The sequence below is a fragment of the Lactuca virosa genome, chromosome 1 (assembly GCF_052849685.1).
Source record: "Lactuca virosa cultivar CGN04683 chromosome 1, Lactuca_virosa_CGN04683_v6, whole genome shotgun sequence".
In the NCBI taxonomy this organism is placed as follows: Eukaryota; Viridiplantae; Streptophyta; class Magnoliopsida; order Asterales; family Asteraceae; genus Lactuca; species Lactuca virosa.
In genome coordinates, this window is record NC_136426.1 from 134,790,088 (window position 1) to 134,862,176 (window position 72,089).

At 36.1% G+C, this 72,089-nt stretch overlaps 1 protein-coding gene across 1 annotated transcript; it reads left to right on the plus strand.

Annotated features, from left to right (window-relative positions):
• Nucleotides 1-41,051: 41,051 nt before the first annotated feature.
• Nucleotides 41,052-46,425, plus strand: LOC145158463 (glutathione-disulfide reductase). Its single transcript, XM_079077359.1, has 16 exons — nt 41,052-41,247; nt 41,568-41,715; nt 42,554-42,618; nt 42,793-42,862; nt 42,992-43,063; nt 43,284-43,487; nt 43,585-43,658; nt 43,742-43,825; nt 43,964-44,051; nt 44,405-44,486; nt 44,569-44,642; nt 44,743-44,850; nt 44,930-44,994; nt 45,101-45,214; nt 45,290-45,389; nt 45,994-46,425. Exons 2-16 carry the CDS (start codon nt 41,578-41,580, stop codon nt 46,141-46,143), a joined length of 1,488 nt encoding a protein of 495 aa, XP_078933485.1. The 5' UTR covers nt 41,052-41,247; nt 41,568-41,577; the 3' UTR covers nt 46,144-46,425.
• Nucleotides 46,426-72,089: the final 25,664 nt, after the last annotated feature.

Sequence of the window (72,089 nt, forward strand, 5' to 3'; positions counted from 1 at the left end):
TTGGATACTGAAGGATGGATCTAAATTGGGTGCCTGCCTGAGAACACAATCACAAAAGAATCGTTAAAGGACTATCGGGTGTTCTCCTGGTACGTCACTCCGACGATCAAGTTAGTTTTTAGAGATAGGGAGGAATTGTAGGGTAATCTTCATAAGAGAGAAGATGGATCCCTTCCTTGAGACGGAAGAGATCCTTTTATACCTGTTACTAACGGATCGTGGGGACCGTGCCTCGTGAGCGTGAAACGTGTCCTCCTCTTACTGGGAGAGCTATTCACGCTAACTGACTGCCAGGTGACGTCAGTTCTGGGCGACACTCGGGCTATTCGTTGCTTTCTCATTGGTTGTGAGTGAATGAGGAGATCACATGGAATGTTCTTCCCATGTGATGAGAAATGAGCTACCGCTCTGGCATTGGCTCTCTTAGGCCAAGACCGGGTCTTAGCCAAGGTAGTAACGTCTCTGTCACATTTTTTGTTACATTTAACGTGGCCGTTAGGTAACGTTAACAGTATGTATATGTATCATCAAAGTTCATTGCCTTTTAAGTTCATTGCTTTTTCAGGAATCATGAATACAATTCTTCGTTATTTTTGGCAGTATAAAGAAATTCCCATCGAGAGATAATATTGTCATTTTGCATCATTCATCACAACCGGTCAGAGATATAATCAAACAGCATGGTTTCAGTCAGACGTGGACTCAGTCAGAAGTTCTAACCCAGCAGCACTAACTCAGTCACCACTAACTCGGTCAGCAGCTATCAAACGACCCCTTACCGAGTCCAGGTTCATGTCCGGGTCCAGGTCCGTTGACCCGTTTGGACCGGTACAACTTTACATGCATACGGTACAACTTGTTAAAACGCGTATTTTAAGTTTGATACAACTCGTTAAAACAAATATGTTGTTGGGTTTGATACGTTACAACTCGTTAAAATGAATATTTTTTTGGGTTTAATATGGTACAACTCTTAAAAATGAATATGTTTCCGTTTCTTGTGCTATTTGGACCGATCAAATTTTGATTGTTTATACTTTATATCATCTGTTTGAAGGTATGCAACTGATTGAATATAACACCAAAAACAACAAAATTATAGTCTAAGCTCATCTACAAACTCTAAATTACACGTTGGAAAAAACCGCATGTCAATTCGACTTAAAACAAATAAGATATGCTTGTTTAAAAATTTTCACAAAATACAAAAGTTTAAATTTTTTACTGAAAAGCTGAAATATTTCAGCTTTGACATCTAATCTTTGAAGAATTCTAACTCATCGAATATAACACCAAAAACAACAAAAATATAGTCTAAAATTATCTACAAACTCTAAATTACACGTTGGAAAAAACCGCATGTCAATCCGACTAAAAACGAATGAGATATGTTTGTTTAAAGAATTTCACATAATACAAAAGTTTAAATTTTTGCGGAAAAACTTTAATATTTCAGCTTTGATATCTCATATTTGAAGGATTGTAATTCATTGAATATAACACCAAAAACAACAAATTATAGTCTAAAAACATCTACAAACTCTAAATTACACGTTGAGAAAAACCGTATGTCAATACGACTTAAAACAAATGACATATGATTGTTTAAAGAATTTCACAGAATACAATTTTTTTAAAAATAAGTCGGTCCAAAACCGGTTTTTACCCGGAACCGCTCGGACCAGACCGGTTTTGCTCAAATCCTAGAACCGAGAACCGACACGGGGGTCCAAAAAAACGGTCCGGTCCACATGTCCAAATGTTCACCCCTATGAACACCTGCATTGGTGATATTAGGAATTTTATGTCATTTTTCCTTCAATCCCTTAACATGTGATGTTGAATATTGTTTAAGTTTTGTGAGGTATCTTCAGAGGTCTGAAGTCGTCTAAGAGTATCAAATTTTCTTTTTTGGGTGCGAGTTAAACTAATTGATCCACCACCTATTTATACTACCTAATACCCACCGACCAATGAAATAAGCTACATCTAATACCCACTTACCACCAAAATAACTCACACCTAATGTAATGCGCGTTTTTCTAGGCTAGGCATTTATATTGACATGATAGTCTAGGTTAACCTTTGTAACTCATTTTGAAGAAATGAAAAGGAATTATGTGAATATTATGTGAATTATGTGTTTTATGCTTAATTATTAGGGCTTAATTAATTAAGAATAAAAATGAACGTCAAAAATTAAATTTTAGATAAAGCCGATATCTATTAAGAAACTTGTAGTGGGCGTGACAAGGATTACGGATATATAAAGAATGCCGAAATCCGAGTTATAACGAAGAAGTTATGACCTGTCGAAGTTTCGCGACAAACCGGCACGGGGCCGAATGTCGTAAAAAGTGAGTTTTCGATAAACTACTTTTTGGCCTTAGTGATCTAAACGAAACTTGTAGTGTTCGTTAAACCCAGAGTAAGTATAAAAAGAACGCCGAAATCTGACTTCGTATGAGGAAGTTATGATTTTTCGAAGTTTCAGCTTAGCAGTTGACAGCTAAAAACTCGAATTTTAGATCGAGTGATTTTTAGCCGACACGACCTAAACGAGAATCGAAGGTCTCGTAAATAGTAGCACAACGGTAAAAAGTCTGATAAAAACGGACGTCGGATGAAGAAGTTATGAATTTTTAACGGAATTCCTATCCCGGTCTGTTAAAAATAATAATATAAAAATTAATGTCAAAATTAGCCGACGAAGTCTAAACGAAAGTTGTAGAGCGTAATTTTACCTACGCGTGCATATAAAGAACGTCAAAAACGGAGCTCGTATGCGAAAGTTATGGATTTTAGAAGTTTTGGCGCGAAAATCGAGAAAATTCGCATAGTCACGTTTTGCCACGTCACCTTCGCTGTAAGAGTGCCACGTGTCCGAAATTGGTGAGTCATGCGAAGCCACGTGTCGCCTTCCCTCGCATGAACAGTAGCTGCGTGTCGAATTCTGATTCGACCGAAGGGAGGTCCAATCCGAAGCTCGCAGCTGGACCGAGTCTCGCACCCCTTAGCCTCCGAGCCTCGCAGATGGACCACTAGACCTCGGTCCAATCAGCAGCTGCCACCGAGGCCTTCGCACGTGCAGCCACCTGCGCAGGGAAAATGATAGGGTTCAAGTTGTTAGGCATAGTGATTCACTATTGGGACAAGTTGGAAAGGCAATTCGTATACTACGGTGTAAAAAGAAAATTTCAAGGGTTGCATATTCTTCAGATGTCTCCGACCTCTATTCATAATTGGTTATCCTTAATAGACAAATCCCGATCAGAACAAGTTGATGGCACACTAAGAGATGTTAATAATGTGGTGAAATTCAAATTCTACTTCCAGAGGTTTGTTTCCATGCACAATCATCAAGAAATAATTGCTAATGGACCTTTTCAAAATGTGGAGAAAGTGAGATCTACAATATACAAGTTGGACTCCTCTTCCTTCTTCAAGATGCACTTGGTCATTTTCTTATGGCTTAAAAAAGCAATGAGATATTTCTTTGCACAAGTTTTGCTATCAGAACTAAATTTGAGTGCTTCGGATTGGAGGATTCAGCAGTGGGAACAAGTTGGCTGGTGGTTAACTTGGTGGAAAGGGCGACCGGCTGAAGAAGCTACAAGGGAGGAAGCATGGGCAAGGACAAATCAGGGATGCGTGTTGTATATCAAGGAGTTTTCCGTTCATCTGCAAGGCTTGGTTCGGGTTCTGGTGCATCATAAGATCTTCTTGGCAGCAAGTCTTGAGGTCAAGACTTTTTTGAAGGGGGGAGTAGTAATAGGAATTAGATGGTTAAATACTATAAGGGGTAAATCAGGAAATTCATCTAGGTTGGGCTAGGATTATAATAAATAGAGAGAAAGATCACAGTAGGGGATGTCTAGCAATTTGATAGTGTAATACTTTGTATTGGCTCTTAAGCTTTCGGCTTAGAGAGAGGGAGATTCCCTGGGCAATCTTTTAGATTGTGTTAATAGGGTAATCAATTAGTCAATTTCATCATCTTCTTCTTTTCAATCTTTCTCTGTTTGATCCTATTTCATCAAACCCTAATTTCTGTTCTTCATCAGATATCCACACACTTGGATATCATTAATTCATAGAAGAGGAAAAAAGTAGAAAAGGAAAACATAATTAAGGACCTGATTAATTACCTGGTAAAAACTAATCCAGACATTGATAGTGAGACTTCACTACTTTGCTCAACATCAGTAACATATAATTCTTGAATAAACAGATCATTTTTTTAAAACTAATACATAGAAGAATATGAAAAGACAAAAAATACAGCTGTACCTTGCCAGTTGATATATTCCACATTCAGTAACAATCCAATAGATAAAAGAACCTGTAAGATTTTAAAAGTTCAATAAGGATTTTTAACAAACACCTAGTAGGCAAGCATTTCAACATTTAATAAACTCACCATCCCATTCTAAACTATATTTTCAATTCCATGTGAGTTTCTTTTGATATTTGAAAATTATTAAAAATATGCATGATTGACATTGGATCTCTTACCTGTGCCCATTGTCAATTGAATCCAGTAGCCATTACATTGTTCTTCATTCATTATACAGTAAAATCATGAAGTATGTTATCTAGACAAAGTCAATGAAGAACAATCAATCAAGAGGCTGAAAAGCCCTAAACTTAAGCTACCGAAAGCAGAAACATATTATCACACAGAGGGAGAGGGTGCATAGTCGCCTCGGTGATCTAATTGAAAGAAAGTGTGGAATTTAATGAAAATAGAAATAGCACTGACAACAGAAGAAGCCGATGAAGAAAATAGAAATCGGGTGTGGTTGTGGGCTCGATTTACCTGGCTTGAAGAATGTAGAAAAATCAAAATCGATGGCTTCTACTGCATAATTTTAACTCACCACTTGCAGACGTGTTGAGATGATGAGTGATAGTGGTCATCATGTTGTCGGATTCACCGGAGACGACCGAAGAATCTGAATCAATTGGGGCGACGATGAAGAAAGAGCGAAGCAGCGACGATTCGATTTTTCTGTCAAATAGCTCCGATTGGAAAAGGATGGCGGCGGTCTGATTGGGTGTGTTGTCGTCTAAATCTTTCAAATCCGAAATCAGAAAGGAAAATAATATTGGTTCCAAGACTTCCATAGAGGTTTGGAGAGGCGGTGGAAGCATCCAGATAAACTGCTAATGAAGATGCAGTGGTGTGTATCTATTGGTGGATGGTGGCGGTGGAGTACACGTAGTAAAAGCAAAAGTGAATGCGGTCGAACAGTTATCACACGTCTTTAAGAATGAACAGTAGGGGCACCGACCCATTATAATGGGAAAATACAATCACAGCAAATGGGTAAAAAAATAAAACAAAAAGAAATTAAAGAAGTGGTCCAATCACAACCAAGTACTGTTCATCGTGTAGTTATTAGTATATATAAATAAAAGCCATCTTTTATTTTATAGCTTTTTTGTTAACTAGGGATGTGGTGTCAAAAGTTAAGTACATAATAGATAATGTGTCTTCTTGAAAGTGCTTAAGAGACACTTTGATCTCATTCTTTTTGGCTAGTAAAAAAGAAACTCACCTAAATCACTTAGGTGCTGTTTGATTTTCTGAAGCAAAAATTCATGAAGTCTGCGGACCACCTCTGCAACCCTCTGCAGTAGAAGAGGTGGACCAAACGGCTGCAGAGTGTAATAAGAAACGTGTTTGTTTTTTTAACATCTGCATACTGCTGCAGATATTAAAAAATTAAAATAAACTAATTTTATAAACCGAAAATAGTTTTTTAATACGTAAAATTTAATAATGTATAACATTTTGGCAACAATTAATGATATTTCAGTAAAAAATAATGATATTTCAACAAAAAATAAAGATATTTTAATAAAAAATAATTATATTTCATTAATAAATTATCATTATTGAATATAAAAAAACGAAAAAAAAAATTCAACAAGAATAAACAAAAAAAACGAAAAAAAAGGTGAAATAAAATTTCAACAACATATAATCAAAATTACAGCAAGAAAAAAAGAAGAAGAAGATGTTGGAAGAGGTTGGAAGATGCAGTACAAGTGTTGTGCCAAACAGAGCACGCGCAGAGGTTTTTGACTCCGAAGACTTCTAAAAAACAAACAGTTGCGAGATGAAAAGTGTTGCGCGTGTGCTGCGCCGCGCAACAATAAGAGGTTTGAAGAGGTTTTTTCCAAAAAACAAACAACACCTTACTCTCTCAAAATGCTCTCCATTTTTTCTTAAAATGTTAAGAACAAAAGCAAGTAGAGTTTGATACTTTGCATCTCTCTTTAAGTCATTACTTGGGTTTTTACTTAATTCTTAAGAGATTATTATTATTACAAGAAGGACTAGCATCCATGTCAAGTTGATTTATTGTTGGTGCTTCTTCTAGAGGTGGAGTTCTACATCTATATTATTCATTAACTTCCAACCTCCCATGAGGATCCACGTCTTCAAAGGTTGTTATGCTTTCTCTTCTATGATTGTTTTAATCTTTCTAACTCTTCCAAAAAATCTTTGGTAGGTAAAATAGTTTTAGTTTTATTCAACAATTTTAAAGCTTCCATTGCCGTTTTACCGTTTGTGAAATTGGATTTTTGAATAAAAAACCAAACAATTACTCCATGGGAATAGATAAAGTTGAAAACTTTATCCATTAAGTCACTTAGAAGATTCATATATATATATATATATATATATATATATATATATATATATATATATATATAAGGTTTGGAGCTTCTGACTTAAAGGACTAAGTCATTGAAAGGAAGGTTATTAAGCCAGATATCACGATGCGACAAGCTTGGGTCTCGTGGCATGAGTTTTGATGATTTCATGACTAATTGTCATTTAGTGGATCTCGGCGCGACATGTCAGGGGTTACGACGTGCATGACTATTGATCGTTGATTTTTTTGACAAATTTGACTTTTTGTCAAGTCGGAGGTTTTAAGCTGTAGACTGAGCCTCTGGTTTGTTTAGGCAGTTCGTATAGTTGATTCTTCGGAACTTCAAGTAGTTGAGATTTGGCTCTTCGATTTGGGTGAGTCTTCTTACTATACAATATAGGAAACTAAGTGTCATGGTATTCTAGATTGTCTTTGTGACTTTTGCATGAAAAACTATGGTGGTACCATAACACTTGTATACTATGATGGTACCATAGCACTTGTATGAAAGAATATGGAGGTACCATAGCAGTTGCATGAAAGACTATGTGGGATCATAGTAGGAAAGACTGTAGTGGGACTGTAGCAACATAAATGAGCATAAGACTATGATGGTATCATAACACTCACATGAGTATGTAGTATTTTGGGGAAATCATTAAACTTTGTGCTTACGATTTTAATTTTGAATGTTGCAAGTTGTTCTGGTAGCAAAAGGGAAGGACGCGGCGTGATTGCATGGCATCCTTGGATATGTTTTGAGACTTCCTCACTTTTGATTTGTTATCTTTGATAATCTGATTTGATTTGTGATTGTTGTTTAGAAAAAATGGTTATTATTCGATCTTTGAGAATGGAATTGGAACAAATAATTTTCTTTTGAATGAAAATATTGTTTTGAAATTTGGGATGTTACATTTTCCTGAAAAAGTCCTTGCAATTTTCCATTTTTTTCAATATGACTCTTTTAGTAGTTTTTTTTTATTTTTTATTTTATTTTTTATTTTTTTAAAAAAAAGGCTTAAGTTTTCACTAAATATCTGAATTTACCCTTTTAGCAGGTTTCCCAATCAGATGTTGCTTATCTAAACATGTGGCACGCTACGTCGTTGCTAATTGTATATTTTTGGCTGGTGTGGGCACTAACGTGGCCATCTGTATTCCCTTTGGTTAAAAACAAGGCTTAGAGGAGAGAAATCGGGTAGCAAGAATTGAACCCAACATTTCCTTGGCTCCTCCAACATTCAATCAAAACACCTTACCACTAAGCTATAACTATTTTTATGTACATATGTTCAAACCTTTAAATATAATGTATAATATTGATTATTACGACTATTTTTTACTTGGATTATTACTGTTATTATTATTATTATTATTATTATTATTATTATTATTATTATTATTATTATATATATAGCTGACAAAAATCGATCCAACCCATTAACCCAACCCGAACCCAAACTAAAATTAGCGGGTTGAGTTAAGATTTTCAATCCATTTTAAGTTAAATGTGTTAGATAATTATGAGACCACATCATATATATATGTAATGTTATCATTAAATCCAGTTATTATGGTAAGAATATAAATTGTTGATGGACCGATTTATAGAATATTTACTTACCTTGTGGATTGAGTTCCCGATTTGACTCAAGATCCTCAAGATCCCTTCCATCTCTCACATTAGGGTTTATATCCATCTATAAATACATGTGATGAGGAGCAAATCAATATGCACGAAACTACTTCACAAATTCGTTTTTCTGATTGCTGAGGGATTTTGGAGAGAGTTCTTGAGATCAACTGAAAAACGCATCCTAGTCTCCAGATCCGGAAATCATAATGAATCAAGTATGTAATCGTTCTTTTTTTTGTTTAAGTTTTCTTTTAATCAGATTCGAGATAAAGATCTACAGTTTATGCTTCCGTGTGTTTATGATTTGATTATCAAAATAACCCAACAATTGGTAACAGAGACGTACTCGAATATGTTATTAGAAAGTTTGTGATGGTCTTCTTAGTTCTTTTGATCTTAAACTGAAAACATAACTGATTGTCCTCGTTGCTTCAAAATTGTTTTATGTATTCTATTTTTGTGTTTGACAATGAGGGAAAAAGAGGTTTCAGATATTTTGTTTTTTGTTACTTCTTGAGATCAAGACTAGATGTTGTTTTTTTTTCTTCAAATGACTCTAAAGCTTCACATAATTTATGGACCGATGGTTATATGCTATCCATAGCTGGTTATTTATTATTATTTTTATTTGAGTTTGCTAGACCATGCCTTTTTGTGTCTTTGAATACCTTGATATCAACACCTTTAGTTTAAGGCTTCTTTAAAATTAATGTACTGCATTGAGTTGTACTAGAAGAAGGATTGTGTGTGTATATTTTGTACCTTGAGTTTGACTACTGGAACTTTACTTTACTGATTTTACTGTTTGGTGTATTGGTAAATGAAATCAGGTCTGTTAGCAAAAGTGACCATACTCCTTTGATAAATAATAAAGGGAAAATACCCGCTATAGTAAAAAAATGGGGGGTAAATTCAAAATTTAAACATGAAAAACGAAAATTCCAGATATAGACATGTGTTCTGCGGAGAACCCTCTGCGGACCTCCGCGGAACCATTAATTCTCCGCGGAAGGTTAAATTATGTTATATTTTCTTAATGTAATGTTCGTCCGCATAGATATCTCCGCGGAGACATTAAGTCCTCCGCGGAGGGATTGGTTTGATGTTGATTAAAGCCTCTGCAGAGGAGGTGACGCGGTGCTCCACGGAGGCCTTAAAGTCTCCGCGGAATGGGTGGTTGCAAGGCTTTAGCGACAGTTTTTTGTGATATAAACGGTTTATTTCATTTTTTTAGATCCATTTGCAATATTAGATCGGTTTTAGTATTAGAAATTTGTTTTCATAGAAAATATGAGTTTTGTTATTTTATGTACGGGGGGTTTTTGGCATATCAGTAATGGGATTAACACCTACGTTAGACCAAAGTTGTCCAACTTAGGTTTACTGCTTCCGCCAAATTTTGACCGTCGAATTTTGTTTGATTTGGTCAAAAGTAAAGCTAATGCGTTCAATAGTAATATTTTATTGTCATTTCAACACATGGTTCATGGGTATGTTATGAATATTGTAGACGAAGCAGATGTTCATCAACTCCGAAATGTAATTTCTGAAACGAAGGAGATTATGCATTTGTATTTGGAGGTGTTTGAGGGAAGGGTCGAACAGACAGAAGCTGTTGACAAGATTGTACAATACATTGTATCTGATAATGTTGAAGAGTGTCCACAAGAAGAAACTGTGGCAGTGAATACAGTGGAAGAAGAAAATTTATATGAGTTTGGAAGACTGTGTGACAAAACTTTGTCAGACGATGAAGAGTCAAATCAAGGCTGGTCAGAAAATGAGTTCACACACGGAAAAAAAAGCTTCAGACATCTTTTACGGTATGCCTCACATACCTGATTGTTCTGATCCTATTGTTGAACCTGGACCACTTCACAGTTTAGGTCCAAATGATGATATGTTTTTTCATCAGACATATGATAACAAAAAACAACTAATATTTGCTTTGAATCTTAAAGCAACCAGAGAAAAGTTTCAGTTTAAGACAAAACATTCTAACAAAAACCGTTATGAGGTATATTGTGAAATTGAGAACTGTACTTGGCGTTATATATGTAAAACGCATTGATCCCACTGATGAATTTGAAATCAGGACTTTCAACAACATGCACACATGTGCGTCATTACAGATACACCCAAATCATAAGCATGCAAATAAAAAAGTCATGGGTACTATATTGCATGAGATGGGAAAAACTCGTTCCAAGGTTTGGAGGCCTAATGAAATATCAAGGGATTTATATGCTTTGATGGAAATCAATGTAAATTACAAACAAGCTTGGCGTGCAAAACAATATGCTATGGAACTGTTGTTGGGATCCTCTGAAGAATGTTTTTCCAAACTTCCTATTTATTTTCACAATTTGAGGAGGCATAATCCCGGTACGGTGGCCTATATACAAACAGATTCAGAAGATTGTTTCGAGTGTTGTTTTTATGCCATTGGGAGCACGGTTAATACAAAAAACTTGTTATTTAATATATAATTAATTGTAAAAAAGTTTATAGTGTTTATGTGTTCCATTTTCATATATTGCAGATATGAGCGTTCAAACGTTTTTTATCGTAAATTTATAATTATGGATGGTGCCCATTTGAAGGGTGATTTTAAGGGAACCATATTGCATGCACTCGTTATGGATGGGAACAACCAGATAGTGCCCCTTGCGCACAGAATATGCAAAAAAAAAAAAAAAAAGTGGTCTTACTTGGACATGGTTTCTTGAAAAGTTGTATGAATGTGTTGGTGATTGTCAAGATTTGACGTTTGTAACTGATAGGGCCGATGCAATTCGGGTTAGTATTGAAAATGTTTTCCCACATGCTCATCATGGCGTATGTGCTTTTCATCTACTAGGAAACATAGTACACAGGTTTGGGAAAAATAATAAAACAAAAGTGTTGTTTTGGAGGCTTGTGAGAGCTTACAAAAGAAATGTTTTTGAAGATTTTTTGTATAGATTTAGTACTACTAGGCCGCAAGTAGCGACGGATCTAAATGAAATTCCACGTGCTAAATGGACTAGAGCATATTCCATGTCGAAACGGTACGATTACATGACCTCGAACAGTGCAAAGTCCATGAATGCTTTATCTGTAGATGCAAGGAAGATGCCTATAGTACCCATTTCTTGAGTTCTTTTGTCGTCTTTCACAGGAAATGTATAACAAGCGTCGCATCGATGGATGTATGACTTTAATTTGGACTTTAGAAGATAAGTCAGCTACAACGCCTAGTAGACGCTTCACTAATGCCTTTGTGCTCGTCTTCTTCTTCTTTACCAACCTTGTTGATGTGTCGGTTGACATATAAGTTCTTTCTATATCAACATGTTGCGAGGAAGAAACAGTTGTGCCAGATTCAGTCGAAGATGTTTCCGACTTGTACTTCTTTCTTCGAGGAGGCGAGGCAACAACAGGTGGACTATTTCGGACCGGACTATGTTACGGTGGGGGAGACTCTGGACTATTTCGGACCGGAGTATGTTGCCGTAGGGGAGACTCTTCATGGTTAAGAGTCCAGTTCACGTAGCGAACATAAAACGGCAACATCAGCTCCGTCGGGTTTGCCACGATAGAAATATGTTAGTTGTTAGGCTGTAAAAATCATATTGTTAGTTTAACATGAAAAACATTGGAATTTGTAAATATATATAATCCTTAATATTAAAAGCATACCAAAGACACATTGATTATTCGACGACATTGAACCAAAGTTAACGGTGTTTTACTTCTCCACGACCTCATCCGTGGCAATTATGTCGGCGTGTGTATATAAAATTGGGTTGCCTCGGGGAACGTCTCCAAAATCCATATCTATGTAAAAAAAATGTAAGCATAAACGGAACTATGATAACTATTTAAATGAATTAAAACTAACATTAAACGGAAGCATAAAACCGATAACAGTATACTTGTGTACTTTCTTGGATTCGGGATTGACCTGCTTGAATATTCTAAATTCTTCTATTTTCTTAAAAATTCCACGCATCAACCGCGAAGTATAGGTCCAGAAATATGTACCCCATGCAAACCTGCAATTTTCAATTTATTTTTTATAATTACTATTATTGTATATATACACAATCTTTAAATATAATACATGTTCCAATCATCTAATCAGCAAGCTTGTATATTGTCGCGGGATTGCCCGTTTTAACGTCCCGTCTGTGGAGACCTTTCAACATAAAAACAAGCAGGATAAGCATTACAGCATCTTCATCCTGAAGTGACAAATAATTCGGAGACATAATGTAGTCTTCTAAATCTTTCAGCCGCAAACGTGCATCAGAAATGTCTGGGAACAACCGAGCACGAAGATTTGAATTTGACCGGCCTTTTTCGTCATAGAGTAAATCCACATAAGGACCAACTTTTAAACCACAAATGAGAATATATTCAGTTTCACCAAAATCCAACTGCATCCCCTGTATATCAAAAAGAAACCTCCTCATTTCAAATACTTGTTGAGACCTTACTTCGTGCAACATCATCAAATGCACAACAACACAAGTAAGGGATCACCATGTGGGATATGCATTCCTAAGAATATTCCAAACGGCGAAGCTTCGAATAATAGTCGTTGTGATTGTGTTAGGCGCGGAAAATAGTCTTTAATAATAGTACCCACCACGCCTTTTAAAGATAAATCTATTTTTTGATTGAGATCATCGTGCTACAAAACATAACATTTTATTTTATATAAAACGTTAGTAATTGAAAATAAATAGTAACATACTTTTTATATCTAACTAAATACCTCATATATAAAGGGATATAAAAGGGCATAAACTTTTTTCTTGGGAAAAAGCATTTTCAGGTCATTCCGCGGAGGCTAGAGGTCATTCTGCGGAACACCCTCTGCGGAGTGACCTCTAGCCTCCGCGGAGACCCAATTTTGGTGACTTAGATCATTCTGCGGAGGGAATACATCACTCCGCGGAGAATCCTCTGCGTAATGACGTATATCTCCGCGGAATGGATATTCCCCAAAATCGAACCTGTGAATCTTTACATCCCAAATCTAAATCTGTATATTTATTTCAATGTAATCAATTGGGTTTTCGTAACAATAGAATCATATACGACATTAATCAAAAGAGGGGAATGTGAGAAATACCCAGGAGCCGAATCCATCAGCTAAAATATCGGGGAAATTGCCGTCCATCGATGTCGGATTTTAAGTCGAATATACTCCAATCGCCGGCAAATGACGTCGTCTGATGTTGTTGTCGCCGGATTTGAAGTCGTCGCCGGTCTCACAACTCGATATCAACAGTCGACGCGGAGGAACGTTTTTGCCAAAGCGGAATCGGGGACCAGTGGGGGGACCAAAGAGGAGGACTGATTTTTGTCAAAAAGATGAGGGTGAAATTATAAAACTACCTCTCTCCGCGGAGGATTCATGGTTCTGCGGAACGCATGTTTATATCCGATTTTTCATGTCTATATTTTTTAATTTACTCCCCATTTTATGCCTATAGCCGGTATTTTCCCAATAATAAAGCTACAAAGATTTGGAAATTAAATATTGCATTCGACTGTGTTAAAGGAGCTCACGTCAAACCTTTGTGGAGTTGTCAAACTCTATTATTTCCTTTGTTGATGTGACCCTACTCCTTTGGATTTATATTTGAAGTTTTAATCACTATATATTTTTTTTTCAATTACACCTATTTGTGTGCGTATTCATGGGCCAATTAGATATGTAATTAACAAATTAAAAACTTAACAATTATTCATGGTGTTGAATGAAATTTAGGATAATGTTTATTAAATTTGCTATATCGTGACCACAGAACTAATTCATGTTTACATCTGGAAATATTACATCTGGAAATATATGATTGTCTACATATCATCGTTTATTTTGATATGTTTAATTTGTCATTCGGTAATTGTGAATCGGTCAGATTTCTAATATTCAAAGTAAAGTACAATTATGACATATTATTTATTTTCAGTTATGATTGTCTACGTATCATCGTTTATCTTGATACGTTTTAGTTGGCCAATAAATTACAGTTATGACCTATTATTTATTTTGAAAGTAAATTAAATAACAAAATATATCGCCAAATTGATATTTTTTTGTGAAAATTAATTTACAAATATTTGAATGTGCGTGTTTATTAATGCGGGTATTAGCCGACCCAAAGGTAGGTTGATATTTGGCCGAATAAACATATATATATATATATATAATAATAATAAACATGCGATAATTTTTAAGGTTACATGTCATTAATAAGTCAATCGAAAGAGCAGCTTATTAATTGACATGATTTATTGTCAATGTTTATTATTAAATTTTATGGTTTATGTGTTTGTTAATACGGATATTAATCGACCCAAAGGTAGGTTAATATTTGGCCGGATAAACACATGTCTGATGATAAATATGCGACAATTTTTAGGTTACATGTCATTAATAAGTCAATTCAAAAAGGGACTTATTAATTGACATGATATATTGTCAATTCTTATTATCAAAATTTATAGTTTATGTGTTTATTAATGCGGGCATTAGCCGACTCAAAGGTAAATTGATATTTGGCCGAATAAACATATATGTAGTGATAAAAATGTGACGATTTTTTTGGTTTCATGTGATTAATAAGTCAATCCAAAGAGGGGCTTATTAATTGACATGATTTATCGTCAATGTTTATCTCTAAAACAAGGATATCTCTTGCAAGTTAGTATTAATGTCCAAAGACTTGATATTAATGTTGTGTTGATACCTTGTAAAGATGTCATAAATTGAATTTATTGATTACAGTTTATGGATTAATGAGCATAAAAATAGATTTGCTTATGTTCTCAAAACAACAAATTTGAATTATGGTATTATATATGCTAACATTGATCACATTTATGATTCATATACTCAATAAGATTAACTTTAAGGAATGGAATGAGGGTATTATGTTAGTTCTCAATTGCATGGATATTGACCTTGCATTTTGGATAGAGCAACATTCGTTGAGGATGTTGAGTTTGGGGGAGAAACAAGGTTAAAACATTGTCCTTAAGGAGGAATCAATCTTGATTCCTATTATTGCTTTCGATAGTATGCAAATTATGAATCAATGATCGAAAATGTTATTCAATCTCCTATTCAGAATACACAAACTCAACAACCTCAACTTTGGATATCCTATGTGTGGTACCACATTTTTTATCAATTTATTATCTCTTTTGGTTTTGAGGTAAATACAGTAGATGATTTTGTGTATCACAGATTAAGTGGGAGTAAATTTATATTTCTGGTTTTGGGCAGATATCTACGCAACTCAAGTTTGGATCATAAGAAAGCAAACAAATGGATTTTGAGATATCTCTATATAACAAAAGGCTATATGCTCAACTATAGGAAATTCAGATGTTTTGGAGATCATTTTTATTAAGAATATGATTTTATTAGATGCCAAAATGGTTACTGATCTATTTCATGATACTTTTACATTTTAGCAAGATCAGTCATTTCATGGAATAGACTTCGGTAGCTTCTTCTATAATGGCAACATAATTTGTAGCATGGAATATGTTTGCCGAAATTTCTCACGAGGATACACATTATTGGTATTGAAAGACCACTAAAGTTGTGAGAATAAGTTAGCAATGTTATATTCCAATAACAGAAGTTATATTAAGTCAAAGCATGTTGACATCAAGTTTCCTTCTGTTAATACAATAGTGCAAAAATGGAAATATATATAGCACATATGAACAAACTCCATAAAAGCAGATCCGCTCATAAAGGGATTACCTCCCTATGTCTTTCATGAGCATACTACACACGTTGGTGTGATATTTGGTTTTAGTGAGAGTTTTATAGTGCTTTATGTGTTGTTTATCAACAATTATGTTTTTTTGTACATATTTAAGAGTTCAGTTAACTCCATTATTAGTTGCACTTATTTGAAGTTTGATCTCACTTCAAGTTAAAAAGGAACTCGTTGGAAATCTATTTAGATTTTAAAACCACACATCATGTTTAATCTATGTTGGTAGTTATATATGTATATGTGACCATTGATAGGTTTAGTTACGTAAATTGTAACGAAGACCGCTTTGATCCTATACTATTATGATTAGTGGACGAGATTGTTTAAGAGTACCAATGTTACGATAACATTCATTAAAGCGCTTATACAGTTATACGTACATTTATATATTCGTGGTCCAGTGGGAGATTGTTAGATAATTATAGGACCACATCATATATATGTAATGTTATCATTAAATCCAGTTATTATGGTAAGAATATAAATTGTTGACAAGTTCGTTGGGCTAATATGATATTTACCCTTAAAAATACATGTATACCTTCATAAAAGTATATAATAATAATAATAACTACAACAACAACAACAACAACAACAACAACAATAATAATAATAATAATAATCAATATTGTACATTATATTTAAATCATCTAACTTATATATATATAAGAAGAGTTCCAACTTAGTGGTAAGGAGTACTTAACCTAGGATCAACTAAAGAGTGTGGGATGTTGCGGGTTTGAATAATGCCTACTTCATTTCTTCTTTTAATTGGTGTTCCTTTTCAAGCAAAGGAGTACTCAACATCGGATCAACTAAAGAAAGCCCAATCAACGACTAAATGGCGTGCCCACATGTATAGGTGACTAGGTAAACCAGGGAATAAATGCAAGAATTAAAGCAAACATCCGACTTTATGACAATAGCCCCCCCCCCCCCCCCCCCCCCAAAAAAAAAAAAAAAGATTGAGGTTTTTTTCAAAACACTTCTAGGAATCCTCTAACAAGTCACAACCTGCTCCTTAGTAACATAACAATATCAACTCCTTGCATCACATGCTCTCGCAATGGCCTAGTTAGAAAGTCAAAACGAATCAGTCTCAAATTGCCTCCCGGTGTTGATTCCAGTAGTAGCCGGTTGAGAGTTTGATCAGAAGGTAACACTGAAAGAAGAGGCAGACCTACCGACGACTTATTTTTTATACTCGATGTTCTTCCATCCATGTCTCTGGATACAATACTTGGGATGACGGTGAAGGTGCCGACGGTTGACAGGAAGATGGATCTGAAGATTCGGGCGGGGACGACGTTGGTGTTGGCAAAGAAAGGCGTCTCCGTTTTGGGTAAGGGGAATCGAAGAGGGGATCAGCTTGTGAGAGTGCAAGTTGAGATACCGAAACGTGTGAGTGGTGAAGAGAAGAAGGTGATTAAAGAGAAGCTGATTAAAGAGCTCTCAAATCTTAAAAAGGGTAAAGTTCCGAGTTGGGTGGTGTTGTAGACACTCCACTCTATTTTATTATGCCTATTTAAAGTTATAATTAACACATCATTGAAAAAAATAATTTTCTCTCTCTTATTTTTTTGTTTTATATATATATATATATATATATATATATATATATATATATATATATATATATATATATTCTAAAACTAAAAAATAAAAGTATAAACAAGTTGACATCTAAAACTGAAAAAAAAGTTATATAGAAAATAAGTTTTTGAAATTTTTTTTTGTTCAAATCATTAATTTTTTTTTAACTTTATTATTGTTTTGTTATATTTAATTAAATTTTACTAACTTTATTATTTTCTAAATTTTCTTTTAAAGCTTCTTACAGATCAATTATTATAATTACCAAAATAAAAAAAAACATTAAAAAGTAAAACTAATACAAAAAAAACTATTCTTTTTTGGTAACGGCAAACGATGCAGTAGAAAACTTCACCATAACATTAAATAAAAAAACATAACATAAAATAAAAAAACATATTAAAACGCGTTTGTCATTTAATGTGTTTTAAGAAAAATTGGTTGTAATTTTAGAAGCCCATAATTATAATGTTAATAAACATGTATATTAATAAAAATATTATAAAAATAAATTTAAGAGACATATTTGCAAAATAAAATAATAATAACTACAAAATAAAAAAAAATCTGAATATATATCATTTCAAAAAGAAAATATTAAAACTATTATTAAAAATCATATAAACCTTTTCTATTCTTTTACATGTAACCTAATAATAAATATATCTCTATTATATAATTTAAGTCTATTATTCTTTTTTTTAATGTATGCATTTTATTATAATAAAAAAAGTTAAGTTTTCGAAATTTTGTCAAAAGATGTGCAGTAATAAAATTGTTGAAAACTCAGTAAAAAATTATATATATGGAAACAAAATAAAATAGTAAATATAACTTTAATCTTTATTGTTGAAAACTATCTTATTGTTATAAATAAAAAAAGAAAAAAGAAATAAAATAAAAAAAGACGTGCAGTAATAAAAACAAAAAGATGAGTTTAAGTCTTTAATGTAGCAAAAGGTAGCCAATAAAATTTAGTCAAAATAGAATGGAGTGTGATAGGGTGGAGTGCATAAATAAAAAGCCTTTTGAGTTTCGGTTAAGCTTCCCTTACACATCATACTGCCACTTAGACTTTGTTACCGCGTAACCATTTGAAATCAATTAAAATAACTTAACTGACATGTAACTATTGACTTAAATGACCTATTACGCAAAAAAAATAGCAACTAATCCCGAACAAAACAAAAGTTTATTGTGCTCAATTTCCAGAAAAAAGATATATTCACATAATTAACCCACCCCGATTTTTTTAACCAAAGCCATTTTCAATCGGTTGCCCAAATCATCGTCAACTCCCAGCTGTTCGTTTCTTCTATTCGTCTGTCATTCATAGAATTATTCTCAGTTTCATCGATGACAAATTCGAGAAGGAATATAGTACTAAAATCTACACCTCTGCTATTCGAAATTGAAAATGTCAGAATTTGATATGATTCGAAATCATAATCAGCCGATAAAAATTTTATTCGAACAAGATTAATTTGCTGCTTGTTGAGCATCAATCGATGAAATTAGGTAAAATAAATTTCACCCACTATGGGTTTTTTTTTTGTTTCATTTAAGCGCGGTAAATAGTTTCCGTTGTTGATTTAGCGTCATTGCAGTTGCTTTGTTTGGCTGATCATCAGTTCAGTTTAGGTCTTTTGATGGTGTTTGTTGCTCTTTTTTTTAAATGGTTTTGCATTAGATGTTTTTAAGATTGATTATTTCATGTTGATGCTTTCATATGATTTAATGATAGAACTTACTTCACGAATGAAGCTCTCATGATGTTGGTTATATGAACAATGGTAGTCTAGTGCATGCCTTTTAGAAATTTCACATATGACTTTCAGTTTGTAGGATTTATTATGAAGCTCACTATCACTTCGTGAACAAAATGTTTGGAATCCATAGAAATTTTATAATTCTAAAGCAATTCTTTTGATTAGTTAAAGTCAAAATGTAGGCCTTTTAGGAAGTGAGGAAAAAACACCCATTTCGGTACACTATACATGTTATTATAGGACCTCTGTTTTCTTTGTTATTTTGGAAACTTGTGAGTCATCAAGGAATGCTTAATGAGACTTGTATTTGAAAATAAGAACAACAAAAGAGATAATATAACTTCAGTTCATGGTTAAGGTAAAAAGGAATGGGATGAACAGTAGCGGGTGTGATTGATGATTCATCTGATACAAGTTTGATATTAAAGGGGATGTATTCTTATTAAACCTATGGTATATTATAAGGCCATCCTTAATCCATTCAACTCTACAAACTTTAACAGATTGTCACATCAACATTCCACTTTTCATATAACTTTGCCATTTAATTCTTTTAGTCCATTGAACTCTACAAAGTTGAATGTCGGTCCTCTTTTTTTCTCATTCAATAGTTGAATGGGAACTCCAAATTCATTATATTCAAACTTTGCTTCCGACTATGGTTAGGTTTAATTCATTCTATTCTAGGTTGTCATTCCACCTCATATTCAACCCTTTTATTGAACAATGCATTATGAATGCTCTAAATACTCAAGTTTTCTTGAACCTACCACAGTTCAATAGCTAATCTTACCATAAAGGTTTCCTAAACTAGTATAATTTAATTGCTTGATTACCAAGGCATAATAAGAGACAACTAATAATGATAAAAGACAACTCATAAAATTATAGTAAACAATGAACTAATATCAACTAGCCCCCTCAAATCTCCCAATTTATCCCATAACCCCCTGAGATCTACGTTGGTACACTTGCATGATGCCTTGGTGTATCAAGATACCAAAGAATGTACAAGAGCTATTGGCTATTCCAAAATGGATGAAACTATCATGGAAGAATGAGAACCTTTGAAAATAATGAGACATTTTAGGTTATGTAATTGTCAGGATAGAAAAAGATGGAAGAAAACAATGATATGGTTTTCCCATGAAGAACCAAGAATTCCTTCTTGAATGGAGAATTAAACAAGTTTATATGTACATGCCATCTAGGTTCGAATATAATTTGGTATGCATACTCATGAAATCCGTTTATGGTCTTAAGCAATCCCTGAGAGCATGGTTTGTTTGCTAAAGTAATAATGGATCAAGGTTACTTACAAAGTCACTCATATCATACTATGTTCTACAAAATCCAAGATAAAAGGAAAAAAATATTGATAGTTTATTAGATGATGTAATCATATCTAATGATAATCTATTGGAAATGGATAGATTGAAGAACATTCTTGTTGTGAATTTGAAGTAAAATATTAAGGACATATGAAGTATTTGTTTTTGGGCACAAAAGTGTCAAGAAAACATGTATGCTTGGATGCAAACCAAGTGAAACCCTGGTTGAAGTTCGGAAGAAATATGTGGACAATGAGAAGATGGTATATGAAAGACTAGTGTGCAAACTAATGTACTTGTGTTCCTTGTATTGGTTTGTAGTGAGTATGGTTAGTTAACACATGCACTCAACAAGAGCAACTTAAATAGAAGCAACCTACACGATGCTTCAGTGTCTAAAGGGTGGTTGGAAACACAAAAAACATGTGTAAAAGCATAATGAAAACTAATGGAAAATGTATAGAAACATATAGAGATAAAGACTCATGGTAAGGTCAATCGAGGAGAAGAGATCTACTTATGGATATTGCATATTTGGATGAGGGAATCTTGTGACAAGGAAAAACATGAAACATAATGTGGTGGCTAGGGCATTTGTAAGTCCCCAATCTGCTTGTGTATTAATCAGATCTGTTTGATGGTGCGGAATCCCAATCAAACGGATGATGCCAGATCAATAGAAGAAGAAGGAGAAGAAGAAGATGATGAATCTTTGTATGAATTGATATGAATGAAGATCCAGATACAAGAGATTCACACACTAGCTCTTCTCCCTATATTCTCTCACGCCTTAGAATACACACACTTAAGCTCCTCTCCACTTTTTTACCCACATGCACTCCTCACCATCTATATATGAGACATGGGCCGTGAACAGGTTCACGGCCGTAAACGCAGCCGTAAACACGTATACGGCCGTAAACACCAAGCTTTTTACGGTCCAAGACACAAAATTACATTTTCCTAGAAAAGTAAAGTATAAACCATAATTTTAGACCCAATAATTGCAATAACATGTATAGCAGTTCTAGATTGGCTTAAGGAATTTGTGGTGCTCTTTAGCTAAGGAAACTCCTAAAAGAACTTCAGGTCACAATTGAAGCTATGAAAGCAACGATTAATATATATATATATATATATATATATATATATATATATATATATATAAAATTTCCTTTACGACTTAACTACGCACGTGGAAGTAGATTGTCATTTCATTCGAGAAAAAGTGGAGAAAGGAGTGTATGACTTATGTTCCTAGCCAATATTAAGTAAAAGATATATGGTTTAAAATAATATTATTTGTTTCCTAACTTATCTAGGATTGCAAGATCTTCGTCCCGATATTTAGGCCATAACTTTACGAGGTATGTTTCCTATGTTGTACTATGAATAGAGGCTCCATTTGTTATTTGACTCTTTATGATATCTTTACTTTTGAAATGTAGATCAACAATGTTTCTTGAAACTATTTGTTTGTTATCACAATTTTGTTTCTTTTAAGGATGATTCAATTGGTAACTTTAAGGTCACAGATACAATATAAGTGTTTCGGATATGTGGTATAGCTTACCCTTTACTATTTTCCCCGATAATACCATTCCCGATTCTAGATTTAAGATTTAATGATTGAGATATTTTTTGTGAATAATGCGATATGGGCCTTACCTAGGAATATCCGCCTTTTCCACCTATTTCCAACTTTTCGAATGGGTATAAAATCATAAAAACCCTAAAAATTCATTATTTCCACCATTCTCTTGTACAATTGCCATAGGAACATGGAAGGCTCTAAAAAGGGGTATGCTTTCTCTCTCTCTCTCTCTCACACACACACACACATACACACATATGCTTAACATTCTATGTCAATTGTTTCTTTCTTGATTGGCATTAGGTTGACATAAGAGATGAATTTGGTATTCAATAATCATAGTTTGCTTTCTCTAGATTGTATAAACATTGATTTCCATACATCTTTATTGTTAGTAAAAATTGAATATTTAACTATGATTAAAAAATCAACATTAACACAATAAGAGTAGAAAAGTTACAAAAATCGTAAACGATGTATCCAATAAGGCAAGTATCTGAAGTTTGAATAATAATCCCCGAAATTTTAAAAAGATATAGATCTACCATTGAAGTACAAGATCTAAGGTTGAATGCTAGCAACTTTCAAATCCAATAGTTGAAACAAAATTTCATATCTTACTAGTCACACTTTCATGAATTTGCAAGATTTTACTCCATCTACATATGAATTCACTAAATTTTCAACACTTTGTGATGTAAATCAGATAGAGTTTTTAATGTTAGTGATGTATATCGAATAAAGGTATAAACTTTTTAATGTATATCGAATAAAGCTTTAAGCTTTGTGATGTATAACAAATAAAAAGGAAGTTGTTGGTAGATATCATCACACAAACCATAGTAACACAATAACACCGATTAATTGTTGATGTTTAAATGTTTATTGTGTAGCATAAGCTACATTTTAAACAATTTGAGAAAGCCATTGTTTAGATTTTGGTGTATATGATCCTATTTTGAGGATTTTGTGTAGGATTGTGAAGAATGAGTCTATCTCTTACCTTGAGAAGACACAATCTGAATATGCCCAATACCTCAGGAGCAAATACTTCTCTGGAAAAGATATTTATGGAGGTAAATTTAAAAATAATAATCTCATACTTCTTGTTTAAGGACACATTTAATTTTTCCATATTTTCGACCATTCAGTAGTTTAACCGTTTATACTTTATTTTTTTTCATTCAAATCATAAAAGTTTCAGATTTTTTTTTCTAAATTAACCATTTTGACCAGATATACTAGGAAACTAGTTATTAGTGATGAACCCATGTCAAAATGGTTAATTCGAAAAAATGTGTAAAACATATATGATTTGATTCTAAAAAGTTAAAGTATTAATGGTTAAACCGCATAACTATCAAAAATATGTTTTTTTAGTAATTTACTATTTCAGAATAATATCAAGTCCAATTCTTATATTGTGTATTTTAATTTCAGGGTTTTAGATTATGTTATCAAAGGATTAGACCAATTTTTTATCTTTATCTAACATTTTTTTATAAAATATTAAATAATATGGATAAAAATGTAAACTTTCTTGTCTTATAAATTAACTTCTCAATCTTTGCAGAGGAGATCTTTGACCAAACTACGATTATAAATGGAATGACTATCAAGTCCAGCCGGTAATACTGTAATTATTTAATAGAATTACCACTGAAAGACATACATATGTTGCCAAAATTCCTAACTTTATACTAACTTGTACAATTTTTTATTATAGGATTTCTCCTACTAGATCTTATGAGGATCGTGTAGCCTTTCTAAAGGAAGGTATCAATATCTCATATATTTTATATTTAATACTTCTTTAACAAACATTTTAAATTCTCAATATCTCGATATCTTTTGCAATTTTTACAGTTGCTGAGCTGAAAAAGAAATCAGTTGCAGACATAATGGGTACTAAGGAAAAGAGGTTAATTATTTTGCAGAACATGTCTCGAGATTAATTTTATATATTGGAATTCATGACTAATTATTTTATCATATAATGTTTAGGATTCCTCCGATTACAATTGATGGCGAGTCAACTCGGAAGAAAGTTGTGGAGGATGTAGGCGATGATAGTTCTGACTCTTTACAAGAAATATCGGTTGATGTTTGGAACGAGGTTCAGTCTGCGAACAAACTGGCGGAATCGGGTGTAGGACCATCCAACAATCGCTAGTAATGATGGTTTCTAGTGGAAACATCAAGCAAGCATATGAAAAGTAGGTACTTAGAGGTTGGATGCATGATGTTTGCTTATATGAATGGAGTAACGTTTTTTGTTTTTGTTTTTTTAATTTAATTTTGGGCTAAAAACTAGATCTCATAGGAAATCAAATAGATTTGTTGATGGAAATTGTTAAGTAATATTTTGTAGTTTCTTATTGGAATATATATATATATATATATATATATATATATATATATATATATATATATAGATGTGGAGTCCTAGAGTTTTTCTACAAAGAAGCTCTTAAGGAGAGACTATAGAGTCCAACATAGATTCAAGAGTAGTTGATGTGAGACAGTAAAACACATATGAGACGGAGGATGAATGAGATTATATTTGTTGTGTTGAGCCCATGAGTGATTAGGCTCTATATAATCTTAGATTTTATCTAAAAAAAATTATTAAGGAGAGACAATAGATTCCAACAGATCTAAAGACAAGTTAGACTATGTCTAACCGATGTGAGACAGTAACATGATCAAATAAAATTGTTCCTCTTGTGATTGTGGTTTGAGTAGTAGTATAATATAAAATATGAATCATTATAAGACCTTTTGAACAATGAATTTACTAGAGATTTGTTACAAATTGTATTTTCTCATAAGCATCTTGACTTTCATAATCTATATATATATATATAATGTATGCAATAGAGTGAGTGGGTTGGACATCTATCTACACAAGAAGAGTAAAACATGGGTCTAATAAAATAAAAATACAACAATATATCAATAGTATGTGGGCTAATATGCACCTGAAGTTTAATCGGGAGGTTGACATATGCTTAAACTAACTCTATGAAAAGGGGGGATGATAGACCTTTGGTGAAGATGTAAGCAAATTTGACCGACAACAACTTGTCGACTCTGACAATGTATATATATATATATATATATATATATATATATATATATATATATATATATATATATATATATATCGATGTGTTTTGTATGTTGGTGTTGCATGGGATCATCAGTCATGTAAATGACACAATGTTATCATAGTACACGACTATTCTGATGCAATGATGAACATGTAGTTCTCAGATAAGGTGTCGAAGTCGTGAAGATATGAAGATTGCTTTGGCGAAACCCTTATATTAGGCTTCAACATTCGAACGAGACATTGTTTTTTTGTTATTCACTCATTTGGAAGACCACAAGACAAGATGTCCCTTACAAAAACACAGTATCCAGAAGTGGATCGACGAATGTCTAGACAATCCCCCCTAAGTCAGTGTCGGAGTAAGATGTTATGTAGGAGGTAGGTGAGGCATATAAATGTAAGTCATGATGTTAAATGCCTCATATGTAATACAAAATATTTTTCAATGCATTAAGGCGTGGTTCTCGTGGATCGTGCATATACAAAGAAACTTATTGAAATCCAATAGAGATTTCAAATCATGTGAATGTTAAGTACTGAAGTTCCCCCACAAGAATTCAGTACAATGTGAGGTTTTTAACCAGATTATCGGAGGCCCCATGATTGTGGTCAATTTAACGGGTGTTTAGATAGTGTTGCAATTAAGCATGCATGTACATTCCAAGATATTATTGGCATATTTTATCTACGACAAGAACATACCATTGTGTTTCCAAGAGATTGAGACTCCAAGGAAGTAAGTAAGGCCTTTCAAGTCCATCATAAACAACTCATGGAGAAATGAAGACAGATGGAGAGATAATGTCATCAACATAGAGGATTATATATGCTAGATCGCCGATGTAACGATCGAAAATTAGTATTTGATTATACTCCATTCAGCGTGGAAATGAGAATCGTGACGCAAAAAGTTAAATTCGCGGTGCGTCTATATGTTTAGGTGATGAATATGTGTCATGAGAATGTGACACATGGTAAAAGATAAATCATGACACGAATGAAAGTGTCTCTTGGTGGGACAAAGGTGATGGAAATGTGTCACTAGAACGTGTCACGGGGTAAGGGATAAGATTCATGGTAAAAGTCACGACGTGGCATGAAGGCAAACACGTCACATATATGAGATACATGCCAGAATGTTAGACACATGTCAGACTTTAGGGAGGCACGTGGATCGCGACACAACGCGATCAGGAGGTTTACATGGCCGATGTTGTTGGCCTATATATATGTGATTCATGTATCGTTGAAAAGGTTTTCGTCTGGGGAAAGGGAAAAATCAGTATAATGTTCTTACGGGAATATTGTTTAAAGGTCCCCATAATGGGATACAATGAGTTGTGTATAGATTTGTAGGGAGGGGTTACTCATTAGCTAGGAACTAATTTAGAAATGGTTTACTTTTTAATAAGTTAGTTGTCATGAATTGTGTATGGGTTTGCCGAGAGCGGTTACTCTTTAGCAAGGAATTCATTCAGAAATGGTTTACTTTATGATAAGGTGGTTGCATATGGCTTTGCTGGGAGGGGTTACTCTTTAGCAAGGAATTCATTAAGAAATGTTTTACTTTCTGATAAGGTGGTTATATATGGTTTTGCTGGGAGGGTTACTCCTTATCAAGGATATTGAATATATTATAAATATGGCCATGTTAGGAACGAATTACTTTGTAACCAGGTGATTTATTGTTAAAGGTTCTCGGGAGTGGGATTTTGTCAAAGGTTCCCTGTGGAGAAACATCGTAAGACATTCCTTCGGGAGTACTGAATATGTATGTGAATATATGATTCCTACGGGAATATGAATATGTGGTTCCTATGGGAACAATGTTTTGTGATTCCATATGGAATCTTGAATGTGTGATTCCTACGGGAACTGTGTTATGTGATTCCTTCATGAATATTGAATGTGTGGTTCTTATGGGAACAAACATTGAATATTTGAACATATGACTCATTCGGGAAAATTATTTATGAAATTCCTATGGGAATATTGTTAGGTAGTTCCATCGGGAACTTTGTTATATTTTTCCCTAAGGGATTATGGGTCAACTTCTTGGAGGAAATCCCTATGTATGCAGTTTATGTTTGGTAGCACCAACGAGTTGTAAACTCTAATAAAGGTTTTTTGTAAAGCCAGATGTTATCATGACTACGGGTCATGACAATTGTACAACCAAAGTGATAATTTTGGTTGATAAAAATAAGGGTTTTACATCCGACTTTCTTAAAAAAAAGAGTGATGAATCAGATATACTGTGGCTGAAACTGAGAGTGATGGAATAGGTGGAAAATGTATTCTTGACATCTAGTCGATGAATGTAGGCGACAAACATGAGAGATCGTGGATGTATCAGTAAACCCGAGGCTTGATGGATGTAGACAGTCTCTACAAGATGACCATGTAAAAGATGCATTCTTTATATCTAATGGATGAATGGGCCACTTATGACATACAATAAGACTCAAAATTATGCATATAGTCGTAGGTTCGACATTCATGCTAAATGTTCTCTACAATCAATGTCCAGTTGTTGTCTTTGACAGTAGCTACCAATCTAGATTTGTACCGACTCGAGGAACCATATGCATTATGTTTTGTTTGAAAAGCCACGTGCATCTCATAATATTAACACCTGCATAAATAGTAAGAAGAATCAAAGTATTATATTTAATTAGCAATTGTATTTGTCTATCATTTCTTCTTTCCAATTTGGATATTGGAGAGCTTGTATATGGGATCAAGAGATAGGAAAGATTCAACAATGGTGGTCGTGTGGAGGTATAGTGTTGTATGGGTTTGTAAATACCAATGTGTGATCAGGTGGCCATTGGGTGTTGGAAAAGGTGTGTTCTCGACTGACAAGGGGTGATATAGATTGAAAATAAGTAGAAATGGGTTTGTTTCAATACTAAGATGGGGTTGATGGGTAGCCTCGGTGGTGTCCGAGCTTGGGGAGTGGGTGAAGATGTTTTAAGTGAAGGATAACTTAGAAAGGGTGGCATTGGTGGGTATAGGTGGACAAGATATTTAGTACCATCACATATATGAAGTCTTATGAGTACATGATTGCAACCATGAATGACATGTGGCCAGAGATAGAATATATACATCATAATTTTCTCTTGTTAATAGAAGGAAATATGGCAGACCAACTACTAAAAGGAGGAGGGATGCTACAAAAACTCATGTCAACGATAATGTCTCTAAGGTTGAAAAAAGTCATGTGAACATATACAAGGAGACATGTCATAACAAGTCTACTTGTCATATGGAAAGACCCTGAAAGTTAAATGTGATTAATAAAAAAAGAAGTAAAGATTTGATGTCAACCAAGAAGCGGGTATGTAATAACCTTTTAAATGTACATAAATATGAGTTGGTACCATCATTATTTTATCAAGGTATGCCAGTCAATGGAAATAAAGGTGTTGTAGTAGGTCAACAACAGAATGAGGTGCAACTCACTCCAATTACGGTGAAAATTACTTCAATTGATTTGCAGGCTATTGGTGTAGATGAGTTTCAAGAGTTTGATGATGTGGAAATAGAAAAGGAGTTTAGTGATATGTAATTTACTCCAACTAGCAGTGAAAAGGTTGTTGCTGATGTCCAAGTTCAAGAGGAGATAAGAGTAATACTATAACGAACCATATTTTTTTTTATAAAAATATCTAAGGGGATTATCAAAGTTTTATTTACAAATGCAAAATTTCTACTAAAATTAAAACACTTTACATCCCAGGGTAAATCACGGGTTTACAATAAAATATAACTATATAAAAAACGAACAATTAGCTGAATACAATTATTAAACCTATTCTAGGTCCTTGTGCCCATGTCTTCTCACGTACCACGGCTGCTACCTGAACCTGCAAAACATAAATCTCCACTACATCAGACGCTATGTTCAGTGAGTTATTATTTCCATATTTTTCTTATATTTCTCTTATTCTATTTCTCATGGTTTGTTATCTAAACTCTTTCTCTTAATATTATACACTGATATTCTTCTCATGTATCTATCTCTTTTTTTCTATTCTTTTCTTCTTCTCTCTTACTCTTTATCTTAGCCACTTCTCAAACTCATCTCATACTCTGCACATACTCTAACCATGTATCTGCCTATATATCTTCTCCTCTCTATCTCTTCTCTACTCTGTCTCTTTTCTACTATGTCTTTTTCTTTACTCTTTCTATTCCCTACTTTGTCTCTTTTCTACTTTGTCTCTTCTTTACTCTGTCTATATTCGGTGCATGCTCTTTACAATCTCTTACTCTGTTCATCTCATATCTCTTACTTTTAGCATGCCTTCTCATAATCTGCTTACTCTTCATCTCTCTATCTCTTCTCTAATGCCTCAACATTCTATTCTCATCTAGACCCAACAGTCCTATTTTATGCCATACTTTAAGGGAAACAACATCCCGGTATCATTACCAGGAATGCACATCCAAACTTACTCCTCTCTCTTATGATCTCTCGTGGATCCTTAATCTTTCTTCTTCTCTTGAATCCCTCATAGATTCCTTACTCTTAATCCCTCGCAGATTGTATCTAAGTTCTTTAGAAGAACTCTCTTGCCTTGTTCCACTTGTGGAACCTTTTCTCTATCTCCTGTAACCATACACGATCTTTATTCCCACATGAATCATTATCTCTTCCTTCGCAGAGACATAATCTCATTCCCAAAGAAATCATAGGCTTTGTCCCCAAAGGAACTATACTCTTATTCCCGAAGGAATCATACGCTTGTCCCCATAGAAACCATACTCTTGTACCCGAAGGAACCATACTCCTGTAACCATAGGAACCATACTCTTATTCCCAAAGGAATCTCTTTCTCTTGTGGCCGAAGGAACCTCTATCTCTTGTCCCCGAAGGAACCATCTTTCTCTACATCTCTATCTCTATTATGTGACTCATCACATCATACTTGTCCTGTGACATTCTATCTCTTTATCTCATTAAGATATCTTCTAATACTCATCTACTACTTAATCTTTATCTATGTCTACTAACATGTAGGCATTCTACACAATACCATAAATGTTTAGACATGAATACATACTCTTATCATTATACTACATATAATCATATTCTTTCACTTTCTACCATCTCTTACGTATTTAACAAATACTTTTCTCATCTGTTTAACATACTCTAGGTATACATACATGCTCTGATACATGTTTCTAAATGTATATCTTATCCATACTTTAAATATACGTACATACTCTTATACATGTTCTTACACATATATTCTTAATCCTTTTTCATCTTGCAACTTGAGGGCATTCACTTAGTGCCTCAAGGTCCTTATATATATATATATATATATATATATATATATATATAACATAATCTAAAGAGAGAGTGAGAGTAGTAACTCACCTTATCAGTTAGTGAAGACTAACTATCCCACTTTCTTCAATTTTATCATTGGTGCATTCTGGATCCATATTCTTTGCTCTTAGGCATATTCATACATATACACAAGCATCTTAATACTTGTCTTAGCCTATTAAGAGCTTAATGACTCTTATGGTCAAAATGACCACTTAATGGATCATAATTCTATATTTTCATTCTCCATCTCTTAATCTATTCCAACCAATTAATTAAGCACCCCATAATACCTAATTTATTATAATCTAATCTAATGCATCAATTCACATAATCACATTAGTTAGGGTTTAAAACCCTAACTTCACATATATAGATTTCATCATGGAAATCATATACAAAGCTTGTTCAAGGTTTCTAAACACTTGACTAAACATTACTAACAAGCTTTCTTAACATAATCTAACATAATTAACTTAAATCACCAAGAACACCATTAAGCCTTAATTAACTTGAAAATGGGGAAAATGATTACCTCATAAGCTTTGCACCTTCAATCCAATCCACAAACACCATTGATCGTTTCTGATGCTTCTCCAACCTCAAAATCGCCAGAGCTTGGATATGGAGGGTTTGGGGGTGGGTTATATATATATATATATATATATATATATATATATATATAAGGAATCCCCTGAGGATTAGAATATTTAGATGGGCTTAAGAGTAAGACCCATATGTGGGTTTGGCCCCAATTTGGAAAATTGGGCCATAGTTGGTCCATTAGTGGACTTTTTGTGGACCCATTTGGTATTGGGCCTTGGTGGGCCCAATGGGCTTGAGATTATTTATGGACCAAGTTGGTGGACAATATTTAGACCTAATATGTGAAAGTTTGGTCTTAGATCCTAATGGGGTTAAATGTGGGATTGGCACAGTGATAGAGGTTGGAGTACAACAACATCATTTATAGGATCTGATCGCCAGCCGAGGTGAGTCTTCTTACTATACTTACATGTGAGGTAATTTATGTGTGACCAGAGGGTCTTATTCTTGCTACTGACCGGAGGGTCTTATTCACACTATTGACCAGAGGGTCTTAGTTTATTCTTGACCGGAGGGTATTAGTACATTGTAGATCGGAGGGTCTTAGTACATTATTGACCGGAGGGTCTTATTTGTTTATAATGTGATATGTCTTATTGTGCATACTGTCTTAGTTTATTCTTGACCGGAGGGTATTAGTACATTGTAGACCGGAGGGTCTTAGTACATTATTGACCGGAGGGTCTTATTTGTTTATAATGTGATATGTCTTATTGTGCATACTGTCTTTGTGACTAATGCTGTTATAGTACTCTGTGTATATGTTAATCTTATGTGTTTACTTGAGTACTGTGATATCTTGTATTGTGTTTATGTGATTTATGCTATGTATCATTATTATGAGCTTACAGAGTTAGGACCGGAGGGTCCACCAGAGTTGTGGGACTGGAAGGTCCCACTGAGACACATTGACCAAGAGGGTCTTACAGTGTTATAGCCTCGAGTGGCTAATGTGATGTGGTATTTTGGGGGACTCACTAAGCTTCGTGCTTACCATATCACATTATAAACAAATAAGACCCTCCGGTCAATAATGTACTAAGACCCTCCGGTCTACAATGTACTAATACCCTCCGGTCAAGAATAAACTAAGACCCTCTGGTCAATAGTGTGAATAAGACCCTCCGGTCAGTAGCAAGAATAAGACCCTCCGGTCACACATAAATTACCTCACATGTAAGTATAGTAAGAAGACTCACCTCGGCTGGCGATCAGATCCTATAAATGATGTTGTTGTACTCCAACCTCTATCACTGTGCCAATCCCACATTTAACCCCATTAGGATCTAAGACCAAACTTTCACATATTAGGTCTAAATATTGTCCACCAACTTGGTCCATAAATAATCTCAAGCCCATTGGGCCCACCAAGGCCCAATACCAAATGGGTCCACAAAAAGTCCACTAATGGACCAACTATGGCCCAATTTTCCAAATTGGGGCCAAACCCACATATGGGTCTTACTCTTAAGCCCATCTAAATATTCTAGTCCACATGATTGCTCTTGGATGGCCCATCAATAGCCCATTCGCCAAAGCCCAATAGAAAGGCCCAACTCAAGGACCAAGCATAATTAGGGTCTTCACATAAAATGACGATTAGGGTTAAGTGTTTCTCACTTAAGCCATTAAGGACTTAACCCGTTAAGTCCATTACTCCACTAGGCCATTCATACAATGAAGTTGGACATAATTCAAAATATCAATCCAACAGTCTAACCGCGGGTCCCGGTAAAATCCAAACTAACAAACCCAAAATTAGGGTTTTCCAAACCCTAATTAGGGTTTCTAGCCCAATAACGAAACAGCCCAGCCCAAGGTTAGTGTTTAGGTCCAATAGGGTTCCACCAGGCCGGGCACCACCCACTGCCACCTCGGGCGGTGGTGATCGGCGGCGGTTTAAGGCGGCAGGCGGCGGCAGCCACCATCTCCAATGGTGGTGGTGGCGGTTCCTGCCCAGAGAGTGCACAAAACAACCTCAAACATAAAATACACACGCACACAGCCACCTCCCATGGTGGCTGGTGGCGGCATAGGGCGGCAGAAAGCAAAAATAGGTGGCAGCCACCACCTTGAGGTGGTGGCGGTGGATTTTTTCCGGTCCAATAATTTGCTTACAACACCACAACACCACCCAGCATACCTAGATCACAATTCAACGTTGAAAAACATACCTACACACGACCACCTTCGTGGCGGCCTAAGGCAGTCGGAGGAGAAGAAGATCCGATGTGGCTGCTGCTCGGAGTAGAGACGGCGACGGCTGCACAACGACGGAATAAGCGGAGGGAAGGGAGCATCACAGTAGAGAATCGGCGCTGAGTCCTTACCGACGAACGATGACCGCAATCGCGCCTCACAGCTCCGGCGACCATGCGACGTTCAACGAGTTCACGACGTCCAACAGTCACGATGGCGTCCCGGTGGCGGATTAACGGCGGCAGCGGCTGGTCTGATCGGGATGACGAACGGAGCAGGGAGGGTGGCGGCTGGGACGTCTCACATGTAGCGGCTGAAGTCTCGTGCCCTAGGGTTAGCGTATGCAATGTAACAGAGCGATGAACAAGCACCAGGTATAACCCGCGTCCCCCTCCCCCCCCCATTCAAACTTTTGAACTTGTAAAAGATCAGCCCCTCTTCACTAGATCTTCTTCAACTTTAATCCAGAATTTCCCTTTTAACCCCTCATTCCCTAAATTCATTACCATTTAGGTCCAAAACTTACCAAATACACCCTGACTTCTGAAACCCTTTTCAACTTAAATCCCGAACTTACACATTTAACCCCCAAAATCCAAAATTATATCAATTGGCTCCCCAATACCAACACCCCGCTAAATATTATTTATTTTAGGGCTATTATTCATTAATATATCTTTATCTACTTATTTATTTAATTAAATGGGATGTTACAATTTGTCTATTCTAAATAATTCATAATACTAATTATTAGATTGTTTAAATATAAGTCTAAATTTCAACACCATACTCTAGTATCGACATAATCATTAGCTATATGGTTAGGTTTTTAGGAAAAATTGATATACATACTAAGTTACTATTATCTATACCCTATTTTTCCTAATCATACCCAAATCATTAGTTTTTAAGTAAGCTAATAAAATTTTGACACTAATATATATATATATATATATATATATATATATATATATATATATATATATATATATATATGACAAATTGCAAAAATGGTACCTGTGGTATGCAATTTTTTGGGGTTTTAGTCCAGACCCCGACTTTTTTTGATTGATAGTCCTTTTGAGCTAGTTTGTTTGCAGTTTTGGTCCCTGACCAAACTAAAAAGACTATTATACCCTTAATGCTTTATTTTCATTTTTCTTTCACTTTTTAATAATAATATTATTATTAAATATAAAAGTGGGCCCACTTATCCACCCCACCCCACCTCTCTCTCTCTCTCTCTCTCTCTCGAATTGGGGTCAGAAGGACAAAACCCACCAACTGGTCTCCATACCTTTTTCTCTCTTCCACAGATTCCGATGAGAGCTCTGATTAACGACCCAAAATGACGATGTCAACTTCCTTCCCTTCGATTTCTTCTCATTATTTCTCGGTCTTCTCCATAACGTTGGTCTCTGTATCTCTCGAGTGTTTGCTCGATACCTTCGGTCACCGAAGATGGTGACTGGAAATATTTGAGTTTTCTCTTTCAAATCTACCTATCAAATCCCCTATTTCTCAGTTCTTTCTTTCTCCTCGAATCCCCTTCTCCAGCTCTTCATTACTATAGAGATTTAAGGCCAAGGTAAAAGGTATTTTAGGTTGAGGATCACATGACTTTTGTTATCTCGATTGCAGGTTCAAAATTTGTCTTAATGTTCCTGATCTCAAGAAGGAGACAATCGATTTTTTTGAAAAAATAAGAGAACTACTCACCACTACTATCGTTCACACCAACTCTTTGACATCACCAAAGAAAACACACACATACACATCTGTCTACACCAACGAACCACTGCATTCATCACCACAATCATCTTTAATGGTTTAGAATGGAACCAAATACCTTATACAACCATACTTTCTGAGAAAACGAAGATGAAGATGATGGTCTGACCAACGACTACAAACAAAGATAAACCCAGATGCAAAAAGGATTACAAGCCAAATAAAAAGCGAACCGTTTGGGGGTCACGTTCTATTAGTAATTGAAAACCAGACCTTTTTGGTGGAAAGTCAAATACATCCATGACAGCTGCTTTAGTTGTTGTAGCCTGTACATCACTTGGGGACGATGAAATTGGTCGGTATGTTCCGTGCCATATTTGTGATTTCTTCCTAGGCTCATGAATTTCAGACACCGATTTGATGGTTCTTGTTTTAGGATGTTTTGGTTTGTGATTAGGTGAAAAAGGTGTTGAAGTTAACTAGTTTGAGTTGGTATCATGTTCTACATTGGGATTTAGGGGGAAAAACGAGAAAGGATGGGGAAGATGGTATGTGGACAGAGAGAGAGAGAGGTGGGCCCAAATTAATTATTTATTTTCTTTTTCATTTAAATTAAATAGAAAAAAATAAAAAAATATATCAGAAGGGCATTATAGTCATTTCAATTTTACGAGGGACCAAATCTACGTACAAACATGGCCAAAAGGACCACCAATCCAAAAAAGTCGTGGTTTGGACTAAAACCCCAAAATAATGCATACCACAGGGACCATTTTTGCAATTTTGTCTATATATATATTACCTAATCATACACAAATCATTAGTTTCTAAGTAAGCTAATAAGAATTTGACACTATTATATATATATATATATATATATATATATATATATATATATATATATATATATATATATATATATATATATATATATATATATATATATTATTTTTTTGTACGAGAATTTATTTCATAATAGTTATTTTAATATTTTATTGAAATATATTATATTGTCTATATTATTTAATTTTAATTATTATTATTTTTATTTTATGATTTATGATTTTTTTTAAAAACTTTTCTAACATTTTCTACGAATATATTACTTAATATTTTTTATTTTAAAGTTTTATATATTTTTTTCAAATAAAACGTCAGAAATATAAACTAATAAAACATAACAAGATGAGCAAGCTACACGTGAGTTATTCAGGATCGGCTCGTTAAAAGCTCGACTCGAAACCGATTTTAGACAAGCTCGAGCTCAACCTATGTTACTAAGCTTAATTAGGCTCGCGAGCCTAAACGAACCTATATAATAGAATTTATTATTATTTTTATATATTAATAAAGCATATTTGGGGAATTAAAGTTTTAGGGTATAAGTAAACAAACTTTTTAATGAGCTCGAACCGAGCCTAAGCTTATTTAGGCATATCACACAAAAAAACGAGTCGAGCTTGAGCCCGAACCGAAGTTGTATAATTCTTTACGAGCTCAATATGAGCTTAGTACAATAAAATTTGAATCTAGTCGAGCTTAAGCTCGAACCTAGTATAACATAAACGAGCCCGAGCCGAAATCAAGCTCAATTCGACTTGTTTGCACTCCTAGATTTCCCCAAAACCAAACCCAATCTTATTTTTCTTACATAACCAAAGTGCATCTCAAAATAATTTCAAGCGCATTATATATATATATATATATATATATATATATATATATATATATATATATATATTATATTATAAAGAATATTAGTCATATCTTAAATTTTAAGAGGTATAAGATACAAAGCTTTTTATACAAATCAATTATACATAAATAAATCATTAATACTTGCCAAAAGTATGAACTCTTGAATTAGGGAAAATTATTAAAAAAATTAATTTATAGCAAAATGATAATTTTAAAATATTAAATTCATATATATATATATATATATATATATATATATATATATATATATATATATATATAAATTAATTTACATTTCTTAAACTAGACAACGATCTTAATTAATTTACATCAAATGTATAAACAAAAAATATAAATATAAAGTCTAAACATTATCATTTTATTTAAAAGTGGTAATTTTTATTATACAATAACTAATAAATAATTATTTCTCCGTAAGAAAAACTATTCGCCAAAAGAGCTATATATATATATATATATATATATATATATATATATATATATATATATATATATATATATACACACTCTCTCTCTCTCTCTAATAAATGAAAATCCATTTTGGCATATGTCAATCTCTCATAAGTTTGGACACTTGTCATTTTGTGGTATTTTTGAAATAAATAATATACACATGTCAATTTCTAGGGTTTTTAATTTTAAAATTAAAAAGCCACATAATACATATAGTTATATAAGTAAGTATTAAATGTAATAAATATGATCATAAATTGCAATAAATATATTTTTTTCTTTCTTATTTTAAAATTTTTACATTTTGATATATATATATATATATATATATATATATATATATATATATATATATATATATATATATATATATATTTTAGCCCATGTAATACATGAGTTTCACGCCTAGTATATATATATATATATATATATATATATATATATATAATAATAATAATAATAATAATAATAATTTGCAATGAAGTATGTGAGAGTTTTTTTAGTGTTCATTTGTTTTACTATTTCCAGATTTAAATTTACTAAATTCAAATTTAATTACTACTTTTTAGGGCTGTAAACGAACCGAACGAACACGAACAAATGCTTGTTCATGTTCGTTCGTTTAAGTTAGCCGAACAATCGAATGAACACGAACGGATAAACGAACAAAGTTTTCTTGTTCATGTTCGTTCGTTTAACAAATTGTCTTGTTCATGTTCTTTCATTTATGTTCGTGAACATGTTAAACGAACATAAACGAACAAAGATAAAGAAACACAATTGAACATATATAAACATAAACGAACTATAATACAATAATGTAATAAAAAATAATTGAAAATATATGAACATAAAAAAACTTAAACGAACGAACATAAACGAACGTTCACGAACGTAAATGAACGAACGAGACCATTGTTCATGTTCGTTCGTTTAACTAAACGAACGAGAATTTGTGTTCATGTTCGTTCATTTATTAAATAAACAAACATAAACGAACTTCCCGCCGAACAGTTCACGACGGTTCGTCAAACGTTCAGTTCGTTTACAGCCCTATTATTTTCGGTTAATATTATAAAATAATACAATAAACATCTATTTGTAATTAGGGATTTTTACATGTATATTTTTCCCCTTGACTAATTTTCATCTAACATTTTTTAACTTTTATAACTTTAAAGTTAAATTATTGGTATTTTATAAATTTAGAATTATTATAAAGTTATATTTTTTTGTCCCTTATATAATTTATTTTATAGTTTTCATTTTCATTAATTTTCTTAAAATACACTTTCAAATCTTATTTTTTTTCACATTCTTCATACATAATGTTTTTGATCGAAACTTTATTTTTTAACTTTTTTTGTTCACTGGATATTATATAATCGTAACCGTGATATATGTGAACTGTTGACATTTTTAAATCAAATTCTATATGCGAATTGCAAAGGAGTTACCCAACACATTAAAGTTATGTTTTCGTCCTTAGATAATTTTTTTACAGTTTTTTTTTATTAATTTCCTTAAGATAAACATTCAAACTTTATTTTCATCGGTCTCTTCCATACATAATTTTTTGGATTGAAACTTTATTTTCATACTTTGTGGACCACTCGATATGTCTAATAGTCACTGTAATATATGTGGATTGTTGATATTTATAAATCACATTCTATATACGAATTACAATGACGTTACCTCACGCATCAAAGTTGCGTTTCTGTTCCTTACACAATTTCTTTTTATAGTTTTGTTTTTACTAATTGCAAACGGGTTCTCCGCTGTAAGACACATGGTAACATAAATACTAGTTTGATATGAAAGTCTTTTAGACGATGCCTTAGGCGGCGTTTGGTTCACATAATGTTTTTGAAGGAATTAGAATCTGTTGATGAATTGGAATCTGCCTTGAATTGGAATCTAATTCAATATTCTGTTTGGTTAGCAGTAAATGAAATTTGAATCCAATTTTATATTTTGTTTGGTTGGCGGAAAATGAAATTAGAATAGTGTAAAATGACAGAATTACCATTCTTGGTTTTTGCTTACTTTTATTTTTTTTTTTTAATTTTTTTTTATAATTATATGTAAAGATATATTATATAAATTATAAAAATAGTAAATGGTGGTGGTGGCGGCGACGATGGTGGCATAAGCGACGGTGGTGGTGATGACGGTAGTGTGTGGTGGTGACGAAGGTGGAGGTGGTGGTAGTAGTGGCATCACTAGTGTTGATGGTAGAGGCAATAGCGGTTGTGGCGGTGGCCGGTAGGTGTTAGTGGCGGCGGTGGTAGTGGATGTTAGTGGTGGTGGTGATGGTTGTGGGTGCAGGTGGCGACGACGGTCGACGGTGGTGGTAATCTTCAACATTCCCACCTGAAGGAATTTGAATTTCCTCATCTTTTACTTGGAATTTACTTTCCCTAGATGGAAGGAAAGTTAGATACACTTAGGAATCCAATTACTTCTCAAAACTTGAACCAAACATGAGAAATTGATGAAATTAAATTCCAATTCCTTCCAATTTCAACAGATTCTGCGAACCAAAGGACCCATTGGATTTCTATTTATTCCTTTTACTCATAATTTATATAAATGAACCCTCAAGTATATAAGTTTTATCAACTTTGGTCGAAAGGCAAAATGTCTTTTTACTATAGATTTAACATAAATCCTAACAGACAAAAGACTAACCGTATTTGATTTTGAAACCACAAATGCCTTCGGTGTAACGTTTTATAAATATCCTGAAAGTGATACTTTTTGGAAACCAAAGTGACCATGAAATTTGTTTTTTTTCATATTTTTTTACCCATTCCATAGTTTTTCCTCTTTACATACAACCTTTATACGTCTATGAAATACCCAAGAGTTCAAGACTGTACCACGCCTCTCTTTTGTTGATCTCCAACATCCTTCATAACTTTGAAAATATGTTATGGCGTGAAAGGTCTCAATTCTTTGTCATTAAAATGTTCATGGAATGGGTTAAGACAAAATTCATCATCAGATAGATAATCACAATCTATACATATCGAACGAGTTTGCAATTGAATTGTTGAATCAAATAGTTGACATCTTTTACTAAAATGAGAAAAAACTATATTCTGACTTATTATGATATGGTTTTAACCTATTTACTATATACAATATTAGATGAAACATTTAATTTCTTTCAATTAGATGAAGTTACAAAAAGTGGACTTAATTGGGAGAATTTATAAATTTATTAGGTTTTTATCTTCGAAATTAATAGTTTTAAAGAAAATAATAAATTTATTTATTTATTAGTATTATTATTTTTAAACAAATTATAGTAGTAAAAAGTTTGTCAAAGTTAAAAGATTGCAAAAAGCAAAATTGTGATTGGGTATTTACAAAAGTTTTTGCTTTTGGCAGACCGACATCCCAGTCGAAGAGTACAACATCTTAATGCACAAGGTACTACCAAATCAGAACAAGCGAACATTCTCAAGCCCTGCGGTTTAAATACATGTATAGAGCAAAGCAAAGTTCGATTTCTCCTTCTCAAATTCATCAATCATCAGTAATCACGACCTGCTTGTCTGTGTCGTGGCAAATTGTTGTTCAAACCCTCAGATTTTGAAGCAGATTAATATTAATTTCTTGAAGAACAAGTAAAACCCCTACTGGAAATCAAGTTTAGTACATTGATTCAGCTCTAGAAGGGTAAAATTTTAACCTACACACTTCATTTTGTTATGTATGTTTAGTATTGCTGCTCCGATGATTTTCTCCCCCAAATCGATTTCGCAGCTTCAAATTTAGTATTTCTCTGATCCGGGACTGTTTTTGTACAAATATAGCGGAAATTACGTGATAAATTTTAGGCAATCGTTATATGTGGTATTTTTCGGATCTGATTTTTTTTAAAAGGTTTTTGAAATATACGTTCTTATCGAGTATCGTATAAGTAGTTATTAGGAAATGGATGTATTACCTGTGATTGATCGATTGTTAATACCATGTGCGCTTTTATGTGGATTTAGTATTCTAATCATGTCGAGGAAGATGCTGATTGACGGAGATTTGGATAATCTTTCTGGAGAGAATGATTACGATTTTGATCTGTTCGTGATTGGTGCTGGCAGTGGCGGGGTTAGGGCATCCAGATTTTCAGCTCAGTATGGAGCTAAGGTATCATTTATTAGATAAACCTGTATGTTTGTTTATCTGTCCATTCTCATTTCTCATCTCTTAATGGAAACGAATCTAAGGTTTTGCTTGGAATCGGATGTTGAATTACCCATAACAAACTCATGTAGTGTATGCATTTTTTTTTTGTTTATATCAAACATATGTTAGCATGTAATTTCTTGCCCTAAAGGGATTCAGCGATGAGTTTCATTTGAGCTAATTTCACTTTGGTGGTTCCTTGAGCTGTGGTTTTCATGGTGCTTTAGAATTTGTATTGATATTGATAGTTTATTCTAAGAATAGAAGTATTTGCTAGACAGAGTGTATGCATGTTGGAGTTATACACAACACTCCATTCATATCATCATATGGGAAATGTCTATTTGAATTGCTCCTTGACTCCATGAAATTTACAACAGTTGGTATTACACACATGGTTTATTGTTATGGTTTTTAGTACTAGTCAGATGTATGCAACACTCTTCAATATCATATCATCAATAAGTTGTAATGATCATAATAAGTATATAGTTAATGTTAGTTTGAAAATTTCCAATATAAGAAACAAATTGCTCTCATTAGTCATTACAATGTGATTGATGTTTTCTACATGGTCATTCTCTAAGGGTATTTTATTCAGACATTTGACTAGTACTCAAATACTTCAGTCATATATAACTTCCCATCCATGGAGATAATATAACATGGTTTCCTCAATTTTCTATTACTAATGTTGCATTAAATTCTGGATGTTTTTTGAAGATATAAAACTTATCTTTAAGAAATTTATGCATGCTCATTCAATTATTTATCTTTCTTACTCAACTCTTATTGTAAGGTTGGGATTTGTGAGCTACCATTTCATCCAGTCAGCTCAGAAACCATAGGGGGCGTTGGAGGAACGTAAGTTTCTAAATCTCTTTTTCAAGTTGTACATATTTTTATCTATCATCTATCTATTATCTAACATATATTATGTTTGATTGGGTATATATATTCTTAGATGATGCATGAAGCAACAATTATAGTTCTTCTATTATATAATCTAAATGCCTTTGATGTTTGCATGTGGTGTAGGTGTGTGATTCGTGGGTGTGTTCCTAAAAAGATTTTGGTCTATGGAGCAACCTTTGGTCCTGAAATTCAGGTGATTTTGAGCTTCTATTAGAAACTACTGATATTAGAAATTCGTATTTTTTTATTGTTTCCATTAACACTTTGTTTAAAAAGAGAAATACTTATATTTCTTCACTCATCCCTGTTTCAACATGTGTAGGATGCAAAAGAATATGGATGGAAAGTGAACGATAACATTGATTTTGATTGGAAAAAGCTACTTCACAAGAAGGTCTATTCTACATTCTAATAGATATCTTGACAAATAAAAAGAGCCTTTTTTACTTTTGACTTTGTTGATTTCCCAAATTAAGTGAGGCTTTTGTTCTTGAAGGGAGTATCTATCTACTTTCTGCTTTATTTCCAATATCTTTCTTTTCACTGTTTGTGTATCCACACAGTATTTACCTATTTACCCTTGCTCCTCTTTGATTACAACTTTGTTGTTGCAGACTGAAGAAATAGTGAGGCTAAATGGGATATACAAACGCCTACTTTCAAATGCAGGAGTCAAACTTTTTGAAGGAGAGGGTAGAATTGTGGGCCCCAATGAAGTGGAAGTGATCCAATTGGATGGAACTAAACTCTCCTATTCAGCAAAACACATACTCATAGCAACTGGCAGCAGGGCACAACGTCCAAATATCCCTGGACAGGTAAAAATTTCATGCAAAATACAATCTCCTTGGGTAGAGTAAATTGACCATTTTACCCTTTTCATATCATATTGTTTCTTTGTGTGTGTCAATTTAGGAGTTGGCTATAACCTCAGATGAGGCTTTGAGCTTGGAAGAGCTACCAAAGCGTGTAGTTATACTTGGAGGAGGGTGAGTTGACCATTTTACCATTTTACCCTTTTCATCTTTAAATTTCTGTATTTTTTAGTTTCAATTTTTTTGTATTGGGTCAGGTATATTGCTGTTGAGTTTGCTTCAATTTGGCGTGGGATGGGGTCCACTGTGAATCTAATCTTCAGAAAGGAACTTCCTTTAAGGTTATATTATATATAAAGCTTTATGAATTCTTCCTGTTTGAATATCTGACTTTAAACTACTTTTTATAGTGATTAAACCATTATTATTTTTTGACTGTTTAAAAATTCCATTTTATCAATTTAAATTTAATTTTGCAGGGGTTTTGATGATGAAATGAGAGCTCTTGTTGCCAGAAATCTTGAAGGAAGAGGCATAATTTTGCATCCACAAACAAATATAACACAGGTTCTTTTCATCCAATTAAATTATTAATTATGCCACATTATTTTCAAGCAAATTCCAGGAAACAGCAAATTACTTTTTTTTTAACCAATATAAGAAATGTATCTTATTTGTTACACATAACAGCAATGTATCTGCATTTTTTACTGATAATACCAATATGTAAAAAAACCCTTAATAGCAACATACTTGCATTTCTTTATCAAACATTGTTTTTACCAATAATAGCAATTATTCACATTAAATATTTGTTATATATTATTATTATTGGTAAAGATTGTAACTAAGTTGCTATTAAAAGTAGCCTTATTTTTCTTGAATTTTCCTTTTTTTAAAATCGGATGCATATTTTTCAGTTGGTGAAAACTGAAGATGGTATAAAAGTTACCACAGATCATGGTGAAGAATTAATGGCAGATGTTGTACTTTTTGCCACTGGTAATTTTTTTATATAGTGGGAAATAATTGCTTGATTATTTAATTTTAAAATTTTATATTTTTATATTTTTTGTTGTTGCAGGACGTGTACCTAATACCAAGAGGTTAAATTTGCAAAGTGTAGGGGTTGAAGTTGACAAAACAGGAGCAGTGAAGGTTTACTTAATTTCATTCTTCTTTATTTACTAAAAGACTAAAATGCCCCCGTTAAAGGTGTATTTCAAAATCTCACATATTTTTACTTTATTTAATGCAGGTGGATGAATTTTCTCGCACTAATGTCCCTAGCATTTGGGCCATAGGTGATGTCACAAATCGAATGAATCTCACTCCTGTTGCCTTAATGGAAGGAACTTTATTTGCTGTATGTATTTTCAAACCCTTATAACTAATGATTATCAAAAGGGTAAATACGTAATTTTCCATTTTTTCATGGAACACAGAAAACCGTATTTGGTAACGAACCTAGCAAGCCAGACTACAGCAACATACCTTGTGCCGTTTTCTGGTATAACAATCTTCAACTTAACTTATTTTTTTTTTTATTTTTTTTTTTTTTATTCATAAATATAATATAAAAATAATTTATATAATTATATATTTTGCCATGTCAGCATTCCACCTCTCTCTGTTGTGGGACTAAGTGAAGAACAGGCTATAGAGAAAGGTGAAGGAGACATTTTGATTTTCACATCAACATTTAATCCTATGAAAAACTCCATTTCTGGGTATGTAAAAATTTTTCATTTCTCCATTTTCGTGGGCCCCGTTTTTATTTTTTGCATTCAATTTTTTTTTTACAGGAGGCAAGAGAAGACACTCATGAAACTTATCGTCAGTGCTGAGACAGATAAAGTTATTGGTGCGTCCATGTGTGGGCCCGATGCAGCAGAAATTATGCAGGTACAGGACAGAACAAGTTGTACTGTGTTTGGTATATATGTGCAAAAGACGTAAATGCCCTTGTCATCCTGTTATAAAAAATTAGCCCTAAAAAGCTGGGACTGATGTCAGAACAAGTTGTACTGTGTTTGGTATACATTGAACTATGAGCAAAAGACATAAATGCCCTTGTCATCCTTTTATAAAAAAATAGCCCTAAAAGTTGGGACTGTGTCAGAACAAGTTGTACTGTGTTTGGTATACATTGAACTATGTACAAAAGACATAAATGCCCTTGTCATCCTTATATAAAAAAATAGCCCTAGAAATCTGGGACTGATGTCAGAGCAAGTTGTACTATGTTTGGTATAAATTGAACTATGTGCAAAAGACATAAATGCCCTTCTCATCCTTATATAAAAAAATAGCCCTAGAAATTTGGGACTGATGTCGGCAGGACAAAAAATTCCTAGAAATTTGGGACTGATGTCGGCAGGACAAAAAATTGCAAGTTTTTGTCTAAACCCAAGAAGGTAGGACATTGACTTGTTCTTGATCTCTTGTCTGTGTAAAAAGACGTAAATGCCCTTATCATCTTTGGTATTAAATTTGAATATTTTTTTAGGGTATTGCTGTGGCGATGAAGTGTGGAGCAACAAAGGCACAATTCGATAGCACGGTGGGGATCCATCCATCATCTGCAGAGGAGTTTGTTACCATGCGGTCAGTCACACGGAGGATTGCTGCCTCTGGTAAACCAAAAACCAACCTTTGAAAAGGTTTGACCATGTCTTTGACTTGGTTGCTTTTTCCTCACAACTCCACATCCATGGAAAACACATATGGGGTATACTTTTGCTTCATTTTATTGTTGGCATATAAATAATGTGGATGTGTTTTTATCAATTTCTTGGGTCATTTGGATAAGATTTTGAACATGGGGGTGATGAGTTTTGGGGAGCAATGAATTACTTTTGTTGCATGAAGTACAAGTTGCTATGCTTGTAAGATTTGGAGTTCAAGGAATAGAAATGGAGTACATTGGTATTGATGATTATGTTTGCTTTACATGTGTGCAAATAGATTTTTTAATGGAAGGGAATGAAGCTTAGTTTAAAATAATTGAATTTACAATAATAATAATAAGCAAGGCATTATGGTAAAGTTACCTAAACAAGGTATTGAGTTAAACGTATATTTGTGACATTTTTTTTGAAAAATGTTGTGTGGAAAACCTATGGTGAGAAAATCTGCTAACGAACAAGTATTTTGTATGGGTGTTCAATCGTGCTCCATTTGAACTATTGCTATTTGAGAAACCAACGGTTGTAGAATTGTTGAAATAAATTTTTAGCAGCCTTGAGATGGATTTATGATTTTGAGCCCTCTAATAAGATTTCTCATAAACATTTCGTGACACGTGTTGTACACGGTTTGTAAATATTGCTAGATGGTAAGTCGGTCGATTGGGGTGTAGAGACTAATCGATCTAAATGAGGTTCAATACGAGACTCTAAATCATAAAGGAATTTAAAAGAAATCTATTATCAATATGCAATAAGTAAATAACAATACATAAGTGGTAAGTAATATCTAGTGTTTAAATGAATGTTTGGCAAATAAGCTTGTTTGGCAAATAAGCTTATTATCAGGTTCCACACCATTATAAGCTAAAAAAAATATTTGGATAAAAACAGCTTATGTTGATAAGTCATTTTTTCATAAGTTAACTCACTCTATTTATTAACTTATAAGCCAATAAGTTAATAAGTTATAAACTAATAAACCATACTTTTTTTTTTTGCCAAACACCCCCTAAAACTTTAGGGAGAGATAGAGAAAATATGCATGAAGAGAGAGGGAGAGGCAGAGAGACAAAATCACAAAAGTGAAAGGAAAGAAAGAAAAGAGAAGCTTACCGAAAGGAAGACGAGGATATAGAGACCGATTGTAGGAGGGAAGAGGAAGAAATAGAGTCATAAAGTTCAAATTAAGTATTATCATATTAGTTTCTGATTAACTTTGACTTTTACGGTTAACATATTTAGATTTATTTATTTATTTAAATATTGGACTCTTTAATTTTTCAACAACCAACACCAATTTTGCCCGACTTTGACCATAAGCGATTAATATAAGTGCTTACCTTAAATCGTAGTCGGTGAATGGCCGCCAAACGTATAGGTGCTGGTTAATCGACTTCCTAGATCCACTTTTATAAGTCGCGAGTTTGCTTGTGGTTCTTTAAAAAAATTCAACCACCTGATAACATGAAAATGTATCTCAAAGTTAGAACTAGAATATCAACTACTTCCAACGCATTATATGTATTGCAAGTGAGCTTTTTATACTCCTTCACTTCAAAATGGCAAATCTTTCTTAGTAGTTTTCCAATGATCGGTGGAGGTTAGATTGACAAATACCTAGCATACTGTGTGTGTGTCTATATATATATATATATATATATATATATATATATATATATATATATATATATATATGTGTGTGTGTGTGTGTGTTTGTGTGTGTGTGTGTGTGTGTGTGTGCGCGCGCGCGCATGCGCGGCGGACGGACGGACACATGGACACATGCATGTATCTATGTACCTACCTCGTGGACAAGGTTAGGGTCGAAGTTGCAGTTCAACAGTTTTCACCATCTACAAACTGATCGTTAGATTGAAATTGCAAACGTAGTTATAACACTTAGTTTCCATGATGTTTCTAATTTCGGGGTAACGAACCGTAATTTGATCGAGTAAAAGTCTTGAGCTTTAAAGAAATAGAGTTTAGACCCTATCAAGTATTGATAATGTTGGTTAAGTGATTAAAGCCCTCGAATTGTTCTTCGAGACAAAATGTAAAATGAGAAAGGTGATAATTCAGGGTTCTTGCATGAATTGATGATTTTATTTCGGTATGTTTTTAGTCAAAAGTAACTAGACAGAAGTGTGAGGGCTCGTCAATACCTTCACGCGCATATAAAAATCACCGAAAACGGAGTTGAGACGAAGAAGTTATGACTGTTTGAAGTTGGAATAGATTTGGGAGAAAATCCGTCTCCACGGGGTGGAGAGCAGGTCTCTACGGCGTGGTAATCACCACGTAGCGGAGAACTGTTTTCCACAGAGCGGAAGCTGGTCAAGCCCAAGCCTGTGATTTTTTTAGGGTTGTCAACGTATTTAAATGTAAGGATTCATATTTTAGGGCATTTAGAACTCCTTGAGAGCAACCCTAGCCGTCCTCTTCATAATTTGAGCTTCTTCTCTCTCCTTGAACCTCTTTTGGTGCACATTTTGGGTGTTTTGGTGAAGGAAGCAAGAAAGGTTGTGCTTGGAAGTTTGAAGCTTGTAGATTCCTACCTTCATCTATCTTTTGGACCTTTGTAAGTCACAAAGTTCCTTACTTTTTGGTATTTAGTCTTTGGATCTTGAATTATTATGGGTTTTAGTCCATGTGAAGAGTTTTGAGTGAAAAATCACAGTGTTACAAGTTGGTATCAGAGCCAGGGCACGGGTCGATGTGTTCGACGGGGACGTCAAAACCTATAATGGGGGGGAGGGGGGTGAAGGCGGACATGTTAGCTGCACCTGATCCCATATCGGTTGGGAAGGAGAACTAAGCATTCCTTAAAAAGGGTGTGGATACCTCTTCTGCCACAACACGTTTTAAAGCCGTGAGGGCAACAAATCCCATAAAAACTCTGTAGTTAAGCATGCCCGGGCGAAAGCAATTCAAGGATGGGTGACCCCCTGGGAAGTTTTCGTGCCGGGAGCCCAAAGCGGACAATATTGGGATACGTGCAAGAGAGGGATGTTACAACTCTCAAAGGTCCCAAGAAAATTATACAAATCTGGAGTCACAAGTTGTTTTGATGTCATACATGGGGGTTTGACCCCATTTCTTACCTTTTTGATCTAGTTTTGGGAAGGACATGCATGCCCATAAAGTAATGATTTTTATGGTCCTTTGTGGAGCAAAGATGCCTTCTCGAAAGTATTAGGTGTTGGCTTAATGGATTAAGCCCTTAAGGAAAGAAATATTTTCCTGACCGAAAACCACGACATGGCTAAGGAAGGCCCACGATGTGAACGTTCCCATGACGTGGCATGATGCTTGCCACGACATGGTAGTGGGTTTTCACGACAGTTTGTCTTGTATTTGCCACAACGTGGTCATTGGTTGGCCACGACGTGGTAACCATTGACGTTGACTTTTTGAGAAGTTTGACTTTTGGTCAAACTTTGAAAGAATTGAATATTTAGCTAAGGGATAGTCCTAGTTTGACTTTAGGTAGCTCGGGTTAGCTGTTCTGTTGCTAAGAATGCTGTAGAGCTTCCACTATTTAGTCCAGGTGATTTTTCTCACTATACTTTGTACTGTAGTGTAACGCTCGGGTTTCGGGGCTAAGCATTATCAGATGATGTAATAGTCTAGGTCAACCATTGTAACTCTTTCGAGATAATAAAGATGAAATATTTGAGTATCATGTGAATTATATGCCTTTATATGCTTATTACTTATTTGTAAATGTGTAATAAATAAAGAATAAAAATAAGCGTCAAAATTAAAGTGTGAGATAAACCCGATATCTCTACATAAATTTGTAGTGGTCGAAACAAGGATTCCGGGGATATAAAGAACGCCGAAATCCGAGTTATAACGAAAAAGTTATGACCCGTTGAAGTTTCGTGACGGAACCGACACGACACCGGGAAGCGTAAATAGTGAATTTACGATAGAGCGACTTTTAGCCTTAGCGATCCAAATAGAAGTCGTAGAAAACGTTAATCCGAGAGCGTCCATAAAAAGAACGCCCAAATCTGACTTCGTATGAAGAAGTTATGATTTTTCGAAGTTTCGGCTTAGCAGTGTACAACCCGAAGTTCGAATATTAGATCGAGCGATTTTTAGCTGACACAAACTAAACGAGAATCGAAGATCTCGTTATTAGTAGCGTAACGATAAAAAGACAGACGAAAACGGACATCGGATGAAGAAGTTATGAATTTTTAACGGACCAATCATGTCCCGGCTTGTTAAAAATATAACTTTTAAAATAAAGTCAAAATTAGCCGACGGAGTCTAAACGAAAGTTGTAGAGTACGTTACCGCCTACGCGTGGATATAAAGAACGTAAAAAACAGAGCCCATATGCGAAAGATACGAATTTTAGAAGTTAAGTGTGCAATTTGCGAAGCTGATGCATGGAATGATGACGTGGCCGAACTCCCAGCCGTCCGATGAACTCGCTCCGGATGACGACACATAGCCTTCGCATTTACGCCCCGCGTCCGAGGCCAAGTACGCCCATCGTACTTCGATTCTTATCCGGTTCCGAGAGTGGGCGCGTGCGAGACAGCTGGTGCGAGCTGGCATCCTTATCCGAAGCTACGCCTCGCGTAGCAGTTCTGTACGCCCAGCGTACCACCGAAGGCTCGCGCCTATAAATAGGCTGCGAGGGCAGCCGACTTCCGCACTCCAAATCCACCTCTTTCTCTCACTAGTTTCTCTCTCTACCACCCCTAACCCCCTCCTAAGCCTAGGTAAACCCCCTAGCACCCGAAGGAAGCCCCGAGGCTCCCGGAGTCCCGAGAAAAAGGGTCTTCCGGTTTAGAAACGCTGCTCTGAGCAAAACCCGGTTTTCTATAAAACCCGCTGTAAGTGAGCTACGCCTACGCTATTTTTAATATAGCTTTTATTTAATTATAGTAACATTATTAGGACCTTAAAATAATTATTTAGGCTATTATTATGAGTGTTGTTTAACGCTTATATAATAATAATAATAGCTAGATTATTAATTAGTCGCGATTAACGTTAGACTAAACCCTAGTGGTATTGATACTAGGTTTTGTCATGGGAAAATTGTTTTGAGATAACGAAGCGCAATCCGAGTACCGAGTCACCACCTTAACAAGTGAGTGCATAGTTACTTTCATCTTACACATAGATATGAAGTATTTTACATAAATTACGTGCTATGTGTGCATATTGTCTGACTACTTGTTGTCTGTGCTGATGAAAGATTTTTATACATGTTTTAAATGATTTAAACTGTATATGTATTTTATATCTACAAACTGTTGGGGTAAAACATGGGTAGATGTAATAGACGATGTGTGATAAAATGATGAGAGGCCTCGATGTTGTTGTTGTTGATTCTGTCATCTAGCGGAGTATGGATGACAACCACGGACTCTTCTAGATAGTCCAGTGGAACGCTAGCAGGCTCGTAACCTGTAGGTGTTTGTGAACGATGTGTTCACCGCTGTACTCCATCCCCCTCATGGTTGCCTTTAGGAGATTTATTGCTGAGGAACCCCCTTAGTAGTAGTGTCCATCCCGATGATGATCCTTAGGTTAGGTCCCTTATGATAGGTGTTTAGGGACGTAAAGTGAGGATAACGGGAACGGGTAATCGGGTTATTATTGGTTGATGAAATTAATAAACTTATTTATTGTGGGTTGAAAACCCTATGTGCTCACCAGGCTCCCAAGCCTGACCCACTCAGTTTCTTGTATTACAGGTAGTGGTGCACGAGCATAGATATGATGTTTGGGATGAGAGATTACGGATATAGGCCTGTAGATATGAATAAATGTAGTAAGACTTATATTGTACTGTTTATGCTTTTGATCTGTATCGAACATGACATCCCGAGGTTTTTAATGAAATACATTTCTACGGAAATGCTTTGATAAATCTTTATCATATTTTATTTTGGGAACAAATTCCGCAACACTTTTATTTAAAATGTTACTCTGATTTTTAAACAAAGCATAAACAAAATCGGTCTTTTCTGGCCGTGAAAATGGGGATGTCACAGTTGGTGTCAGAGCATTAGTTTAAGCGAACTAGGAATTTGTAGGATTTCTAGACTTAAACTTAGAATGCTAAGCGATGATTGTGAGATGTGAGCACTAGCTTATTTAGGAAAGTATGCCTAATATGCTTTATGTGCAAAATGATTGATGCCTTATATGATGTTATTTGTTTGGATCTATGGTCTGTTGCCGACCGGATCTGGAAACCTTATGTGTTCAGGATTCTAAACATACGACTACGATATTAGAACTAGCATGTAAACGTTTTGGAGAGATAAGGATGATTTAAACGTCTATCCTAAATAAAGATCTAAATTCACCTTATTCGGTGTATAGATCAAATGGCAAGAACCCGCAGTGGAGCTGTGAATGCAAATGGGAATAGGAATCAACCCCCAGTGATTCAGCAAATACCTGTTGTAGTAGAAGTTGCACCCGAGCCAATCACCATGGCTGGAGTACAAGCCATGATTCGGGCTATGTTAGCGGAACAAAGGGAGGAAATGAGGCAGATGTTGAATAGGGACGAACCTACCATGCCCGTTGAGCAACCCGAGCTGAGTCCCGAGCAATCGGAAGAAGGGAACTATAGCCGCCATATGAGTCAAGTTGGGACTCAAGGAGAACGAAGGAATGACCCAGAGAGGGGAAACGACAAGGATGTGCAGATGTATAAGAATTTATTGGGTGCCAAGCCACCAAGTCTCTCATGAAGCCCAAAGCCTGTTGATATTATGGATTGGATCTCCGAAATGGAGATGGTGTTCGAGAGCTGCAGCTGTAGCGAGAAACAGAAGACTGTCTTTGCAGTTAGGCAACTGAAAACTGGAGTCTTGAGCTGGTGGAAGCTATTGGCGGATACAATGCCGCGAGGAGAAGCCCTGAATATGTCATGAGATGATTTCTTGGAACAACTGAAGGCGCAATACTATTCAGAAATAGATCTGATTGATCTGAACAATGAGTTCCAAAACTTGAAGAAGGGGAGAATGAGCGTTGACGACTACGCTACTGCATTCACGGAGAAGATGAAGTTGTTTCCATACCTAGTGCCAACCGAACTCTCCAAAATTGAGAAGTTCGCAAATGGACTGCCAGCCGACTTTGGCCCGACAGTCAAGATGGTAACCACTCTGAAATCAGCTGTTCGAGCAGCTAAGAATGTGGAGACCCAGCAGAAGGAAAGGGGTCTGGAGAGGGCCGAGGTTGGTGAGAAAAGGAAATTCGATGGATCTTCAAGGTCTAACAAGAAAAGTAAATTCTCGAAGTTCGGTTCGAAGGGAGGAGGAGCCGAAGAAAAGTGGTGTGACAAGTGCAAGAAGAAGCACTCCGGAAAATGCGACGGAGAAGTCACCTGCTTTAAGTGTGGAAAGACCGGGCACTATGCCAATGAATGCACCCTCACCAAGAAAGTCTGTTATGGATGTGGCGAGGAAGGGCACATTTCAAGGGACTGCCCGAAGAAGAAGGAGGCGGGAAGACCCAACATTCCACCAAAGCCGAAGGCAAGAGCCTTCCAGATGACGCTCGAGGCTACAAAGGAGGCAACAGACGTCGCTTCAGGTACCTTTCTTGTAAATGGATTGCTTGCCAATATACTATTTGATTCGGGAGCAAACTATTCCTTTGTATCGCATAGATTTGGAGTAAAATTAGCATTGCCTGTAGAAAAACTTGATAATGCCCTAATTGTGGAAGTTTCCAGTGGCAAGTTCGTACCTGTTAGTGATCGTATTAAGAACATAGTCATCGACTTAAACGGAAACGAATTCCACGAGGAGCTGTTACCCATAGAGTTGAACGGTTTCGACATCGTTCTGGGAATGGATTGTCTCAGCGCCAACGATGCCGAGATATTATGCCGAAAGAAGATAGTAAGGGTGAACCCACCCGGAAAAGAGTCATTCATGGTGTACGGGGACAAACGCAAAGTAAATTCTGGAATCATCTCCCTGATGAAAGCCAGAAAATGTTTGTCCAAGGGATGTGCATCATACTTGGCATTTGTTATCGATGCTAAGAAGGAAAAGAAGGAGGTGCAGAGTAGGGATGAGATTTAGAACTGGAAAACCGGACCGGAACCGGAACCGTTAGAACCGGAATATATAGAATCGGTTCCGGTTCCGGGTTTAAAAATAGCTTTATCCGGGTTCCGGGTAATCCGGGTTTGGGTCCATCGGGTCCGGGTAAACCGGGTCTAAAAACCGGAACCGGTGTTTGGAACCGGAACCACTTTTAGGACCGGAACCGGTTTTTGTGAAACGTTTAAAAGATGCATATCTCATTCGTTTCAACTCCGATTGACATGCAGTTTTTTCCAACATGTAGTTTAGAGTTTGTACAAGATTTTAGACTATAAATTTTCCATTTTTAGTTTTATATTCATTGACTTACAGTCCCCCAAAGTCGAGATATCAAAGTTGGAAGTTTTTAGTTTTTCAGTTTTTTTGTATTCAGTGAAAGTTTTAAAACATGCATATCTAATTCGTTTGAAGTCGGATTGACATGTGGTTTTTTCCAACTTGTAGTTTACAGTTTGTACATGAGTTTAGACTATAATGTTTTCATTTTTGGTTTAACATTCAATGATTTACAGTCCTCCGAAGTCGGGATATCAAAACTGGAAATTTTCAACTTTTCAGCTATTTGTTTTTATACTTTGTATCATGTTAAAATGTTAACACATGCATATCTCATTCGTTTAAAGTCGGATTGACATGCGCTTTTTTTAAGAGTGTATTTTAGAGTTTGTACATGATTTTAGACTATAATTTTGTTAATTGTGGTTTCATATTCAATGAGTTACAGTCCCCCAAAGTCGGGATATCAATATGAAAATTTTCAAAGTTCAACCCACTAACTAGTAAGTAATTACCAAAAAATTCCGGTTTTTCCGGGTTTCCGGTTCTAAACCCACTTTATCCGGTTCCAACCTACCCACTTTGATGTTTCTGGGTTTTTCGGTTCTAGACCCACTTTACCCGGAACCGTACCCGGAACCAAACCGGAACCGGTTCCTATATACCGGTCCGGTTTCCGGTTCTACAAAATCCCGTTAACCGGTTCTGGGTTTTCCGGGTCCGGGTCCATCCGGTCCGGGTTTGGACCCACTTTCATCCCTAGTGCAGAGTATACTAGTGGTGTTTGATTATCCGGAAGTCTTTCCCGAAGATCTTCCTGGATTACCGCCTGATAGACAAGTGGAGTTCAGAATAGACTTGCTACCAGGAACAACACCGATTAGCTTCGACGGAGATGAAGGAGCTTATCACGCAACTTCAGGAGTTGTTGGACAACGGTTTTATTCGACCTAGTTCATCACCCTGGGGAGCTTCGGTGCTATTCGTGAAGAAGAAAGACGGAAACATGAGAATGTGTATAGACTACCGAGAGCTGAACAAGGCAACGGTGAAGAACAAGTATCCATTGCCAAGGATTGATAACCTATTCGATCAGCTGCAAGATTCGAGCTATTTCTCAAAGATCGATCTTAGGTCACGATATCATCAGCTGAAGGTAAGAGAGCAGGATATTGAGAAAACTGCATTCAGAACAAGATATGGACACTACGAGTTCTTGGTTATGTCATTTGGACTAACCAATGCTCCAGCAACTTTCATGGATTTGATGAACAGGGTTTGTAAACCATTTCTCGATAAATCCGTAATAGTGTTCATAGATGACATTCTCATCTACTCGAAAAGCCAGGAGGAGCATGGCAAGCATCTACGAGAAGTGTTTGAAGTCTTGAAGAAGGAGAAACTGTATGCAAAGTTCTCCAAGTGTGATTTTTGGATCCGAGAAGTCCAATTCTTGAGTCATGTGGTTAACCAGGAAGGGATAATGGTTGACCTAGCAAAAATCAAAGCGGTGACGAAGTGGGAACGACCAAAAAGTCCCACGGAGATTCGAAGCTTCCTAGGATTAGCCGGATATTACCGACGATTTATCCAAGGCTTTTCTTCGATATCTGCTCCATTAACAGCTTTGACCCATAAAGGAGCTACTTATACATGGAGCGAGAAGTACGAAGAAGCATTCGAGAAGCTAAAGAAGAAATTATGTGAAGCACCGATCCTTTCTCTACCCGATGGAGTTGAAGACTTCGCGGTATATAGCGATGCGTCGGGAGTCGGGTTGGGTTGTGTTCTGACTCAAAGAGAAAAGGTGATAGCATATGCATCTCGACAATTGAAGGAGCATGAGAAGAACTACCCCACTCATGATTTGGAGTTGGCAGCAGTAGTTTTTGCCTTGAAGATATGGAGGCATTACCACTATGGCACGAAGTGCAAGCTTTTCACTGATCATAAGAGTCTCCAGTATCTCTTTAATCAGAAGGAATTGAACATGAGACAACGACGCTGGCTAGAGTTACTCAAGGACTACGACTGTGACATACTTTACCACCCCGGTAAAGAAAATGTTGTCGCTGATGCTCTAAGTCGAAAAGTCAATCTTGAAAGGAAAAGGCCAAGACCGTTGAGAATAGAAGTTGTCTCGACGATTGTGGAAAGTATCAGGAAAGCTCAAGAAGAAGCTTCAGAGAAGAATGACCGAAAGGAATAACGTTTGGGCAAAACGTTAGTGTTCGGTACAAACAGTCAAGGACTGAAGGTATTCCAAGATCGGATTTGGGTACCTAAGATGGGAGGAATAAGAGATCTTTTGATGGAAGAAGCACACAAGACCATGTACTCAATTCATCCCGGCAGCACAAAAATGTATAGGGACCTGAAACCCTACTACTTGTGGCCGACGATGAAGCTCGATGTTGCAAAGTATGTGGACGAGTGTGTAACTTGTGCAAGAGTCAAGGCACAACATCAGAAACCGTATGGGAGTTTAGAACCTTTACCTGTGCCCATGGGTAAATGGGAAGACATCACCATGGATTTTGTGACTAAACTTCCCAGAACGAAGAGTGGTCACGACATGATTTGGGTGGTCGTGGATCGTTTCACTAAGAGTACACACTTCATAGCAGCCAACGAGAGGTGGTCTATGGATAAGCTCGCAAATGCTTACGTGAAGGAAGTGGTAATACTTCACGGTGTTCCTTTAACAATTGTATCAGATCATGATAGTCATTTCACGTTAAAGTTTTGGAGAAGTCTACAAGAGGAATTGGGTACGAAGTTGTGTTTGGGTACGGCTTACCATCCACAGACTGATGGCCAAAGCGAAAGAACGATTCAAACACTGGAAGATATGCTGAGAGCATGTACCCTCGAGTTCCAAGGGAACTGGGACAAGCACTTACCTCTGGTAGAGTTTTCCTACAACAACAGTTACCATTCGAGCATCAAGATGGCACCCTATCAAGCCTTGTACGGACAGAAGTGTCGTACGCCGTCTTGTTGGCTTGAGGCTGGGGAAAAGTAGTTTATGGGCCCCGAGATAGTCCATGAGACTGCTGAAAAGTTGAAAGTAATCAGGGAGAGGATGTTAGCAGCTCAGGATCGTCAGAAGAGCTATGCTGACAAGAAAAGACGACCGATGACTTTTGAAGTTGGAGATTCAGTTTTGCTTAAAGTCTCACCGTGGAAGGGACTTATAAGATTCGAGAAACGAGGAAAGTTGAGTCCAAGGTTTATTGGACCGTTCAAAGTTCTTCAGAAGATTGGGAACCAAGCTTACAAGCTCGAATTACCCGAGAACTGGATGGAATTCATAACACCTTCCATGTGTGTTATTTTAGGAAGTTCACGGGAGAAGTTCCCGACATAATTCCAATCTCAGAGTTAAAAATGGATGAGAATAAGAGGCTAATCGAAGAGCCCGAGGCAATTGTTGACCGCAAGACTAAGAAGTTACGACGCAAGATGGTCGACTTAGTGCTAGTCCGATGGAAACATTCGAATGGGCCGAATCTCACTTGGGAAACAGAGAGTGACATGTTGAGTCGCTATCCGCATCTGTTTGCTGATGCATGATTCCGGGACGGAATCATCCTAAGGGGGAGAGAATTGTAACCCCCGGGTTTCGGGGCTAAGCATTATCAGATGATGTAATAGTCTAGGTCAACCATTGTAACTCTTTCGAGATAATAAAGATGAAATATATGAGTATCATGTGACTTATGTGCCTTTATATGCTTATTACTTATTTATAAATGTGTAATAAATTAAGAATAAAAATAAGGGTCAAAATTAAAGTTTGAGATAAACCCGATATCTCTACATAAAGTTGTAGTGGTCGAAACAAGGATTCCGGGGATATAAAGAACGCCGAAATCCGAGTTATAACGAAGAAGTTATGACCCGTTGAAGTTTCGCGACGGAACCGGCACGTCACCGGGAAGCATAAATAGTGAATTTACGATAGAGTGACTTTTAGCCTTAGCGATCCAAATGGAAGTCGTAGAAAACATTAAACCGAGAGCGTCCATAAAAAGAACGCCCAAATCTGACTTCATATGAAGAAGTTATGATTTTTCGAAGTTTCGGCTTAGTAGTGTACAACCCGAAGTTCGAATATTAGATCGAGCGATTTTTAGCCGACACAAACTAAACGAGAATCGAAGATCTCGTTATTAGTAGCGTAACGATAAAAAGACAGACGAAAACGGACATCGGATGAAGAAGTTATGAATTTTTAACGGACCAATCCTGTCCCGGCCTGTTAAAAATATAACTTTTAAAATAAAGTCAAAATTAGCCGACAGAGTCTAAACGAAAGTTGTAGAGTACGTTCCCGTCTACGCGTGGATATAAAGAACGTCAAAAACGGAGCTCATATGCGAAAGATACGAATTTTAGAAGTTAAGTGTGCAATTTGCGAAGCTGATGCATGGAATGATGACGTGGCCGAACTCCCAGCCGTCCGATGAACTCGCTCCGGATGACGACACGTAGCCTTCACATTTACGCCCCGCGTCCGAGGCCAAGTACGCCCATCGTACTTTGATTCTTATCCGGTTCCGAGAGTGGGTGCGTGCGAGACAGCTGGTGCGAGCTGACATCCTTATCCGAAGCTACGCCCCGCGTAGCAGTTCTGTACTCCCAGCGTACCACCGAAGGCTCGCGCCTATAAATAGGCTGCGAGGGCAGCCGACTTCCTCACTCCAAATCCACCTCTTTCTCTCGCTAGTTTCTCTCTCTACCACCCATAATCCCCTCCTAAGCCTAGGTAAACCCCCTAGCACCCGAAGGAAGCCCCGAGGCTCCCGGAGTCCCGAGAAAAAGGGTCTTCCGGTTTAGAAACGCTGCTCCGAGCAAAACCCGGTTTTCTATAAAACCCGCTGTAAGTGAGCTACGCCTACGCTATTTTTAATATAGCTTTTATTTAATTATAGTAACATTATTAGGACCTTAAAATAATTATTTAGGCTATTATTATGAGTGTTGTTTAACGCTTATATAATAATAATAATAGCTAGACTATTAATTAGTCGCGATTAACGTTAGACTAAACACTAGTGGTATTGATACTAGGTCTTGTCAAGGGAAAATTGTTTTGAGATAACGAAGCGCAATCCGAGTACCGAGTCACCACCTTAACAAGTGAGTGCATAGTTACTTTCATCTTACACATAGATATGAAGTATTTTACATAAATTACGTGCTATGTGTGCATATTGTCTGACTACTTGCTGTCTGTGCTGATGAAAGTTTTTTATACATGTTTTAAATGATTTAAACTGTATATGTATTTTATATCTACAAAATGTTGGGGTAAAACATGGGTAGATGTAATAGACGATGTGTGATAAAATGATGAGAGGCCTCGATGTTGTTGTTGTTGATTCTGTCATCTAGCGGGGTATGGATGACAACCACAGACTCTTCTAGACAGTCCAGTGGAACGCTAGCAGGCTCGCAACCTGTAGGTGTTTGTGAACGATGTGTTCACCGCTGTACTCCATCCCCCTCATGGTTGCCTTTAGGACATTTATCGCTGAGGAACCCCCTTAGCAGTAATGTCCATCCCGATGATGATCCTTAGGCTAAGTCCCTTATGATAGGTGTTTAGGGACGTAAAGTGAGAATAACGGGAACGGGTAATCGGGTTATTGTTGGTTGATGAAATTAATAAACTTATTTATTGTGGGTTAAAAACCCTATGTGCTCACCAGGCTCCCAAGCCTGACCTACTCAGTTTCTTGTATTACAGGTAGTGGTGCACGAGTATAGATATGATGTTTGGGATGAGAGATTACGGATATAGGCCTGTAGATATGAATAAATGTAGTAAGGCTTATATTGTACTGTTTATGCTTTTGATCTGTATCGAACATGACATCCCGAGGTTTTTAATGAAATACATTTCTACGGAAATGCTTTGATAAATCTTTATCATATTTTATTTTGGGAACAAATTCCGCAACACTTTTATTTAGAATGTTACTCTGACTTTTAAACAAAGCATAAACAAAATCGGTATTTTCTGGCCGTGAAAATGGGGATGTCACATGTAGTAGGTATCCTTGTGTATAGGATGATTGGTATGTTATAATGATCTGTTAGATTGGTAGATCTGTATGATTACCTGTGTTTACTGGTTATTGTTTATTTGTTTGCATATGTCGGCATATTGTGTTTGGGTTGAGGCGGTCCTGCTTTGTGCTGTAGACCAAGATATTCGGGCGGTCCAGGTGTATTGTAGGCCTTACGAGGCGGTCCAGTTAGACAGTAGGCCCAAGGAGAGCGGTCCAGATGTACTGTAGGCCTTGCGAGGAGGTCCAATCAGACTGTAGGTTCATGTGTGCATGCATTGTATGTGTATTGTTGTGTGGGGTATTTTAGGGAACTCACTAAGCTTTGGCTTACAGTTGTGGATTCAAATGTTTTTCAGGTATTTATCGGATTGCGAAGGCGAGACTGTACACACACATCAAAGGTTTTATGATTTGAGATTCCACATTGTTTTCCTTATAACTCTGATTTTAATTATGGTTTATGAACAAATGATTTGACTTTAATGTAACTTTATAAAAATGAGTGTTTATTCTATTTTAAAAAAGAAAAATTTATTATGGAATTTGGGACGTTACAATAGTTAAGGGAATTTACTGAGAAGTTTAATTGGCGACAGTCCCAAGTAGTGCGATCTCACTCTTCAAATGCAAAATTTGCTTTAAGAACTCACTTTAAGTGCTACGGGAAAGTGCCTATTTGAGATGGTGTGGCAGGAACTCGATCACCTGCTTGATTTAGCTCGTATAACTATTGTTGATCAGTTAGTGCTGAAGCTGACGAGCCGTCGAGTAAAATTAAAGAGTTTCATCAACAAGTTCACATGTAGATTGAGATACATAAAAAACAATATGTTGATCTTGCCGATAAAAATCATAAACATTGTAACGCCCCTGTTTTTCTCGGTACGTTTGGTTATTTTAATTTAATTATCCTTGTAACCTTGGGTTAATTTATTTAACCAATGTCTGATTTCTTATGTTATTGGACTCTTTTGATCATCTTGTAAACTCCTTTTATTGAAGTCCATGGGCTATGGGCCTATTTGCAAGTCCATCTAGTAAATAGTACTTAATGTGTTAATTGAGTCATTTGGAACACACACAAGAAAAACACCCTAAACCCTCCATCTCTCTCTTAAATCGTCCTCTCTCTCTTTGGGATCAAGAGCAGCCAAGGGGCTGTTGTTTGGAGCTTAATTCTTGTTCATTTCCAGCCTTGATTCGTATTGGTATGAACCTCCTTATCATTTCTTACAACTTGATTCATAACCTTGTTCTAGTTTTATGATTTCATCTTCACTTCTTCTCCTTCCTATTTGATTTGTAATTGTATGTTATACATCATCTCAAGATCCTATCTTCACCCCATATATGGTGGATGATGGATCTAGGGGATTACATGTGGCAAAAGATCATGGAAACCCTAAAAGGGAGAATGGTGATTTTATGTGCTTTATGTTCATTTTCATGTTGATTATTATTACAATCTTGTGGCAAAATGAAATCCTAATGATACCTAACCCTTTTTAGTACCACCATGATCATGGGGACTAAATTGGGATGATGAACACATCTTAAAATGTGTTTCAAAGGGAGAAGGATGGATAAGCCAAAAAGAAATCACGGGTGGCTACGATTCTGTTTTCCATCAGATCTGTAGTCATTTTGTAAAATTCATATCTTGAGCTCTAGAACTCAAACGGACCCCAAACCAGTTCCAAAAGTTCACAAATTGAGTTGGCTAACTTTCTTAAGCAGGCCAACCTCACTGATAAGGACTTTATCTATGGGAAAGAATGGCATCTTTGCTGTTAGGTCTGATCCTGGTCTGTTCTGATATGTCATTTTGTTTTCATCATTTCTAAGGCTTGGAAAAGGATCCAGAGTGATTACAAGTTTCTATATGTTCCTTATATTATGAATTTAAGATCTGGAGCAGATGGGGTGTTATTTCCAATTATAAATTGGTTAGAATGGATCCACACTCCAGATCAGTGGGCAGTCACCAGCTTTTGCTGGTGCTGTGATTGTCCACAATGTGAATTTTATATCTGGAGTTTGGGAGATGATTTTCATTAAATTCCAACTCTGAGACTTTCATTTGTATGTCCTTTACTTCTCTGAATTTTGGTTTGGACGAATTATACTCACAAGTTGGGTAGAATTGGCCAACATCACTTGACTGTATTGTTGGAGACAGAAGTGATACACCATTTTGTAAAATTCATATTTAATTCATCTTTTGGAGTTAGAAGGAGTTCTTTATAGTTCTGGAATCCTGAACAACCATAGTTTCCTATAAAATTTTGTTAAAGCTATGTTTCTGTTTTATATTTTGGAGTAAATCCGTTTTGAACAGCAGGTCTGTTTTAGAGACCTTGCTGTGATTACTCTTTTCTCAACTCATAGCTTCATTACTTCTCCTTTCTAACCTTTAGTCCTTCTTAGGTGAGGTTTTGAAGTTTGCTCAAGCTTGGTAGCATTATTTGATTGTTAGCTATCCTTACTACTCACTCAAGGTGAGTTCTCTCACACCGTTGTATTGATGTTTGCGTTTGCTAGTTAGCTCGTGTGTGATTATTTGAATTTATTATAAAGGCATGCTATATAACCATTGTTTTAATTCGTACATGTGCACTGTATGTAACTAATTATGGATATGGGGACACCACCAAAGGATACGGATTTACCGGTGCGGTGGGTAGGTAATATCACCAACGTAATACTCATCATGAGGTGCGGTGATTAGGGCCAAATGATACGGGATCTTTCCGGTGCGGTTCAAACCTACAAGTCCTTCTTGTATTATAGGCATTGATTCGTTCTTTGCCCTTATCATATAATTATAAATGGAAAATGGATTGGGGTTAGTAAATATGAATGTTAGTACAATGTCTGTGTTTGAATTCACTAAGCTTTGTGCTTACGGTTTCCCTTATAACTTTTCAGGTGTTAAGATTAAAGAGGCTAAGGCTTGACATGGAGCACCGGGACATCGCTACTAGTTATTTTTGTTGGGACCTTATTATTATTATTATTATTACTTCCGCACTTATTTTATATGATTATTAAGTTGATGGATTATGTTATGACTATTTCAGTTGTTTTAATTTAATTTAACATGCGTTTTAAAAGTTTAAAATTTTTGCAAAAAAAATTTGGGTGTCACAAGTTGGTATCAGAGCCACAGTTTGAGGGAACTAGGCATTCTTGTTGATGTTCTAGACTCAAATTTGAGGCTCTATAAGAGTTTATTTTCTTTTTAAAATATTTTTCAAACTTTCTGAAGACTAGTAGTGGAAGATGTCGCGGTGTGCCAGTCGGCCAGCCAAGTAAGCCTTATTTCTTATGTTAAATGTTTATGTTAAATTGTTGACTATGAATTGGATTCTACTAGTCTTAAAATGTTAGATTACACACTTATTTAAGGTTAACATGTGAGAGAGTTGTAAAATTTACGGCTAGAGCGAGCTGGAAATTTTGAAACTAGACGCGAATGCGAAATTGGAACTTGTGTGGAAGGTAGTAGAAGGGCCCCTACTATTTGAAACATCGGTGCCGGTTTCGGGTCGGGGCAAGGTTGAGAAATTTTCAGCAAGCTGAGTGTTTCGTCTTCCTAGAAATATCTAGGCTGAATTATTTCTAAATATTTTCCTCCTTCTGCGGATACAGATGGCTCCGCCTGCTCGACTTAATCAGCTCCAAATGGAGCTAGTTAGGGAGATTGTCGCTGAGGAATTCAATAACGCTTTCAACGAACTAATCCCGGGTGTGACCAATGACATAATCAACCAAGTCGGTGCTCTTCTGGATGAGCGCCTCGCAGCTATTCCCGGGGGAGCGTTACCGGCTCCGCCCGTTCGGGATTCGGCATACTACTTCGAGAAGTTCAGCAAGTGTAGCCCTCCTCTTTGGAACGGTGAATCCGACCCAGTTGCTGCTAAGCACTGGGTATCAGATGTTGAGGGCGCCTTCATGACTGTTGGGTGTCCGGACCAGTACATAGTTGTGATCGCCATGAATCAGCTGCGGAAAAGGGGAAAGACATGGTGGAACACCATCACCGCTCTATTAAACGAAGAAGAAGTGAGGGCCATGTCTTGGGCCCAATTTGTGGAGAGGTTCGAGGCACAATATGTGCCTAAGGTGGAGCAGCAGCGGATGCAGCAAGAGTTCATGGCCTTACAGCAGACTACCGAGTCCGTTAGCGACCTGAACGCCAAGTTCTTGGAGATGCTATCTTTTTGTCCCTCGTTTGCTGGGAACGAGGCCTGGTTGGTCAGCCGATACACTGCCATTCTACGTACCGAGATTCGGGAATTCGTTAGCATGCAGGAGTTCCCGACTTTATCCGCGATCATGGATGCAGCAAGGAGGAGGGAAATCGAGTTGCAGACCCAGTCCAAGAGGAAGGCCAATGACACCTCCTCCAAGACATCCGGAGATGCCCAGAAGAAGCAAAAGCAGGGTGGTAATTCAAGGTATGAGTACAGGCCGTATTCAGGTCAGGGCGAGAAAAATCCGTTGATATGCTACAACTGCAAAAAGCCAGGGCATCATTGGAAGAATTGTAGGGCTCCCCCAGCGAGTGCAGTTCCTCAGATTACTTCTGCTGCTCCCGTCTGCTATCACTGCAACGAGACGGGACACAAGAAGCCCGAATGCCCGAAGTTGAAGACTGGTAAAGGAGACGGGGGTACAAATCCTGCAATTGCATCGTCCTCTAAGGGACCCACTATGGTGACACGAGGTCGTGCTCACCAGATGACTGCGGATGAGCCGGTGATTACCGCGACGGTGGCAGGTAATTTTTTTTCCTTTCTCTCCTGGCATTATTTAATAAATGGTAGTTAGAATTGTTTACATGATTGTATGTGGTGAATCAGTCACTTATTTTCTAGATTCCGAGCCCGCTGTTATTATGTTTGATAGCGGTGCTACCCATTCTTTCGTATCTCGCGCGTTTATTAATCGTTTGGGGCGTAGTATCGGAAAATTGGCTCGCCCAATGGTTGTCGAAGTTGCCGACCACCGCACTATTTATGTCACCGATGTTTATCGGGGTTGCACTCTCTAGTTTTCTGGAGTTGAATTCCCTATTGATCTTATCCCTATTGCGATGCGAGAGCTGTGTTATCGTAGGCATGGATTGGCTTGATGCGTTTGATGCGGAAATCCACTGTCGTAAGAAGCAAGTTCGTGTTCGAAACCCTAGAGGTGGAGAACTTATTATTCAGGGGGACATTCCCCGCCTGGCTATGGCTTCTTGCTCTTCTGCTATAGCACTAGACGACGTTCCTATCGTTTCCAACTTCAGCGATGTCTTTCCGGAGGAACTCCCTGGCTTGCCACCTATTCGGCAGGTGGAGTTTCGCATTGATTTGGTGCCAGGTGCGACTCCGGTAGCGAAATCTCCTTACCGCTTGGCACCACCTGAGATGAAAGAGCTCCAAGATCAACTTCAGGAACTAAGTGATAAAGGGTTTATACGGCCAAGCTGCTCGCCATGGGGTGCTCCTATTCTCTTTGTGAAGAAGAAAGATGGATCCCAGCGAATGTGTATTGATTATAGGGAGCTAAACAAGCGCACGATAAAGAATAGGTACCCATTTCCACGTATTGACGATCTTTTCGATCAGCTTCAGGGAGCGTCTTGGTTCTCCAAGATTGATTTACGTTGCGGTTACCATCAGATGCGGGTTCGTGAAGAAGACATTGAGAAAACAGCATTCCGTACTCGTTATGGGCATTTTGAGTTCGTGGTGATGCCTTTTGGGCTCACCAATGCACCCGCAACGTTTATGGATCTCATGAACCGGGTGTGTAGCCCGATGCTTAACCGTTCGGTCATAGTGTTCATTGATGACATCTTGGTCTATTCTAAGACCAAAGAGGAGCATGAGCAACACCTTCGGGAGATTCTGGAAACTCTGGCAAGAGAAAGGCTTTATGCTAAATTCTCAAAATGCGAATTTTCGTTAGAAGAAGTTCAGTTCTTGGGGCATGTGGTAAACAAACACGGTATTAAGGTCGATCAAGCCAAGGTTGATGCGGTTAAACAATGGGAGATTCCAAAAACACCTTCTGAAATTTGCAGTTTCTTGGGTTTAGCCGGTTATTACCGTAGGTTCATTGAAAATTTCTCTAAAATCGCCTTGCCACTCACCCGATTGACCAAGAAATTAGTGAAATTCGTTTGGGGCCCGGAGCAACAATTTGCGTTTGATGAGCTGAGGAAGCGATTGTGTGATGCTCCGATTTCGGCCTTACCTGATAGGGTTGAGGATATGGTGGTTTACTGTGATGCATCGCTTCAGGGTCTTGGTGCCGTGTTAATGCAACGGGACAGGGTGATAGCCTATGCCTCCCGACAGCTGAAACCCCACGAACGAAACTACCCCACTCATGATTTGGAGCTTGGGGCTGTTGTTTTCGCTCTTAAGATTTGGAGACACTATCTCTATGGAGTGAAGTGTATCATATACACTGACCATAAGAGTCTGAAATACTTGTTCGAGTAGCGGGATTTGAACATGAGGCAGATCAGATGGTTGGATGTGGTAAAAGATTATTATTGTGAAATTCACTATCACCCCGGTAAATCTAATGTTGTAGCTGATGCTCTCAGTCGTAAACAATCTGCCGAACCGATTCGATCTAAGTGTCTCCGGATGACGATGGTGTCGTCTTTGTTAGATATGATTCGTGGCGCCCGTTTGTTGGGTTGAGGTTTGGCAGAGGGTACTTGGGAGTACCGATATCGTGCTTCGGATTACAGAGAAAATCCACGTGATTCGGGATCATTTGGGTTACAGCGAGGAGTCGTCAGAAAAGTTATGCCGACAAAAGATGCTCTGATCTTGAGTTCCAGGTGGGAGATTATGTGTTGCTCAAAGTCTCCCCCTGGAAAGGTGTGATTCGATTTCGAAAACGGGGAAAGCTCCGACCCCGATTCATTCGACCCTACAAGGTCATAGCCCGTGTGGGAAAGGTGGCTTACCGTTTAGAGCTGCTTGAAGAGCTTAGTCTAATTCATAATACGTTTCACGTGTATCAGTTACGAAAATGCCTTGTTGATGAGACCACTGTGATACCACTGGAGGACATACAGGTTGACGAGCGTCTCAATTATGTTAAGAAACCAATCGCTATTTTAGAACGAAAGACGAAAGCTCTCCGCAACAAGACTATAAACCTGGTTAAGGTGCAGTGGCAACATAGGAAGGGTTCGGAATGGACTTGGGAACCGGAAGGCGAGATGAGGGATCACTATCTGGATCTGTTTTTAGGTGTTGACTTCGAGGACGAAGTCCGTTCTTAGTGGGGGAGAGTTGTAACACCCCGGTTTTTCTCAGTACGTTTGGTTATTTTAATTTAATTATCCTTGTAACCTTGGGTTAATTTATTTAACCAATGTCTGATTTCTTATGTTATTGGACTCTTTTGATCATCTTGTAAACTCCTTTTATTGAAGTCCATGGGATATGGGCCTATTTGCAAGTCCATCTAGTAAATAGTACTTAATGTGTTAATTGAGTCATTTGGAACACACACAAGAAAAACACTCTAAACCCTCCATCTCTCTCTCAAATCGTCCTCTCTCTCTTTGGGATCAAGAGCAGCCAAGGGGCTGTTGTTTGGAGCTTAATTCTTGTTCATTTCCAGCCTTGATTCGTATTGGTATGAACCTCCTTATCATTTCTTACAACTTGATTCATAACCTTGTTCTAGTTTTATGATTTCATCTTCACTTCTTCTCCTTCCTATTTGATTTGTAATTGTATGTTATACATCATCTCAAGATACTATCTTCACCCCATATATGGTGGATGATGGATCTAGGGGATTACATGTGGCAAAAGATCATGGAAACCCTAAAAGGGAGAATGGTGATTTTATGTGCTTTATGTTCATTTTCATGTTGATTATTATTACAATCTTGTGGCAAAATGAAATCCTAATGATACCTAACCCTTTTTAGTACCACCATGATCATGGGGACTAAATTGGGATGATGAACACATCTTAAAATGTGTTTCAAAGGGAGAAGGATGGATAAGCCAAAAAGGAATCACGGGTGGCTACGATTCTGTTTTCCATCAGATCTGTAGTCATTTTGTAAAATTCATATCTTGAGCTCTAGAACTCAAACGGACCCCAAACCAGTTCCAAAAGTTCACAAATTGAGTTGGCTAACTTTCTTAAGCAGGCCAACCTCACTGATAAGGACTTTATCTATGGGAAAGAATGGCATCTTTGCTGTTAGGTCTGATCCTGGTCTGTTCTGATATGTCATTTTGTTTTCATCATTTCCAAGGCTTGGAAAAGGATCCAGAGTGATTACAAGTTTCTATATGTTCCTTATATTATGAATTTAAGATCTGGAGCAGATGGGGTGTTATTTCCAATTATAAATTGGTTAGAATGGATCCACACTCCAGATCAGTGGGCAGTCACCAGCTTTTGCTGGTGCTGTGATTGTCCACAATGTGAATTTTATATCTGGAGTTTGGGAGATGATTTTCATTAAATTCCAACTCTGAGACTTTCATTTGTATGTCCTTTACTTCTCTGAATTTTGGTTTGGACGAATTCTACTCACAAGTTGGGTAGAATTGGCCAACATCACTTGACTGTATTGTTGGAGACAGAAGTGATACACCATTTTGTAAAATTCATATTTAATTCATCTTTTGGAGTTAGAAGGAGTTCTTTATAGTTATGGAATCCTGAACAACCATAGTTTCCTATAAAATTTTGTTAAAGCTATGTTTCTGTTTTATATTTTGGAGTAAATCCGTTTTGAACAGCAGGTCTGTTTTAGAGACCTTGCTGTGATTACTCTTTTCTCAACTCATAGCTTCATTACTTCTCCTTTCTAACCTTTAGTCCTTCTTAGGTGAGGTTTTGTTGGGGTGAAAAGTTCTTCATGTATGACTTTGTAATGGTTTGACTCTTGTAGACCCACTTGCATGTGGTGCCTTAGCCTTTAGACTCATGAGTTAGTGAGAGTGAGAGAGAGACATGTAAACACCTCTATATAAGGTGGGTTTGTCCACTTGTAGAGGTGTGCTTGAGAGATGTAAAAGTGAGTGTGTGAGTGTGTGTTATTTATGTAGATGTAGATCTATGTCCCTTTTTGTAACACAATAAATATTCAATACATCTCTTGAACACCCAAATCACCATGTTCATTGTGCAAACTTTAATTCCACATGCCAAACCATGTATTTGTCACTACAATTGGTATCAGAGCGGGTCTTCAAGATCAAGGTGATTTTTGAAGAACGATTCTCGGTTTGGCAAAATCTGTCACAATTGGAGCAATTTTGGTGAGTCTCTCTCTATGATCTCTCTTAATCATGTTGAATCGTGCGTTACGTTTTTGAATTTTGATCGTTTTGATTCATTGGATCTAATTCGTTTCAAACTCCATTGATGATCCAATAAATTTTTGTTTAGATCAAGCCTAAAATCAAATTTCATTATTGTTCATCAATTAATTTTGAGCTCAAATTATTTTCGAATTCTGTTAACTGATCATAATTCATTTGTTATAAAATCTAATCCAAAACGTTGATCCAAACAACTTGAGTCCACATTGATTAGTTACTGTTCATCTAATCCTATTAAAGCCCAAATTCTAGCCCAAATCAAATTATGACGTTGTTCTTCGTCATAAGAGTTCACAACTTCTGATTTGTTGATTAAGATCGCATTTGGGAGCAAATTCATGTTGTTCACAAAATCGTTCAGTTTATCTTGATCGAAATTTTGCTTTAAAGCAGATTAATTCGATTTTAATCCAGATTTCACAGATTCATAATCGTTTTGTTTTTACCGATTCATAATCGTTGAGTTCACAGCATCTTGATTCTACTTATTCTCAAATCTTCTTTACTATGATATTCATATGATCAGTGTTGATATTCGTTTTTTTTGAAATCGATCTTTTTCTTGTATCAATTTGGTTTATTAAACCAAAGTTGATTCCGATCATGGAGTAGATGTGAGAAATTGGGAATTTTTGTTTAATATTCGATGATTCTTGTGATGAACAATCAAGAACACGATGAAGAACAGATGAATGAAAAGTCAAAATAAATTTTCCACAGTCGATTCAATAGATTATAAGACGAAATTGGTTGAGAAACGATCAAAGCGAAGTCGAAATTGTGTTGGGATTGATTTTGGATTTGGAATTGAAAATCGATGTTCAAAGGAGATGCTTTGGGAACGAACTGAGAGTAACGAACGCAGATGTTCGTTCTTTGGATTTTGTGAAATGTTTGGAGTCAAAACATCGATTATTGATCATTGATTAACGGCCATTCGAATGTTTGGAGTCGTGTTCATTGATTAAAAACGAACTGGGAAGATTTAGAGTCGAGTTTTGAGAGTCGATTGGGTATTGGGTTTGTACAAAGGGATGGATTTCGATTGAATGTTTGAAAATTTGGGTTTGATGATCTGTAAAACGAAAATTTGTTTTGGGATCGTGGTTTGATGGTCGAAGAGATGGGATCATTGTCAAGAGTCGACGATCTGGGTATTTTGGAGTCGATGATTTTATTGATTGGGTTTAAAACAAGACTCGTTGATTTTGAGTATTGTTCGAACATTTGGAGTCGATGGGTTGAACTGAGAAACAAACGAAAAATGATCGACTATGATTTGGTGAATAAGATTCGAAGGGAACAGATGGGTGAATGTACGAAGTATTCCTGTGTTTTGGATTGATGATTTGGGGAAGAACTGTAAGGAACGAAGGGTGATCTGAATGTACGAAGGGTTACTGTTCATTACTGTTCATATATCAGGCTTCGAACGCTTCGCATTCGTGTGTTTGGGAAAATTTTTGGGAAGAGGAGAGAAAATCAAAAATTCGTGCATTTGGGTGAAAAAATATTCGTGTGTTTGGTGCCTGAATTTTCGTACGAAGTGTTTATAAGAAAACAAACGAAGCGTGAATTGGTGAATTGGAGAAGAAAACAAATATTTTCGAATTGGGTCCCTCATCTTTTATCAAAGTGACACAAACGGTCTAACTTTGAATGATGGGGCAAGGCTTCGAATGTTTGGCTAAAGGCTTCGAACATTTTGATCAAAATGAAAAATTTTCGAATTCAGCCCCTGAAATTTCGAATGTTTGGCAAACCTCATCAATTCATTCAAGTTTCGAATATTTGACACTTTTCACCCAAATTCGAAATTTTTTTTGGAGCTTCGAATATTTTGGGGATTCTTCGTATGTTTGGTGCAAATGGCAGAATTTTCAAAAATAGTTCCTGAGGCTTCGAATGTTTGGCGATTCATACCCAAATTCGAAAAAGGACTGTTTTTGCTGAAAATTGAAGAAAATGCATTTCAAGCCCCTGCAGTTTGTGCAAATGGACGCTTTTTACCCAGCTTTAGAAAAGGGGGAGAGTTTTGCATATTTGGCTGTTTTGGGCGCACCGGGTCACTGCAGAATTT

Coding starts and splice junctions, on each gene's coding strand:
- LOC145158463 (XM_079077359.1), top strand. CDS start 41,578: ATGTCGAGGAAGATGCTGATTGACGGAGATTTGGATAATCTTTCTGGA. Junction 44,851..44,929: donor TGGAAGGAACTTTATTTGCT/GTATGTATTTTC, acceptor CATGGAACACAG/AAAACCGTATTTGGTAACGA. Junction 45,390..45,993: donor ATGCAGCAGAAATTATGCAG/GTACAGGACAGA, acceptor ATATTTTTTTAG/GGTATTGCTGTGGCGATGAA.